Genomic DNA, 72,089 nt, shown 5'->3' with positions numbered 1-72,089 from the left:
CTGAGAAATATGGCAGACGTGACCGCGAGTAACCTTGTTGTCGACTCATATTGTTAACCCTTTCACGAACGAAACTAGGATAGTCGCCAACATCCGAATAGATTGGATGGGCATAAATGTCCAGCTGAAAATAAAATTACCAACATTATTTTAGAAACTAAAATCAATTCTTCTTCATCAAAAATATATTTTTGATTTTAACAGGCGCAAGATGTTTAGAGATCCACTCGTGTACTTATGTTATGACATTCAATTCTTAAAAGAAGACGAATAGTTAATCTTTAGATAGTCAAGTAACTCATAGTCGGCTGATATAGTTCTTTCGCAAAGAAATGTAACAGTATAATTATAATATTGTATTGGTGAAATGAAAACACGAAACTAACATGCATTTGAAGATAATCCTTCGCAGCTTGTACATCATTAGGATTTTTCGGGTCTTTAGGATCAGCCCAAAACGCATCAAGAGTTATCGACACCTTTCCTGCAAAACAAAAGCAGTCAAATATCATGCCACCATTATTTTTCTGATAACACAAAGAGCTCAAGGTGCTTAGTGAAAGTTATGATAACAATTAATACTCTGACACTTAATTACGAAAACAATGTTATGCAATTAATAATTAACGCAATTTATTACACAGATGAGATAATGCAAGCAATAAAGGATAAAGACGTTGTAAATGTAGAACATTAGATAACAAAATCGGATTACTGCAACAATGATACAGAAAGTAATTGTCAAGTTAAATTGAAGATTGTACCTTTTTGATAAGGTTTGAATTCCCTTTCGTATAAGCGGTAGACTCGGGCGTGTGCAAGTAAGGTGTAGTGGGTACATAGGTACTCGCCAACTCCATGCGACATCAACGCTGGTACGAAGTAATCACGGCCGTAACCCTGGAGGCAAAGAGATAATATCGAGGAAATGATGCAAGACGTGCCCAAAGCCTTTTACCTTGTGATGGATTTTGAACTGCATCATTAATAACGTGATTACCAATCCATTAAGTGTTATGGGAACTGATAGTCACGAATTACCTACTTTAGTTTTACCTCTAATAAGTGGGAAGGTTTAATTAATCTGCCAAATCATAGTAATTACCGTAATCAAATTACTGACTTTTAAAAATATCTTTTGATTGCAAGTCGACCTTTGAATATCAAGCTTTAGCTAAATCTATATTGAATAAATTATTGTTCTTTATCATTATCAATAAAATATGAACTTACGTTATAACACTGTTGATGAGGCTCGTTTATCGTTGTCCACATTTGAATCAAGTCCCCGTACAGATTGAATACGACCCTCGCATAGTCCTCGAAATAGTCAATGATTTTGGGATTGGTCCAACCACCGAGGTCCATTAGAGGTGTGGGCATGTCCCAGTGGTACAACGTAACTACGGGAGTGATGTTGACTTTTAGTAGCTCTTCAAACAATGTACGGTAGTACGATGCGCCGTCCTGACTTATGTTGTTGTCCGTACCGTTTGGGAGCAACCTGTGAACGAAATTGATTTCTGAGTAACTGTGTAATAGTCCTTATTTGATTGACTGTACATATGATGCACAATCTAGATAATTACCACACATTTAGATACCACAATTAGATTGAATAAAAAAATTAAATTAATTCGAACTTCGAAACCTGTTCTTTGGTTGACCCTAGAAGCCTGACATTACCCTCTAGTTTATACTAACTGTAATGTTCGAATTATAAAGGTGATGAGTTATTAATATGTAATTTAACTCACATTAATCTTCAACGCATCGATTCTAAGATTTTAATTTTTAATTGAAAAATATCAAAGCCAGCAAGGCTGCATATGGGCAAACTAGTTAATTGCCAATTATATCGAAATAGGATCAAAGTGCAAAATTGCCAGCGTCATCCCGCGTCTAAAAATTAACTATTTAAATGCAAATTTCTTGAATAACCAAAACAACATTTTGAACCTTCAAAACAAATGACCTTGATTTTTAATAAGTGTCAGTTTTGATGAGAGATACGATGATTCCACATATAAAAAGAAAATATCATTTTATATTATTAAAAATAAATAAGAAGAAAGATTGACGTAGATTCCGATTATATAAGCAAAGATACCATTAATTAAAAAAGTCGTAAAACAGGTTCTTCCTCATTATAAATACCAAAATATAAATAATAAACAAACTAGTTTTGGATGCATATTTATGTGTTTGTGATCGACCCCAATTTTTAGAGTGTTCTACATTCTTACATTACATTAGGAAAATGAAAGTGATTCTGTCTGCTTGCTTGTAAGTTATGTGTTAAACCGATTCGAATGAAATTAGCGTAGACTGTATACTGATAATGACCTATGTATGTGATGTTCCTAATTATATGAGAAATGGCTAGTTATTCCAATATTAACACCTAAATAAATTGCATGCCGTGGCAGCCTTTAATTAAGGCTACACTACAAAATGTAATTATGTAAGTGTTATAACATGTTCTTTTCTGGTGTATGCTTTGTTGGTTGTCCTTAAATAAATAAATAAATTGGAATATAAAACGGATTTGTTCATCGATTATGGCAAAAAACGAACAAACTTTTCCTTCACGACAATTGGCGAACTTGATCCATTTAGCATTTTTAAATTGTTTATAATTAAACTAGGCCTTTTCCTCGCAGTTTCCCTCGCGTCCCGTGAGAACTACTTCCCGTACCGGAATAAAATATAGCATATGTTACTCGGGAAGAGTGCAGTGTTAAAATCCGTCCAGTAGTTTTTGAGTTTATCCATTATAAATAAAGAAAATATTGTTTTCCCCTTTATAATGTTAGTATAGATAGAGCATACCTGGGCCATGAAATCGACAGTCTGTAGTAATGAATATCGATGCTTTTGATCATTTCTATGTCATCCCTCCAGAGATGATAGGAGTCGGCGGCTACATCACCATTTGAGTGGTCTGCCGTGTAATTAGGATGCTTGTGGATGTATGTGTCCCATATGCCTTCACCTTTACCTATAAGAAAATATTAACATTAGATGATTTTTGGTAACTAATGTAATGCTATCTGTTTTCTAGCCTTATCCCAACTTTGTTCGGATTGGCTTTCAGTCTAGCGGGATACAGCATGTGGAATGATTGCCTATCTGACCTCCTTATAGTTAGCATATTTTTCTTTCTGTATTTTTTCTGTGACAGAACTTCACAAGACTTAATACAACACGCTTTGCATAAAGAATGAATATGTATTAAGTTAGTATTAGACCGTGTATAATGTTTTTATTATCATAATAATACCATTTATCATATTGCTATTCGTTAGATCGATAAACTATCAGAACAGGATATTTTACTGCAGTTGCACCGATCAACACTGAGTTAGTTAGCTTTAGTTAGAGCTTGTAATATTATATTAATGTAATTTTAATTTAAATAAAATAAAAGACATTTGAAAAAAAAACGATTCCAATTTTAAAAATACACGAAAAAAAAGTCCGGACATAGCAACACCATGAAGGTTGAAGTACCCTATGACGTAGTGAACGATTAAAACATTCAGGAATGAAAACGCACTTACCTCCTTCATTCCATCCCCCTTCAATTTGAAACGCGGCCGTCGACACCCCGAATATGAAATCCTCTGGGAAAGTGTAATTGCTCGCCCTAGAGTCCACTTCTGGCCTCCCTCTTGCTAATCGAAGCAAGCTAAACCAGAAAATACAATAACAGAATCAAAAGTTATTCAAACTTGGATACAAAACAGTACTTTTTGAACGTCAAAAAACAAACGACAGTCCCCAAAACGCCCACCCTTCACCACTTCCTATATGTTTTTGCTGTCATATGCGTCAGTTGAGGCGAAGGAGAACCTATTATTATATTGTTTATTTAATAGTTAAACGACTAATGTGTCTTGTTCAGAAAACAAATGACTATGTTATACGAGCAATAAACTTGGTAATAAATTGTTTTATTATCATTATGCATCACATTTAATAACTATTACCTAGAAACTGGTTATAGCACAAAACCCACGCAGATAACTAATTGTTTGAACTCATGATACAAATATGCGTTTAATAAAATCATTGAAAAAAGTTAACGATTAACTTGAAACCGGATTATATGTGGGTACTTGTTATACAAACGGTTTGAATATTTTGAATACAGTCACGAAAAATAATACGTTAGATTTAAAAAAATAAATATTTCGAGCATCACTGAATGACATAACACTGCACGCAAACAAAAATAAGCAATTAAACAATTAGTCAAACATACATAAATACACATTTTAACACGAAACAATTACATTCCGAACACAAAACACCGCACAAATAAATAAACAAATACATAAAAAAAACACTCATAATAATCACTTTTATCTCTCACCTAAGAGTTACCAAAAGTGCTCTGTTCAGGGCGACTCCACGCGAGCTCCGCATTGTGCTAACTAAAACACTCCTCCGGTGCCTTTACCTACTCAATGCGACAATCTTAATTATAGCCTTTAAGCAAGGTAACTTTATAAGCCTTCCTGGCAAAGGAACTAGTCGTCACACTGGCATTCAGAAAGCAATATCAAAACATAATATGACCGCGAACTCTAAGTGAACTGACCGATTGCAGGACTGCCCTTCCTGCAAAAATTTACCTGATCGGAACTGTTTTCATATCCGATATTTTGTACGTCATATGTACGTCAAATTGGTAAATGTAATAACAATAATTTACGTGTTTCTGGTTAACTCAAGGTTATGTGAATAGGTACTTTACTTAAAATACGGCGCGTGTTAATTGAAATAGGCACATTTAATTATACCGGTTTTGGTCATTTTGTTAATTGTCTTGGGTCCAAAATAAAGTAATATGAAGTTAATTACGCTGTAAAGTGTTTTTCAGAATAGATTAACAACAGTCAATAATATATAAGATAAAACCGGTGTGATTACTACATTATTTCAGAAAACCATTTGGGATTCATTTTTAAATCCAAACAGCCTTACTTATAAACGTTGCTTAATCATGTTTTAACAAACAAATTGTAACAGTGATTAAATGTTTGTTAAGACATGATTAAGCAACGTTTATTTAAGGATTTAAGTATCATCAACGTAACATTGAAGTCATTTCATTTAGCCAATAGTAGTGAGTTATCAATGTGTAAATAATAACACGAAAAAAGTTTATAAGCAAGATTTTTTAAACGAAGCTAACAAGCGAAACCTCGAATACTGTGCAAAATTAATAAATTCTCTAAATAGCATAAAATAATGCACACTTAAATATTACATATTTAATGTTACATGCAACTCGATAAACCGAGGTTTTATTCATAAGAAATTTTCGTAAAAAACTTTGCTAATTATATAGCATTGACATTTTATTCTACACTAAATACATATTCTATGAGATGCGCGAATTTATTGATAGCTTTGAACAAAATCATTATAAATAGCCAAGGTTGAGAGGTGAAGGTGAGAGTAAGACGTTTCTGGTCTTACCAGCTAAGGATATATTTTCTCTCTAGTTTCAAAATTTTTTTAACAGCAGTCACATAATTTTATTTAAATTAAGTTGTTTTTTTTTAATTTAACGCGTAAAGATGTCATTCATGTTATTATTTATAGCTGTGTTAAACTATGTTCGAGTTTGGTAATTTATTTACAAACGGTTTTCCGAATAACAGCTGCTGAGAATTTTTTTGAAAAAAATATCTCTTAAGCAACAGGTTACGCAAAATTTATAAATCTCAACTTTTTAACAGTTAGAGCTACATCATAGCTTACTAATATTATGAAAGTCTTGTTTGAGCTTAAACAAAGTTATTTAATTGAATCGCCCATATCTACCTAATTATATATCTAAGGTAGAGAAGCAGCCGTCATATAAACATAAGTAGGTAAGATCAATCGTTTTCTTTTACTCTAATAAGTGTCCGTAAATAGGTAGCAAGCACGAAGAATCAATCCGATTCGTAGGCGTTCACCAGTAATAGTTTATTTAGGACTGAGAGCCCAAAACAGATATTTTTGTACAACATTAATTAAATGATATCATAACAACATCGACTAGGAAAATCCCAATGAAAACATTTTCCAAAATAGATTAAAACCTAAAAGTTTATATTTCAAATCGTCCTTTGACTTATTTTATCGGAATTTATCATGAAAAAAATAAATAAAAATAAAAGCCTTATAAAAATATCAACCAAAGGAAAAACTGTTTGTCAAAAAGTTCAAAATTAATAAAATAAAATTTCACTCGATATCTGTTTAATATCACTACGTAAAAATAATAAAATTAACTGTTACATTTTTTATACACCCCAATTAGCTTAGCTTTCAAAACAAAAAAAAGCAACTAATGACGTCACAGATAACTTACACAGCTGTTAAACTTACACCACCCCTTTTTATCGTAGTTTAAAAAGGATTTTCCCAAATGAACCTTACCGTAGATTTATCGCCAATACTTACGCATACTAGACTAGCAAACTATTTCTAGGAAGACGATCAATCTGTGTCCCTTGGTGTCTAAGTTCATAGATCTTAGAGCAGTCCGTTGTAAGCTGGCCTATATAAATTACGTAGATATATAGCAACGTGATCGACTGTCTTGAAGTGGTTTATGGGGCATTGTGGAAGGATTATAATATATACATAGTACTATGTATATAGTGTTATTGTATTGTATAGTAAAAGACGATGCAAATGTAAAAACTAAGTTAGGTTAGGTTAGGTTTTTTTCAACATTGCTTCCCAACTTGGGGCACCTGAGAGCATCCTGTAGGCGGTTGTACAAATATAGGAATCATGCGGTTCATGGTCTTTTAAGGGGCTCCTATGTGGCGTAGTTGAAACCAAGCCTATTGATAGCTTTCGGTTCCATTGAAGACGGACTTATTAGATACGTTCTGCAGTGGTTCTCACCTAAGATGTTAGAGCTTCCACGAAGGGGGCTTTATATATAAAAATATGAACTTAGGTATATTAAAATAACCCATAGTATATCATAGTATACCGTGTTTCAGCCTCATCTAGTTGCTTCAGACCACCTCTTGACAGTGAGGAGCTACTACGCTTCTTATCGCTTTGTGCGTCTTAACCGACTTACAAAGGAGATAGAAAGATTCACTTCTTCGTCAATGAAATATGGCAGTCGTGATTCTGCAAGCCCTTGTATTATACTCATATTGTTAACCTGTTCACGCACAAAAGGAGGAAAGTCCCTTTTTCCGATAATATTGAATGTGCATAAGTTCCTATCTGCAATCAGAATAAAAAAGGGGTTCAAATAATTTTGTATTGAAAATGATATGACTCTTTATAAGGTAAACCGTAGCGAAATGTTTACCAAACCTTCAAAAGTACTTTATGTTTTGAAATAACATAATAATAATAGAGGTTCTTGTTAGAACGTAAAATAGTGATCTAGTTAAAATTGATATCTTTTTCTTAAGCAAATAGCTATGTACCTACCTACATATAAATGTGTATTAAATATAACATGTGTAACTTTATAATTATTGAGAGTTGGAGAATAAAACAAAATTCAAAGGAATTCTTCTGAGGGTAGTTGAAAAGAGCGCAACTTTTATTATTGCTCCTAAGTTTTATTTTGTTTAAAAATACAAATATTGATTTTTTTTCACTGTGATATGCACTGATTCGTGGTATTATCCATAGATGCACTCACTGATATAAAACTCTCAGGTATAACAATATAATTAACACAAACTTCTAACATCACAATGGACCTGTACACAAAACTTGCTAGCAGTATGGAAGAACTGTCCAACACATTCACGTCACGGATGGCAGCATATGAAGAGGAGCTGAAGAGTGTGAGCAGCAATGAAGCCTCACATAAATCCATTGCCAGCCTGTCCCGGGATTACACGGACTTCAAGTGCTTGGTATGGAAGACAATGAGTGCCCTCAAACTGCAGATGGAGTTGTTGACGTTGGGTCTGGACAGGCATGAGATGGCTTCACGCAAGCAAGTTCTCCTTCTGCATGGTCTTCCGGAAAAGAAGGATGAAGACTATGTTTCTCAGGCTGTCTTCGTTCTTAAGGAGAAGTTGAAGATGACCAATATTTCTGCGGTGGATATAGCCTCATGTCATCGTTTGGGCACTGAGACGGGTAAGCCACGTCCATTACTAATTAGATTACAGAGCCTCAGTCTACGCAGTGAAGTGTGGCGAAGCAAGACCATGCTGAAGGGCTCTGGACTGGTTTTCTCGGAGTTCCTGACCAAACCCCGACATGATGCGTTCCTTGCCGCCCGCAAGCATTTTGGGGTGAAGCAGTGCTGGACATCCGAAGGCAAGATAGTGGTACTGCTCCCGGACAAGTCTAGGCGGAAAATTGAATCCCCAGCTGAACTGCAGCATTTAACGAGGCAGTTTCCGACGTTGGCTACTTCCGCTACCGAGCCGACACTGGGCGCACGGGGAAGTCCGTTGTCCAACAAGTCTCCATCGGGGAAGAGGGCGAAAAGGCATGCGAAATAAAATTCATGTTCTGAAATGACGGTCACTGTAGATTTTTGTTTAGTTTTTAATGACGTATGTGATTGACATAACATCTTCCTTATTCCATAGATTAACGCTATTCTTGAATTCGTTCGGAAACTATGTTTGGCTACGAACCTTTTCATCAATTATATGTTATAATTAACCATTGACATATATTCTAGCGATAGACAAGAACATCCATACAAATAATTTACCCGCTTATGTCGTCTGTTGACATCTCGTTGACGTATTGTGACATGTAGTCATCCTCATTGATGTTAATTGCTGAAGTGTCGCTCGTATTTTGCCTACATTTTTCATTACTCAAAAAGTTTATATCTAAGTGAATTCAAAATCATGTAATATATCAAAAAGTTTATTTATATCTAATTGAATGCAAAATCATGTAATATATTAAAACCAGGAACTTATTTTTAGAGTTTTTAATATTAATTACGATGTTTTTTTTCTTAAGAGGGCTATCACAAATTTTCGCGAATTTAATTACTTTTTCTTGAAAGTAAGAACATACCATGACAAAGTGAAGTCTGTTTTCATTGATATTTTACCTACTGCCAGTTTTATGGCACATCTGTTTCTGCACGATTTTCTTAATCCATAATTTAAGATGGCGGGCGGGAACAAATTAATGCATATTTGTAAAATTGAATTATAAATGAAAAGTATGATATACAAGCGTTGTAATAGCATGAACAGCGTGTAATTTTACTAACTTGACTCTCGAATAGTTTATATGTGTAAGTTTATACCTTGATATGTATTTTCTATTTTATAATTGTCGTTTCATAGACATCCATCTGACGCAGGCGTCAAAATCGCTCTGATTTGCCATTTTGGGCACTGCATAGTCTGCACTGCAGTTCAGTGTGGTAAGCTTTTTGTTCGGAACGTTCTATCTAGTACGTAGTACATATATATCGATGTAATTAACTAACTGGCGAGTGCATCGAGGATGTTCGGATAGCAGGTATAGATAGTTCAACTCAGATTTGCGCGCGGCCCTATGTGTGCGTCGGCTTGTAAATATACAACTTTCATTCGTGTGACAGTGACGTCGTCCGAGCATGACGTGTTCTTATCACTTTTTCTTATGGGTACAGTCGTTTACGAAAATACTAGTTATTCGCGGAGAAATTATTAAGGAGTAAGATAAAGCGTTTCAAAAAATAAAACGACATTCAAAGCTTTTTATTATTAAATATAGTTTTCCATTATTTTTTCATACGTCTTTTCAAATTGAGATTGACAGTATCTAAGAATTGAATACTCCTTAAGTACATATTTTCTAGCTCGGGGTACGTGGACAATAAATAAAAGTGTGGACTAAGAATGTAAAAAGAGGTATAATCTAGTATAATAATGTAAACAAAATGTGTGGGGAATTTTAAAAAGTTATATTGCTTCGCATAATGTCGACCAAAATAACAAAATAATGAAACTCATAAATGAACGTTTAAGTCAAATTGATGAAGGGATGTGGCGTAATACTTGTCGACATGTAGAAAAGAAAAAAGAAGAATACTATAGACATTTTGACATTGGAGTCAGAATTTATAATTCTCCTTGGAGAGTAGCGAATCCGAAAATTCATCATTTGATTTATCAAATAGCGATTCATAGTCATTATAAATAAATAAACATTAAATTACGTAATAACTGTTTTTCTTTAAACCCCCGTACACAACCCCTAAATAACTGTATTGTACCCGACTGTACCTCTTGCCACGCACACAAAGTTACTGTATATGTACAAGGGTTACCCACACATAAGGCCGCGCGCACAACTGAGTTGAACTTACTATAACTGTTATTAGTATTTTTAACTTTATGTTTATTATTTATATATATATATATATATTTTTTTTTTTGTTTGTTAACTTAATTTTGTATACTTATCATGTTCGACAATTTTGATGATAGTTTTGTTACTTGTTCGTCTTCTTGTACGTCTGACGAGAGCTTTGCCAGTGCGTTCAATGATGATTCAGTCCATCTACGTGATCAACTTGTTACTACTTTCTCTCCTTATAGTAAATTTTTTAATGTGGTCCACATAAATGCTCAAAGTATTCCCGCTCATCATGCTGATCTCCTGTCTTCTTTTGACTCGAACCTTGTTCATGCTATTCTTGTTTCTGAGACTTTCCTCAAACCAGCACTTCCCTCCACTCAATATTCCTTGCCCGGCTACAAACTTGTGCGTAATGACAGAACTGGCAAGGGAGGCGGAGGGGTCGCCATTTATCTACGTGGTGATATCTCCTATCACATTGTTGACAAGTCTCCGGGAGATTACTCGAGATTCGCTGAACACCTTTTTATTGAAGTTTCTTTTAATGGTGTCAAAGTACTTTTAGGTGTTTACTATAACCCGTCATGTACTTTCGACTACTTTTCTTCTTTTGAGTCGAAACTTGTATCTTTCACTCCTTGTTATGACCACACTATAATCCTCGGAGACTTCAACACCTGTTTAATTAAGGATGATGTGCGCAGCCGTAAACTTCGATCTCTTGTCTCTTCTGTCAATATGAATATTCTTCAGCTTAATGCTACTCATCACGCCCCTCACTGTAATCCTTCTCTGTTAGATCTTGTAATAGTATCAGACCCCAGCAAAGTAGCCACTCATGGTCAACTTCCTGCCTCTTTCTCATATCATGACCTCCTGTTTCTATCTTATAAGATTCGTCCTCCTAAGCGTAAATCCAAATTTCTTTTCCTTCGCAGTTTCAAGAACATTGATATGGATCGTTTGTTGGAGGATGCGGGCAAAATTGACTGGTCTCCTGTTTATGACTGCACTGATGTGGATTCCATGGTATCTGTATTTAACAAGTTGGTGTTGGAACTTTACGACAAACATGCACCTGTGAGAAAAGTCAGAGTAAAGCACCTTCCAGCCCCGTGGCTATCTGATAGTATAAAGCAGGAGATGTCAAGGCGGGATAAGGCTAAGCGCCGATTCAGAAGGGACCCAACTGAGGAGAACTGGTCTATTTACAAGCAGTTACGAAATCGTTGCAGTCGTCTGTGCAGAGATGCAAAGAGACGCCATATTCACAACTCCATTAAAAACTTCAACACAGCACAAGTATGGCAATTCCTTAAGTCTTTCGGTATCGGGAAGGTCGCTAATGATAGCGCTCCCGAAATAAATCCAAACACAATTAATGACCATTTTTCGAAGTCACCAGTAACGCTGGATGACAACGTTAAATCGTCTACTATTAAGTACCTCTCAAACCTTTCTTTGCCTAAATGTACTTCGTTTTCTTTCCACCCGGCTACAGAGGGAGATATCAAACGTGCTATTCTATCCATCTCCACAAAAGCTGTAGGGGATGATGGTCTTCACCTACAAATGCTCCTTCCTATCCTTAATATCATTATTCCTGTCATTCTCCATCTCGTCAATTATTCCCTCTTCACTAGCTCCTTTCCATCTGCTTGGAAGAAAGCTCATGTGCTACCTTTGCCCAAAGTCTCCAACCCATCCTCAGTTTCTCAGTACCGTCCTATATCCATACTTCCCATCTTATCTAAAGTCCTTGAGAGTGTTGTCAACAATCAACTTTCTCGTTATCTCTCCTCTAACAGCCTGCTAAGTCCATACCAATCTGGTTTTCGCCCTGGCCATAGTACAGTTTCTGCTCTCATCAAAATTACTGATGACATCAGGCTGGCTATGGAGAAGGGGCTTTTAACTGTATTGGTTTTGCTGGATTTTAGCAGTGCATTTAACTCAGTTGATTTTGACATCCTCTTGGGTATCCTATCCTCACTAAATGTATCTCCTTCTGCAGTCGAGTGGTTCAGCTCTTATCTTCGGGGTCGCTCACAGTCGGTCCGCGTTGATGAGGTTTCCTCTGAGTGGCGGGAACTCGCTGCGGGTGTTCCTCAAGGTGGCGTTCTCTCTCCATTACTTTTCTCCGTTTTTATAAACGCCATCACTAAGTCACTAGTTTCACATTACCATCTCTATGCAGATGACTTGCAGCTTTATCAGCACTTTAAACTTGAAGAGCTTCCGAGAGCGATTGATGCCATCAATGATGATCTTGGACACATAAGTCGATGGGCTAAGGATTTCGGGCTTCTGGTCAATCCTGCCAAGTCACAAGCTCTCATTATTGGTGGCAGATATTTCCTCAATAAGCTGTCTTCTCCACCACCGGTCTCATATGATAGCGTTGCCATCCCATACTCTTCTACGGTTAAGAACTTGGGGGTAATTATGGACTGTCATTTATCCTGGGGTTCACACGTTGCAGAAGTAAGCAGAAGAGTTTTTTGCTCGTTTCAGTCACTCAAACGTCTCCAGAAGTTCCTGCCTTTTTCAACAAAAATTACTCTCGCTCAGTCGCTTCTTCTCCCTCTTTTAGATTATGCTGATGTCTGTTTCCTTGATGCGACTGAGGAACTTCTTAACAAACTCGAGCGTCTGCAGAATCTGTGCATCCGCTTCATTTTTGGCCTCCGGAAATACGACCATGTGTCTGAATTCCGGAGCCAGCTGAAGTGGCTGCCAATTCGGCAGCGTCGAGATGCTCATATTCTGTCTTTTCTCTTCTCTCTTCTTCACAATCCCAACGCTCCAAATTATCTTAGGGAACGCTTTGAGTTCCTTGTTCCTAGAGGCAAACCCTGTCGCTCCTCTTCATCTCTTTTACTCCGTATCCCTCCTCATACTTCGAGCCGTTATGATGGATCCTTCACTGTTCGCGCTGTGAGGCTTTGGAACGCTCTGCCTCACAGTATACGTGACAGCACATCGTTAGATGTCTTCAAGAGACGAATTAAAGAACATTTCCTGTCAACATGACCTTATTTGTATGTATGTATTTATTTATTTATTATATTTTATGTTTTATTTATAGGTATATATTTTATATTTTATGTTATGTAATTTCATCTCTGTTTTGTTTAATGTTGTGCACTTTAAATTTTCTCTTCCCTATCGCATCTCTCTATCGCTCTAAGGTTTGCTGTTAGAGAACCCAGTTCTGGGTTAAGCTCGCCTTTGTACATGTCTTCTCTGTGTTGTGTGTGTCTTTTAAATGTTTTTGTGTACAATAAAGAATAATAAAATTAACTAAATTGGATGATCATGGTTATAATTTATTTTAATAATTTTGTTTTGAAGAATAATAGTCAATGTATTGCCATATATTGTAGGTTACAGGCGCCTTAATAAAGTCGAAGTCAATACGACGCGTGCGCACAATGTTGGCGTAGTTATACGCAGATAGTTTAGGAGTTCGCGTCTTGTTTGGACTTTTGAAATCCACCTTGAATAAGCCGAATGTTACTCTGCAATAAAACAAAAGCAGGTAAAACGTTAGTTGCAAAAAGGTCCATTAAATGTAAAGCTTCTTTAAATTGACTGCGGACCCTTTCTTTGTCAACAAAATAATAAGTGATAGCAATAGTTTTCATGAAGATTTAATTTTAATGGTTTATTGTGCAACTGACGGTAAATGTAAAAAAATAAATACGTGGATCCTTCACATATATATTAAATTTTGGTTTCATTACAGATTTCTTCTTTTTCATGGAATCTTGAAGATCCGAGTGCCTGTTCTACGGCTGTGTGCCATTGTTTTAAAAGGGGTGAAGGAGTGCTTACAAGCACTCATAAAGATTATTATTGTTAGTAGATACTGATTTGGTCAAGTTTCAAGAACAAACAGTTTGTATATTGAAGTACTCATCCAAACTCGGGAAAGTTTTCACTTCGACGCTGTATTTTTTTTTATTTTTTTATATAACTTTCAAATAAATAAAAAGGCAAAAGATATCAAGACTTACGTATAGCCATAATTCCACTCAAACGTGTCAAGTAGGCTCCAAGCAAAATAGCCTTTGATATTGCACCCATCTTCATGTATGGCCAACAGAATTTGATAGAGATACTCGTTATAATAAGACACTCTTTCGTAATCCAATGTTTGGCCAAAATCGGATAAGCCATTTTCAGTAATTATTATTGGTATGTGCTCCAGTAGTTTGAAATTATTTTGTAACCAGTTGAGGACTTTACGCATTCCGGGAGGGTATACCTGCGAGAACAGTTTGATTAGTAGATCTTGTGCAATAAAAAAAAATCCAAGAAGCATAATAAATGACGTGATTTGAGTTTGTGTTTCATATAATTTGTCACTCATGAGCAGATTGTATTAAATGAGCTAAAATAAAGTAAGCCATACTATCTAAGAGATAATGGTAAAGATGAGGACCATGACAAAGAGCACGATTAAGAATTCCGTATGAATAATATCTATTAAAATTAGGGTGCATCTACACGGTGCAAGTAGCTTGAGCATGTTGAGGCACATGCGTAGGTAACAGGCATTTTAAGAACGTGCCGGTCCAGCGACTCGCACATGTAGGTACTAAAGCAAAATACCCACCCGCGTGCTCTTGTCATTTGTCACTTGCGCATGTTAACTTGCTCCAGCTACATGCACCGTGTATGCACTCCTATGTACACATTTCCTTCAAGGATTATTACTTACGCTTAACCAGTCAGCGCCGGGTCTTGCCCAGGCTTTGGTTTTATCTAACCTGACTCCCGTATCCTGGTCCATTGATGGTACTGCCCAAGAAGGTTCTGAAGATGACTGGGAAGCCAAAAATGAGGTATAGTGATTGATTCCTAAGAAATCAGCGCTACCTTGAAGGGCTTTCACCTGAAAAAAAAGTAGATAGTTATATATCCTTTTGCTAAAGTTTAAACAATCACCAGGTACATAAAAAAAAAACGGTTTTTCTGACCCCGTGTCACTTTTTACGCCTAAATCTACAAAACTACGCAACCGATTTTCATGCGGTTTTTTTTTATAATTAGTAGTAGTGGGGAAATACTGCAATCCCGTGCGAAGCCAGAGGGGGTCGCTAATTGTCGTATAATTTATTTTATAACAAACTAACCTCTGCCTTTGTATAATACGGCAGACGTGATTGCAGGTATCCTTGTTTGTAACTCTTACTATTAACCCGTTCGCGAACAAACGGAGTATAATCACCATCTTCCGAGAATATTAGATGGGCGTAGATTCCAATCTGAAAGAGATTACATACACTCGAAAAACATTACCCTCCTTCTTTGGCAGTCGGGTAAAAACAAACTATAAAAAAGGTAGGTGAAGGTAGGTTCTTGGGGCCCAGTAGGGCCAAGGCCTGCCGGGGCTGCGGGTTGTTCGAAAGAGATACCGCGGCCCTGGCACATGAAAGGCCTACGACGGAACACGACGGTTTTTAGTCAGTAAGAGTCTGACACTCCCTCGCCACTGCTAACCCACAGCGGGAGAGGTCATCTGAAGATTTTTGACGTCGTTAAAAAAAAAGTTAGGTACTTAAAGGTATTCCAGAATTTTTAACCACGTTTATAAACAATTGGGGCTTGACACGATATCCTTCTATTCTCTACCCGACGTTTAAGTCCCAATTGTTAATGTTAATAATATGTACAAATCGTGAAATCTGTATACCATATGTTTCCCAAAAGCATATTTAGTAACAATTCTAAGTAAATATCCAGTGTTAGCAATAACAATAAAGTAATTTAAACTTACACGCATTCGTGAGTATATTTCTCCAGCCTTTAAATCTTCAGGATTTCCGGGATTTTTTGGTTCAGGCCAAATTACATCGAGGCATAGACCAACTTTACCATTCTGATATGGTTTAAATTCCTTTTCATAAAGACGATAAACCCTAGCATGTGCTAGTAACATGTTATGAATACATACGTATTCGTTTAAACCATGTCTCGCTTCTTCGGGAAGATATTTGTTAAACTTAATACCCTGGAGTAATGTTAGAACAAAATCAATAAATTGTTGAACTACATACAATAATAGCTTCACTTGAAAATCGAACCGTATCGATAACGTTGAATCATTAAAATAATATCAACGGAAAAGCATTATTGTGACTCAATATCATATTCCCATGTCAATTGCTTATCGCAAAGCTGATATCAAACCACTAATCTTATTGTAATTAGAAGCAAATCTAATGAGGCACTTGAACTTACATCAGCACAAACTATATCTGGTTCGTTGATCGTTACCCATATTTTTACAAGATCTCCGTACAAATGAAATAAAATTCGCGCGTAGTCCACTAAATAGTCTACAAGAGTGGTGTTCTTCCACAAGCCTAGGCCTTCTAGAGCAGTAGGTATGTCCCAGTGGTAAATTGTAACTACAGGAATGATGTTTGCTTTTAAGAGCTCCACAAACAATTTTCGGTAGTGCATCACGCCTTTTAAGTTTATGTAATCGGCAGTGCCATTTGGGAGTATTCTGAAAACAAAATAATATGAATTATGTACGTGCTGTGTCTGTTAGATAATTTCTAATTACGTAGAACATGAAATAAAACCAATTAAAAATGAAGTTGAAAGTTGTTTTTTTTTATACAACTATGCGTCGAAAAGCACGTAAGTATCGGTCACGCGCCTGATCTCCCTCCGCTGGTTACGGATTGTGTCTCATCGGGCTATGTGAGTGAGGGAATAGTGAGTGCAAAGACTTTTCCCTTTAATATGGCCTGCGCAGTTGGCTGATCTCTCTCGAAAGACCGAAATCGGTTTTCATTATTTATATGTATTTACCTGGGCCACGAAATAGACATTCTATAGTGGCTGACGCCAAGTTTTTTGATCAGCTCTATATCGTCCATGTAGTGATGGTAAGAGTCCGCTGCCACATCGCCGTTTGAACGGTCCGGAGTATATTCAGGGTGGAGGTGGATGAATGTGTCAAATATGCTTTCTCCTTTACCTAGTGAATAAAACAGCAAAATTATTATCAATTCTAAGTGTTGGCGTTTCAGGCACAAAATACACAAAGTAACATATGTATTTAATAACCATCTAAGTGTATCTAATTAGCAGTTGGAACAATAGCTAAAATGTAATTTGATTAAACAATAAATCACTATTATAATAAATCTGAATAATATTATGAACACAACATATTTTATTAATTGTCAAAAATGCTTACCTTCTTCGTTCCATGCTCCCTCAATTTGGTATGCGGACGTCGCTACTCCAAATATGAAATCATCTGGGAAGGAGTATTTGCTTATCCCAGAGTATACTTCTGATCTCCCTCTTGCTAAATATAGCAAGCTGGAACAAATAAAGAACAAAAATAATAATGCATTAGAATTTCATTTAAAAAGGGGACATTTGATACGCACTTTAGGGAAACCAAAAATAGTTGATTCAGTGCGACTCCATTCGAGCAACCCATTGTGATGACTAAAGGTGCTCAGATTATTTACAGTAAATAATGTAATATATTCTTTAGATAAAACATACTTTGTTAGAGTATTATCCACGGCCAACTTAATCAAATACTAAATAATATTAAAATGCTAAGTAGCTATGGGCGATACGATGCGTTATCGCAACGCAAACGTGAAAATGAGGTAATCGAGGTTCTGAGTTGGGAAATGGTTCGAATGAAACACATTTGCGTACACCATAGCGATGTTGATGAGGTTCGTTCATCGTTGTCCATGTTTTGACTATATCTCGGTACTGATCGAACGCGATTTGCGTGTAGAACTCAAAATAGGCAACAGATTTTGGGTTCATTCGACAGTCGAAGCCCATTCGGAGGTCCATTTGACGCGTGGGCTTGTCCTATTAGAATTATGAAGACTATAGGAGTGATATCGTTGTTTAGAAGATTCTTAAACAATGTATGGTAGTACATCACGCTTTTGTGGTTTATGTTGTAGGTTAGTGCGGTTTAAGACTATTCAGAAACTGTGGTGGTTTGGAGGTCTGTTTTTCTAGTTTTAATGGACATCCTCAGATAAATATTGTTATTGGTTTGGTCATAATTTACAGGTTTTGCACCTAATGTACTTCTTACTTTTAATTTATTATTTTCGTTAGGCGGATTGTACTTAAACACGTTAAACATATTAATTCGAATTCTTTACGTGTACAATTTGGTCTTCATATTAATGGGATGGCTTCCCGCAAAGCTTTTATGTCGACTCCGCTACATAAAGTAATGAATATGTGGGTTAATAAGTTGATAAAAGTTTAAAGTGCAACGTAGGTGAGGGTGCAAATACAATATATTGATGTAGAGTAAGTACACGTGTGAATTTCTAGCTTCTAAAGGCTGCCTAATCTACGTCAGAAATTTTGTAGGACATAGGTATATGTGACAAGGATTTTTGACAGTAGTTTTGCAGGACGTGTGCGTTGTACAATTGCAATCAGTGTGTTTTATTTTTCTCCTAAAAAACATCGAGCTCCGACTATCAGACGTAGGCGGGCAGTCTATAGAACTAGATAAAGGTTTCAGTCATTTTATTTGTTTTGTTTATTTTCACACAAAGAGTGATAGTTTTCTTAAAGTAGTAAATATACATGTTATAATAGCGCACCAATCTACATATTACTACTATAATGACGTCACGGAAATACCGTTTAATTTCAATAGTTTATGCATTGTTTCTTTACTTATTGTTTTATTGGTCCCACACCCGTCACGGATTACTACGTCATCAAAGTGACATTTAAGTAATAATTATCACTTTGATATTATGTGTCACAAGACATTTTATTCTGTAAACGAGTGCCTCATCAGCTTGGACTAACATACAAAAGGAATATCAATTTTCTTTTGTTTTATCATCCTGTCACTGGAAAAGCTCTATTTGGCATCGATTACCATAAAAAAAACCTGTCGAGTATCCAAAGCCTCGATTAACTGTCACTGTAATTAACGCTACATAATTTTTCCAAAAATTTTATCTATGTAATGGATTTTCGCAATTGCATGATTTTTTGTAAAAAAAAAAAACAGTATAAATGTTAAACTCAATCACGTAACGTAATGACAAAACTAACCAACTAATAACTACATATACAATGTACCCTTTGTTGACATCACACCGTGGTTTTGTGTCAGTAGGTAACTTCACAAATCCTATTCAACCGCTGTTGAATTACTAACAGGTTTCAGCTGCGTACTAAAAACTTTTTCAATTCACACTTTTTAGCGTATTGGTTTCTAATAGTATTGTTCATATATCATATTTTTTTGCAGTGAGATAAAAGTAACATACCATCCGTGCCCATTATTCCATGTACAAAATAGAAAAAAAACGTGTTTTTCTTTTAGAACTATTGCGTTGTAGTAACTATTATATAATCTGTGGTTGTAGGTACTAGATTCGATAAGGTCTATTCAAGGATCAAAATTGTAACACTTCCGAACACAACATTTTTATACATATTGGAAAACTGAATCACAAACAACAAAAGTGGGTTTAAAAAACCAACAGGAACAGCATCTAAAGTGATTTTTTAAATTACTGAGAGAAGGTATCTTAACTGGCTATTCAAGTTACGCTGTGTAGTAGATAAGTTAAAAACTATATTTTTTCTTTATAAGGCTCTGAATACGTCTAACGGTCAAAATATTTTTCATGAACATTGCTGAATAAAAACCGCCTATTTTGTAAGACTTACAGTTTACAGTAAACGTAGTTTTTTTCGTTCCATCACGTACCCGCCTATGAAAAGGAACAGTTTATTAAAAAGAAACTCGACGACGAAAGCTAGCCTAGAATATTTTACTTTGATACAGGAAAACCGCAAACTCAGTCTTTACATTTTCCTAATAATTTAGAATAAACGTGAAAAATATTTTGTAAACTAATATTTCGTCCAAAATATTCAGAGTTTCCGCCGTTCATTATTACGTTACTTCATTATTTATGAAGATAAGAAATACCGAAAGGTTCGTATCCTAAATTTTGCGGTATTCGTAGAGCGTATTTAAACTTCTAAGCCTAAGTTTGATTAAATCCATAATATACTACCTAAAGAAAAGACTTCAAAAGAGTGCTCTTTTAATTAAAGTCCTAAAAATATAAAATCGAATTTAAATAATCAAATTTTTTACCAGTCAGTTAAATATTTTGTGAAATATGTATTTTTCGAGCTTTGAAACGATTGGTATCATTTTGATTGTGGAAATCTATCACTTTTCTTTCCGTAAGTGGGCCAAATAACTAAGTGGATTTAAGTAGGTAATAAATAGAAACCAAAAACTATTTTAGTTTCACCCAAATAATCTTATGACACAGAATTAAGCGTAAACGCCTAATCTCCTGAAACCATGGCAAGCCGTTTTATCTGAAAGAAACTTATGGTTCCCGCGGGTTAAGTTACAACATAATTTCACTTGAACGTAACCGCAGGCAAAATAATGCAAGAGATAGCGATTGTAATGGTCGATCGCCATGGTGGCTTGGGGGCGACAAATATATGTAACTTAAAAGGTACTAGTACCTAATTCTAGTATTATTCCCAACACTCCCAATTCACATGAAACATAATCGTATGAGCTTACGAATATAGTATGATGTTCGTTACTAGCGATGAAAATCATAAATTCATAAATATAACAGGCATAGTTTTAAGCTTTTAAGTTTTCATGGAAAAGCAACTAAATCTATAAAAGTAAATTGGCATTGTTTAAACACAGTAAATGAAAAGGATAGTTTTTATCAAATGTGTAAGTGGTTCATTTAGGATACAGTTAGAATAGTGAGCTCCACTAAGAGTTCGAATATAAAATCGATTATAACAAAAGTCATTACAACTTAGATTATCATGTCCGCCTACCAAAACTTACCTAGCAATGTGTTTACCGTAGCAACTTCGTGTATAACTTGGTCTCAAAATAACACATAACATAATGTATATGATTGTATTTAAATGACTTTAAATTTAAATAATTTCAAAAATATGTCTGTGCCTGCAAAATTATGAGGACTGTCTTATGAGGCTACTCATTAAAATCACTTATTGACAATCCAAATATCATAAAACATGACAAGATGGCACAATCTGAAATTGTAAAGCTAGGTGCCAAGCTATATAAAAATCAGGACAATAATCGACAAAGTAGACAGCATTACTATTCGCATAAAAGCCTTTCATGATCAGGAAAGTCTCATAAGAGCTTCTGCCTTGAAGTACTTCAAACATCTTGGAAGTCATCCAAAACTATTTATAGAAAATTTTCGGTGACTCCCAGCTACGTCTTGCGGCGTACTGCAAATAGTTCGGCGCATCTCTGGAGGTTCAGCAGAATAACTTTTTGAAAATTTAAAAGCAAAGTTTTTTACAACGGTCTCCTTCGAAAACTTATGCATTGAAAAAGGCCACTGGAACCAGACTGTTACCAGTTCTAGCCGCATCTTCGTTGTCGTTTTATCAAAGGCAAAAGTGGAATTAATCAGCTTTTAATCAATGCGCAGTAGGTATAGAAAGTTGGACATGGAAAGTACTTCATGCTTTTGCCCAATCTTTCCATAACTGATAAGAAATATATTTTTGTTGTGCAAACCGTGTCTTATAATGAATTCAAAAAATAACCACGATCTTTTAATAAAATATAACCCAAATCAAAATCAAAGAAATGTCCGTAGAATAAAATCAAAGATATGAAATTGTAAAGTAAGATTCAAATTGAAAGGGAAATAAATTTTCGCAAATATTTCCAAGATGAGAACATTTCAAATTCCAATCTTGCACTTTAGTCCGATGGTAGACATGCAGATGGGCCGAGAATTTTCAGCGATTTGCATCGGTTGCAAAACTAAGTTATGGTAATCTGGCTATAAGTTACAAGCTCGAGCTGGTAAGCTTTTCAATTTTATTGGGAGATTGGATATTTTGAGCCTTAACTCCTCAGGGAAATAAAATCTCCCCGCTTTTAGTAAAGCGAATGAATTAATTTGCATAGCGTTCGTTGAATCATATCCTTTGGTTTTGTATTTCTCGGTCAAGGAAATTATTCAACTGGTTTCCTTTGAAGCCTTTTATTAATGAGTCTTTCTCATTTTCACAACGTATAGAGAGTATATGAGCATTGACGTAAATATGCGTAAATAAATAATAAGTAAATAAACGTTTATTGTTCAAGAATTTGTGTTTACAATTGTATTTATTATTTGATGCCTTTCTTTTTAAATTATCATGATAAATCTGTACCATCTCAGAAATATCGAGGCCATAGATTCCCAATCAAAACTCAGATTGTCTCTTTCTTTTCGGTACATAGTGAGAAGACATTATTCTTAGTAGTTGCAGATTCGTATCGGGCCGAAGACATCACTCTTTCCCCGGAAATAAACTTGCCAGGACAACACAGCTCTGTGTCAACGAAAACTCAGCCAAGATTTATTGAAGCTTACGACTAACAATATTTATATTCAAAATCTATGAGAAATATTCCATCTTTGTCAAAGTTTTATGAGATATTTGAATGTTTGTATTTTATATTATTTCTGATTCTGTTTATTTACTTTCAGTTGTTGGCATATTACTTCTAGGCTAGAGTGCTCGCTCCATCTTTCATCAGGGAAAATAGTAGTCAAGCAAGAGCACAAATTGGAGAAGACCTCAAAAATGTAATAATGTTTTATTAAAACATACACATTCCTTGTATATGGGTAAATAATACAACGTGTTGGCTTAACGTGGTGGAAGAGTTATAAGGATCGCTAGTAAGGTTAGGCTACATGAAACATTATTAATCAAATAGGCTTATCGCTGTCCAAGACTTAGTTCAATGTCCTGTAAATGTGGTGCACCTTATGTGAGACACTATTTATTAACATTAATAAGTACACTTTAACTGTTGTATTGTAATTCCTATTAGACATCATGCAAGAAAAACTACGTTTATTAGTTTCGGGCCACTGTTTTTCCATCAAAAGCAAATCTAATGAATCTTTGGAGACACAATAATCTCCTTTGTTTGGTATTGTGCTTTCTGCAATTCTGAAATATTAGATGAGCAGTCCAATTATATAAAAAATAACAACATTATACGTGCTTCAAATAATGAAAATTTAGATATTCGTCAAAACGATGCAAGCAGAAATATTTTCTCATTTAAGAAAAGGTCTGCTATTTTGAGAGGTTGTATTTCTTTCGGCTGGGGAGCGCTTTATAGTGATTCTATTTTAACTTGGCTAGTTTCAACTCCCCGTTTGTTTACGCAGAGGCCCCTTGGCGGTGTTGATATAAATATTAATTGTGACTTTTTATGACGTTTTGTGAATAATTTGTGGGTCTCGGGATTTATGTTTACCTTCTAAATTATCTATTGAAGTGTTTTTATTCAAAATGTATGTAACATTATATCTGATGGGTACCTTTTATAAAAATTAAAGCAGAGTTCTCTATTTCATGCATCAAAGAAAAAATACATAGAAAACATTTTTCCTCCCTGTTTTTCCTTGACACAGCAAAAGCTTTTCATTATGCTGACGTCAGCATAGTTAAAGCAGTCGGGTAAAGAGCAGGTGTCTGTCGAACGAGGCAAGTTTGCATCTCTTAAATCGTTTAACAGTTGGGTTTCATTATCAGACACTCCGCGAGAGCTGGCTCGTCAGGGTTATTATTCGCATGCGTAAACGTTGCTACCGTATCAGAGTGTTCAGTGCCAGACTGACACCGGGGCGGCTACACGTCCCGTCTCGCATCCCCGAGCGCTAGACATTACGCGATCGCGAACCAACTCAGACATTCAACTGTTTGTGATCCTTAAGTGAATGTGAAAACGATTAAAACTTCAGTGATAAAAATTATGACGTAATAAAATTAGTAATTTAAAACATTTTGTGACAAATGGTGGTGTAGATTTATAAAGTTTACATTTAACTTTGTATGTAAAATATCTGGAGGTAAAAAATGCTTGTTAGAGATAAGATAACTGAGCATCTTCATAAAATTAGAAGCATACAAATATGATGAATGAATAATGCATTTAGTTATAGGAGACAGTAAATACGTTTAATAATATAAGAAAAGAAAATGCGGTTCTATTTTTATGTAACGTTAAGGTCTATTCATCTCAGGACGTTTGCAGAGCGATGATCCCCTACTTGTCATTCTCTGCGCTCACTACTTTATCACCGCCTTAACCTATCTATAGTCATTCTACTGTAATGATCCGGAAAAATAACCTTTATTTGACAGCTTGTATTCAGCACCGCATTTCTTAGTGACAGAATTCGGCAAAATGTTCTCTCCCTTAGGAAATATCAAGCGTGTCAGTTGCTCGAAACATTTTGCCAAAATCGTCCTGAAACGGAATCATATTTCCAGAACAGAATAAGTTATCTACCGTTTATGAAAATGCTCCTTTGGAGATTGTTACAGAAAATGCTTTCAGTGTTACATTCAATGTTATGAGGCCTTTCAAAGGGTCTCGAAAGGGATTTGAGCAAATAACGCAAATGTAATATAAAAATAGCATTTAGAAGCTTATGAGGTACTTTAATGCGTTGCTGAAATATTTTTTGTTTACTTGCTAAAAAAAATAACTATAATTCATGGTTATTAGGGTTCAGTCATCAAATTTTCATTATGCAAATTTAAAGAGCGCGGACAAATCATGTTATACGACACCCCCAATTCAACGTTTTGGGTTAGCGAGCTCTGAAGCGAAATACTGTTATGAGTTTTGACGTGCCGATTAGCAAACTTTACACAAACAACTTCGAACTTCGTAATACCCGTATTTGAGTAACGTTCTAAATTGAAGAGAAATAATGTTCACTTATTCTACTTACCAGCGTTTTCTCGGCTCGTTGCCAAAACTTGTGCAGAATTTCTTCCTTACTTTTTACTTTTCCTAGCTTTGGTGCAGGCTGGAAATTAATTAGTTTGTTATGTGGTCCGGCAATGACTTTGTAGATAAAGATGCTTGGGTACTCTTAAACTCTCATACAAAAAAGTTTTCTTATCAGTAAAATCATACAGGTACATTTACAGCTGCAAAACCTGATAGCCATGTTATCGAGACTGTTACGACCAATTTGTCTCATCTTCAAAAGATTCTTTGAGAACCAGATGATCGATTTGGTAAACACAATTTGTTTCCTGCTTAATGTCAATTTTGTTTAGGCAAGTAACAAATTACTCCCCGGAATCAATTTATCTTATTGCTACTGAGAACCACATTGGCCGTATTGATAAAAACATTGGTCGTATATAGAGTTGTAATATAGAACGGAAGCCTAATTACTTCATACCAAAAACGGACCTCCCGCTGACTCGCGATATAGACACATAAAGTATGTTTATAAAGAATGGTTATTTGTACGGTGCGATGAATAACAGAGAACGGTTAAAATATAAGGTTTGATTTTGCTTGTAATTCGTACAGTACAGTTTTTTTACAAATGAATTCATGTTCGGAATTTTAGCAGGCGTATTCGGAAAGTTTATTTGCCTCATATCAGGTAGCATATCTGTTTTTATTGTGCATAATATACAAGCAAACAAAACGATAGCCAAATCCAGTTGTATGATGATGTAAATACAGTTGACATTGAAATTCTAAATTCCGTATTTATTTTCATGCAAAAAGTTGGACGAACTATCCGCCCGTGTGTATCACGTGTAAACGAAAAGGCGTGGCACGTAAATTTAATATTTCACTTCTAATTCTGCACAAATCCGCCCTGAGTGAGATACTCCCCGAGAATGAAGGATTATTTTCTACCTGCTCTACTTTTACGCCAGAATTTTTAATGGGTCAGGCGTGATAAACAGTTGGTTGTCTAAAAAGGGGACTAGTAGATTTTTATAATTAATTTAACATATTATATTAGCCTAGATTCTTTATACGTCCAAACTGTTTTCTATTTTATAGTTGTGTTTACAAAAAAAAAAAACCCTCACAGTACTGAATGCGGTTAGTATTCAGAATCCTTAGTTTGGTTCAGGTTCAGGCTCAGACTTTTGTATGCGTTTGTTGCGCAAAAAAACTTCTATGAAAGTCTGTGTGAAGTTTATCATGTGGACCCACCACATGATATCAACTTCACACAACCATTAGATAAGTATCCTTCACTATGGGACAAATGAAAAACGGCCAGATGGAATCAATCCCATCAAAAAATATAACTGAGCTTTTGGCATCCGAACAAATTCTCAAGTAAGTAGCAACACATAAAAGTTAGCTTACAATTCAATAATGTCTCGAAATGTTCATTACATCTACGCCTTTATGGTTTCAACGGAAGCGGCTTCCGTTCAAGCTGTGAAGCGAACATCATAGCAACAAGAGAAATAGTCACCGCGTTGTCCGCCCACGTAACTTGAACTCAACAACAGTTAATGTTGTGGTACTGATTCACGCAATTTAAAATTTTTTTAACATCTCTACAAAATCTCGTCAAAATAAACATGAAACTCGGACGAAACTTAGTTGTTTTAGGCACCAATTACTTTTCCACATTTTTGTATTTTTCGTCACCAGATGAACGAGAAGTACCTAGGCTTGTATTTTGCATAAATTTCGGCAGAAGGTACTAATGTACCTATATCTCTATTATGATAGTCGTAGAAGGTAAAATAAAGCAGCAAGGCATAATAATGCACTGTTGAAAACCACACTAAAAATCTAATAACAATATAGCCAAGTATCACGGGGATTAAACCCTTACTCACATTTAAATATGGTGTATTTAACCACCATACCAATAACGCAAAGTAAATACCTATAGATTACTCTAGAGGGCTGCAGAGGACCCAAGAAGGTTCGAGAACAATAGTTTAATGGAGCAGTATTTAAACTCTTGACCTTTCGATAGCCATTCTACTTTGTGGTCGTTAGGCATATTGATTATGCGGTCTATTAATATTTGTGACCTATTTCAGTAATATTTATATACCTACAAACGAATGAAATGTGCAAATTGTATCTATTGGTTCATCTAACAGTTTTATGTCCACTTTTTAACAATAGATAGCATATTTTTGTTTATTACTTGCTAAAAAGATTTTTAAGTTTAGAATGTACCTACTAAAGGTTGTACTGACATTTCTTAATAAATGAATCATGCCCATTTTCACCAACAAATACCTAAATTAAGGGATCCCCTAAGAGCATTTACGGAACACTTAATAAGAATTTCGTTTTCACCAAAGTTTAGGTATCCCTTATCCATAGTCATTTATGTCAAAATTGGGAGAGCCCCTTATTCTAAGTGGCACTTAGATTAAGAGGTTGTTGGTGAAAATGGGCATCAGTACACAATAATTGATCTGTGGTAAAATTGGTGCAGGTGACAAAGGCAAAAGTTTTTATAGCCCCCGTCGAATTACTAAGAAGTCCAATACAAACTTTTCTATAACTTATGGTTCTTAACAAGTTATGGCGTAACTTGGTAGTACTAGTGTGAAACAGAATTCTATATGAGGACATAAAACTGCTACAGATATTTTATAGAGGTAGTTACTGTTTCAAGCTACCCTGGCATCGTCTTGCTTATTAATATTCTAATGACGAACATAGGTAAGCAAGCATAGCATAGCATAGCATAAGGTATATTTGGCCTCAAAGTTTGTCAGTGTCTAAATGAATACTATATACTTCTTTGAATGTATGAAGTATAAAAATCAGTTAAATAAACTGTCCTTTATTATTTTCAGTATTACTGACGAAAATGTTAAACTCCTTCGGATGGTTAAGACAATCGGCTACTCATTCTTTGCGTAATTTGAGAAAGCACTTATGTACAAAGCTCGATAGCTACTTTATCAAAGCTGGTCAAAACAATTCCGCATCGACATCGATACAATAAAACTATAATATAGTTCAGTTCGCCAAAATCTATCCGCACAAAAAGCAACATATTTTATTTGTGATTTTTCATTCATATTTATTTATTCAGTGTGGCCAGTTAGGCCACGCTAACGCGATATGCCATGAAACCATTGACGATTCAGTTTTCAGACTAAACAAATGAAAGCAACTCGAGATAAAAAATGCAAACTAAATAGCTTGCTGTTTTTCATATTGCAGTAAAACTGCATTCATTAAAGTTCGTTGGTTTAGTTCGGATATTTGCGTTCAATATTTACACCTTGTTATTTCGTAAACAGTGGTTATTCAGCTTGAAATGATAAATGAAGCATATTGCAGTTATATTTGAGTACATCATTAAAAAATCATACGTTGAAATGTAGGGAAAGATTTGAGACTATTTTATAACTTCAAATAGTAGTTTTGACGATGAGACTATAACGTAAAGCCTCGCATTTTTGAAACGTGTAGACGAAGCAAACACGCTGAAGCCGTTTTGAGATAACTTTAATGAAATGATAATTCATAACTGACTAATTTAGCCGTGTAAACAAAGTAAAATTGTACCTAATGTTTTGTGGTATTTTGTGGTAGCGTTAACTATGGGCTGACACCGGCCGATAATAATGTAAAAATGGCAGGTGGATCCTCGAACTCCCCAGTTCACTACTTATTATTTCAAGTTAATAAGACTTATTAGTGAAGTTTGCTATTAGGAATGACAATTTATCTGTAATACATCCAATCCAATGTACCCGTATAACTCAACACTGAAATACTGCACCATCAGAAGCAGAAATAGGTTTGACTGTACCGAACGAGCTCCTACACAAAGACCTACTGCTACTGCGATTACGCCTTTGATGGTAGCTCTCAGCTGCTAGTACTAATCCCTACGCTTAGCATTGTGGTTTAGAACCCATCCTTAAACTCCGAAATACCTAGCGAACCCATATTTTCTTATCATTAACGTCCAAGTGCGACAAACATCGTAAACCGTATATTTCATAGTTATTAACTATACAAACGAATGTGTGCGAGTAAAAACAGAGAGGCTTATAAAAACCAAGTTTTATTTGAGTCCCAGTTACAAGGAAATTTATCTTTAATACTGAACACGGGGCCGTATTCATACGTTCTGGGTTCCGTAGCAACCTGTGCGGCCAGTGAAATGGAACAAAGTTAGAATGACATAATATTAGGTGCGGCATTTAAATTATGCATTATATTTCATTGAAAGAAAGGCGGTTTTTGAGGTGTAATTAATGTAATTGAATTTACTTTTTATATTTATATGTACGACAACTAGGTGCTATAACTTCTATTAAGTATTATAGATTCGTATCGATATTAAATTGATTTTATTTGTGCCTTACTTACTTTAATTTTGATTTAACTTCTACTTAGCTAAAAATCTAACTTGTTACAAGTACGTAACAAACATAAGCTGAAGGGTTGTTATGTAGACCTTATTCTAAAGAAGTCTTAAATAACTATTTTAGAATAAAAAGATTAGTATGGAAATCCCTATTCCTTGCTTATAAACAAACTAAAATGAGTGTCGTGGGCGGATATTACGATGCTTCTATACTTCTTTGTGAATCAAAGGAGATAAGCTACATCCATATATCATTCACCTTTGTATTCAACGATAATGGCCACATACATAATATTGTATCTTCAACATTTATATTCTGTGTTCTATATTCTTTACTTTCTTGTACGAAGAACCGCTAATATAATGATGTGGATGGAAGTACCTACATAATAATGAATTATCCTGCGATATTAACGTGAATTAGCAAGCCTCATTTTGCACTTGGGTTACACATTATATTTAAGTTTGTATATTTTTTTATCCAAATTGAAAAAAAGAAGATAATACAGATTGATTGAGTCACTTTATAATCTTCAGACCATATACATAAGTTATTTATAAAATTTAGTAGTGATTAAATCGCTTGTGACTCAGAATTAAAATAAGTACTAAATCATGGACAGATTTAATGTAAGTACCTAGCTTACCTACCACTAACCTTTTTATTTGAAATATATGCAATCACAGAGCATGACAGGTCATAATTTACATACTTTAATAACTAAAATAATTGATATGTCTAGACAAAAAAGCTCGGCTGTTTTTATACATAGATAAAAGTATACGAAATGAAATTTATTTTTTCGTACAAGCCCTTTATTAAAGAAAGTTTATATCCTCTTGATACATTGTAACTCTGTTTACTAAGTTCAGTTTTTCCAGCTTACCCGCTTTCTTTGACATTTTGTGTCGAGACAGCAAAAAAACTAAAGGGTTTAGATGAAAATCCTTGGCTTTTGTTTTGTTAGAGTCGGAAATATTTACCAGACATAAAACGGACTTTAAAGCCTTTGTTGTACTCTGAATGAAAGTAGAACTTAATCATCATATGTATTAAAATTACTGTCTCAGTAACAAACCATGTGGTTTGGTTTCATTATGCATATTAATTCATACAAATAAACAAATTGTTTCTAATTCTGTCTACAAACCCTTAAAAATATTTTACCAGTTCTAATACTAAACCGGTATCAATAATTTCCTGCGAGATGAAGAAAAATCGTCGCGAATATTGATTTCGGAGGGCTAAGCGCCGGTAACCGAACCCTCGGGAATTTCAAACAGCGATACGATAAAATATCTAAAGCGATAACCAAAAAAATTCTCACCCAATAACTTTTCTATCATTAATTTATTTTGGGAGGAGTGTTCCCACGATTGGTTGTGACGAATTGATATTTTTCATGAGTCCTTCACGTAAGGAGGGCATTTATATCATGGGATCTGCAATTTATTACTCTCATTTATCATTTCATCGAGTTGAAGCGGCCTAACATATCGCGGCAAAGCTTCGTCTATTGTGTGCTGCCCTTTTATTTATCCTCCCTTATATGGCCCTAATTAATGCTCCATATCTGATAATTCCTTTCAACTCGTTTGGGATTACACTCGATATTGTATAATAAACAAAATTTGGCACGTGCTGGTGTTGGTTAATATTAAAACCGAAAATATTTGGAGAGTTTTCGTTCGTGACTTCGATTGGTGATGGAGTATTTTAGTAATGATCTGTCGATCAATATTATTAATGAGCAGTGTTATGTATCGCATAGTATCAATTTCCCTATTGTGCTACGAATATATTCAGTAGGTTTATCAAGTTCACTATATAGTTCTTTTCAAAATGAATAAATGATCTTAATTTTTAAGATCGCATTTTTTTTCATCATCAACATTGAATAGGGATCAAATTCTTGTCATGGACGAATGCGCTAGATTTTATATTTTAATATTTCAGCAAAACAGCCTGTACCATAAATATAATAAATAAAATTGAATAATCGACATTCATTCATAACATTCAAAGCCATTGCCTGTCAATAGCAGTTTAGTGAACATTGAGCAAAAAAATATGATGCAAGTGACGTAAAACAAATGAATTTGCAGCAATGTGTGAGTGCGTAGTGTTGAACAAAAAGTACATAAAATAGTGATGTTTAAGAAGTGAGTTTTATCGATGTCGATGAGGGGGTAGTGTGCTATGGTGGGAGTGGTAGTCGCAGCATGACCACGTGGATGGCGCTATTCGGGCTAGTGTGGCTGCTCCGCGTGCGTGGTTCGCTCTGCGGTTGCGCAGCGTGCAGGCGAGCGCGCCACGATGCGCACGAGACGCAAAGTGCGCCGAGCCCGCGCGCGCCCAGCCCTGAGGAGCAAGCCCCGTTTGACGTCATCACGCTCGAACATTACACCCGTGACGTCACCGTACAGACTGACTTCGATGATGAAGATGTCGAGGATCTTGATAAAATCGAGATGCAGATTTCTGAAGAATGTAAGTACCTACCACCAGCTTCTTTTGTTACTTACTTTTTGATTAGTAAAGAAATATAATTAATATCTTTAGTAGGACTTTTCTAAGATCAAGATCAAATGTCTATACTTAACTAATTTCTCTACCTCAATGGATAACAAGAAATCAATATCTTTGAGGACCCAGAAGCTTGGCTCATATTAATATAAGAAGGTATACGTACAATATACAATGAACAATATACATGACCAACTTTTGCCAGCGGTTTTATCCACTTAGGTACTAGGGAAACTATTTCTGCACTTGGGTAAAAAAACCTATTTTATTATAATTTATTTAGCTATGATACTGCCATGTATTTTGATGAAATTTATTCCATAGTTTTACCGGATAGTCACAAATATGCACACATACATTCAAACATCCTTTCAAACCTTTGCATTACCTATAATGGCTCAGAAGGATACACCCACACAGACAAGCAAATAACTAAAAAAAAAAATGCTCATTTGAAAGTTATTTATATTTCTTTATTTTCTGTTTGTTCTGTTTTCTTTTCTACACTTCAATCACTTAAACCTACAAAGTAACCAAGCTTCTAAAATAATTGGATATTTGTTTTCGTACTATTTTATTTTAAAATAGATTCGATCATTACCTAAGTATCAATACTTCTATTCTCGTATTATAAAGTGTACACTTTGTTTGTTTAAACGCGCTAATCTTGGGTACTACTCGATTAATTTGAAAAATATTTAAGTTTTTTGACAGCAAACTTATTGAGGAATTGAGGAAAGCTATAGAATTTTTATCCGATTTAGTGGAGAAGTTCCTAGAGACATAAGTGAAACCTCTGGCAGAAGCTTATATAAAGTACATACATATAGGTACCTACCTTCTTAAACACGAACCGTACTTACCTCTTGATACACGATACTGTATTGTTTAGAGACAGGTAATTCTATGTACCTACGTTATATGTATGTGTATGTATGTACAAGGGATTCCTGAACTTGATAGCTGTCTTATTTGACAGGCAGCTGTTCAGGATCTAAGTTACAGCTCAACTTAATTAATATTAATGTAGGTACTTGATAAAACAGATTTAGAGCTCTTGAAATACCAATTATAAAAACTTATTGAAAATAACATTCTTCAGGGAAAGTAGCAGGACTTTTTTTCTCAAAAATTTAATGAGCCAACGTATTTTTATTATTTTTTTATCAATTTTTTATGGATACTTTTATTTCACACTCTTTGGATATTTTCCTTTCGAGAACCTTCCACTTGCACTGGATAAGCAAAGCCAAAACGTCAGTTCACATTGTGACCTAAATATTTCTCCGGTTCCTCACAAACTCAAATACTCGAAGATCCATACAAATTGTGTTTGCTATTCTACTCGCGGTTGTTACACTAGTGAATAAACTTTGAGCAAGGATAGAATTCAAAGTATCTTTTTCACTTATTTTCAGGCATAAGGAATATTATAATTTAATAAAAAGTGAGGTACACAATAAGAAAATAAAATAAAAGCGTTTCTAATCAGTAATTCTAATCAGCTCAACTCTATCCATCTCTTCGCAACATAGTTGAACACAGCGCAACCGATTCACAACACAGTTCGATTTCGTTGCGGCTTTCTCTTTTCTTTCTCTTTTAAAAGTAGGCTTGAGTATTTTTACCCACGACGGAACGGAGCAGGTATATGCGTTTGGGGTGAGAGATGTGCGTTTGTGTGTGCGTTTGTGCAAAGTAATGTTCCCACCTATCTTCTAAACTAATGATCTGATTTTGATGTGGTTTTCAATAACAGATTTGCGTTCAACGTGTTCATGTTCTTAGATAGGTGTCATGGCTGAAACTCACTAGGGGGCGCCACAATATTAGTGCAAACAGCAAAGTAATGTTCCCTCCTATCTTCTAAACTAATGATCTGATTTTGATGCGGTTTTCAATAACGTATTTGTGTTGGATGAGTTCATGTTCTTAGATAGGTGTCATGACTGTAACACACTAGAGGGCGCCACAATATTAGGGCAAAACAGCAAAGTAATGTTCCCTCCTATCTTCTAAACTAATGATCTGATTTTGATGCGGTTTTCAATAACGTATTTGTGTTGGATGAGTTCATGTTCTTAGACAGGTGTCATGACTGTAACTCACTAGAGGGCGCCACAATATTAGAGCAAAACAGCAAAGTAATGTTCCCTCCTATCTTCTAAACTAATGATCTGATTTTGATGCAGTTTTCAATAACGTATTTGTGTTGTATGAGTTCATGTTCTTAGATAGGTGTCATGACTGTAACACACTAGAGGGCGCCACAATATTAGGGCAAAACAGCAAAGTAATGTTCCCTCCTATCTTCTAAACTAATGATCTGATTTTGATGCGGTTTTCAATAACGTATTTGTGTTGGATGAGTTCATGTTCTTAGACAGGTGTCATGACTGTAACTCACTAGAGGGCGCCACAATATTAGAGCAAAACAGCAAAGTAATGTTCCCTCCTATCTTCTAAACTACCTAATGATCTGATTTTGAGACAGTTTTCAATAACGGATTTGTGTTCCATAAGTTTACGTTCTTAAACAGGTGTCATGGCTGTAGCTCACTAGGGGGCGCCACAATTTTAGTGCAAAACAGTAATGTTCCCACCTACCTTCTAAACTAACGATCCGATTTTGATGCGGTTTTCAATAACGGTTTTGTGTTCGATGAGTTCATGTTCTTAGATAGGTGTCATGGCTATAACTCACTAGGGGGCACCGCAATATTAGTGCCAAACAATGTTGCAATATAATCAAAACGTCTGATTACAATTCTGTTTTCATCAGCAATGTGTACGTGCTTAATGCATGTTCCCAAATAATAAAAATTACGCCAGTAACTCACTAGAGGGCGCTATAATATCAGTGCAAAATAATATTGCAATAACATATTATGTAGACTATAATTCGTATATGCTCTCTAAAAAGTCTGAAATAAAATTAAGCAAAATTAAAAATTTTGAAAAACCCCCGACGGTAAAAATCTTATTGAAAAATAATAAAATAACTCAAAACCCCCGACTTAACCCAATTATATAGGAATAACCGTCGGGGGCTGCCTTTTCTATATGAAAATTCAATAATTAATTGAGTGTATTTTATGTCATCGTTAAACATCTACAATTCTTCAAAAATTGTATTCACGACACTAGGAATCCTTTAGCTGGTTTAATGGCAGCCCCCGACGGATATTCCTATATAATTGGGTTAAGTCGGGGGTTTTGAGTTATTTTATTATTTTTCAATAAGATTTTTACCGTCGGGGGTTTTTCAAAATTTTTAATTTTGCTTAATTTTTATTTATACACACTCAAATCCTAAGCAGGAACGAAAGCTAGAAACAACAACTTACATGTGATAAAAAATAACACTTTCAAAAATTTCACTTTATGCCCGCTCAAAACCTTGCCGGGTCAATATTTTGCAAACTATAACTTACTAGTTGATATAAAATAACAACAAATAGAATTCTTGGAGCTTAATTTCGTAGTACAACCGGAATAAACGCCCGGATTATCAAATTCTCATAGCAATGTTGCATTAAAACTTGTTACGTTATTAAATATGATAAATTATGTCGGGGACAGAGCACTTCGCATCCGTATTATCACATATTCTGTTGCCAGAAACAGGTTCAACGTGCAAGGATTATGAGCCGCATAATAAATGAAACAAGAAATTATTACCGAGCTGGACTTTCTTGAGCTTTGCGGAGGCACTGTCGTGTTATTTAAGGCTTTACTGAGGCTGAATAAGACTACAATTATTTATATAAGGTATTTTAATTTGTCATTTTTTAAATAGGTACTTATTCTGTTTTTAAAATGATTGATGACGGAATGTCATACAAATCCTTCACTAAGGAATGGCTTAAGTAACCATTAAATGTCTCTGAGTGGAGACGTAAAACTGTTAAGTACTGGTTTAATTTTTCGGTATTTAAATGGATAGCCATGAAGTCAATTAGGCCAACAAAATTGGACCAGATTTCTTGAACCACGTTTAAGTAAAATCTTTTTTTAAATCTTAAATAAACAATTTACTTTTATAACTTACGTCAAATTATTACTAGGTCATATAAATCGATAAATTCTGCTTCAAAATATTACACCATATTCAATTTCACCACGTCAAACATGCAAGAATTATGAAGTGTATATTGGATGAAGCTAGAAATAAATTGTGTTGGATATTCCACCGTACTTCTAGACATAGGTACATAGCTGCACTGTAAGTTACCTTACCTACATTATGTAGGTATTTCTAGCGCATCCACTGGTTTTATAACATTTACCTTATCTACTGCATGCTATAAATAATACTATATTCTCAAAGGTCAACGTGTCATTGGTAACCATGGTGCAGAATTTTAATAAACTTAAAGAAAAACTACTTTTATATTTTCTATTATAATTTTAATCAAAATAACATGTAAGTAAATCTAATTTACGACATGCCTACCTGATTTTATCCTAGTTCATATTGATTTGTTCTTTACACAAAGGTACTCAAAAATACATAGGAAGTGAAAAAAATATGATCAGCATGAAAATAAATGAAACCATTGGAAATGAGAAATTGAGCTACTGGTACATCGTGATTGATATAAATTGCAAACTACATCCTCAATTTGTTTATTGTCGCACCAATGAAACCTAGCATCGAATAAATTAGCATACTATGAAGCCAGATTTCAATTAATAATTTAGGTACATAAACAATCCGGGGCTGCGGGTTGTTCGAAAGAGATACCGCGGCCCTGGTACATAAAAGGCCTATGACGGAACACGACGGTTTTTAGTCAGTAAGAGTCTGAAACTCCCTCACCGCTGCTAACCCACAGCGGGAGGGGTCATTTGATGATTTTTAACGTCGTTAAAAAAAAAAGGTACACGCAAACAAACAATTAGCTGGGCAGGCAAGTGGCTCCACCCGGCGCGGCACGGTGATATTGAGAAAAACATACATGTTAGTGTGCGTAAAGCAAAACGTGTTTTACTTCGCCTATTCATCAGTCGCCGCGCCAGTGGCTCCACCCGGCGGCGCGGCGTGGAGATATTGAGTATGTGACTCAATAGTTTTGCTTCACAATAACACGGTGTCCCCACTCAAACATTTGCAATATCTTATGCCTCTAATGATGCATAGAATATGACGCATAAATTTGGCATCAATAACTATCGTTTCTATAGCGCGTTGGTCGAGCGGACAGAAATTAAGATTCCACGCCGATGGGGCCGTAGGATCGAATCTCGCTTACGGCTCAGTGATTTTTGTATGTTTAAAAAAAATATTTTACATTAGTTTGTTGAATTCATTGCTTTAAGTAATAGTAAGACTGCGTTGTATTTTGGATGGAATATATTTACTGTCTACCCTCTAAAAATAACAAACCATATCTAAGCTAATTATTAGTTTAAGTTCACCGTCATAAATTCATAATGCTGTTGACTATCGGGCTTTCGATACGTTTTTAGACGTTATACAAACTATTGTAATAATCTGTGATTATACATACTTTGCGTTTATTGAGAGAGGAGTGCTTTTGTTTGTCAAATCAACATGAATTATTTGACTACACTTTTAAGAGCAGAAATCATTGTTTTGCATGAGCAAAACGTTTCAATTAGTGAAATTGCGAGACGTTTAAAGTTATCGGTGAGTAATTTTATTTTTATTTATTAAATGTCATATTAACATAATATATTTATATATACTTTGATTATTGTTATGTGATTATAATATGAAGTTTAATATTATTAACTTACATATTATATATATATATATATATATATGTGTATAAGTAACATAATATTTTATATATATAATATTATGTTACTTTGATTTAGATTTGTATGTAATGTAATCGATTGCTGTTATTTATATCAATATTTAATTATTGTTCACAGAGAAGTACTGTGCAATTGTGGGTTCATCGATATGCCGATACGGGAAACATTGATCCTCGCCGACCGGGACCGAAGGCTGGATTTGCATACACAGAAGCCAATGCACGGCACCGTGATATAGTTTCTGCGCATATGGCTGAGCTTTTCCTCAGCACTCGTTCCACGGCGACTAAACATGATGTGACACTACAAACTATAACGAACCACTTGCATGCAGCTGGCATGAAATGTCGTAGGCCAGCTAAGAAAATTTTACTATCCGACATTCACAAACAAAGCTGGGTACGCTTCGCAAAAGAATGTTTGGATTTTGATTGGTGCAATAATATAGTCATATTTAGTATTTAGTGATGAAAAATGTTTTAAGTCGGACAAGGATGGTCGCAAAATACTTTGGCGAAAGGATGGTGACCGCTATAACTCAAAAAATGTTCTTCAATGCAGGTCTAGTGGCGCACCAATTGCTATTAATAAAAATATCAGGGGGTAATGAAATTTGTTTTATGTGAGTGATGTTATTGTTAGTAAGATTACAATTTAAGATACTTGCATCTTAATAATTATCTAACTTACTAACATGTTTATTCATATCACTAATAAATTAATAATTACCCACTGATTATGAAAAATAACGCTAATTCTTGTCCGACTTAGAATAGTTTTGTCATACATAAAACTTTTTAATTTGTGATTATAATATAAATAAACCTAGTCAATAAATATTGTTGCTTTCTTATTACAAATTGTTTAATTTATACTTCCTTATTAAAATCTAGATTAATATTCTTATGTTATTTACAATAATAAAAAAAATTCATAATGAAAATAAAAAATGATTTTAGTTATGAATAAAGTCTATGCTGATTTGAGACTCGAACTTAAAACTTCCGAATCGCTAGACGTCGCTTCTACGCCTCGGCTACGAGCCTTCATATTCTCGTTATTAAATTTTAACTTCATATTCTCATCAGCATTATAGTGAAAAGAAATTGCAAGTGTGTGCGTGCACAACGGGTTATTGAGGTTTGTATCCAATAACCCGTTGTGTACGCACATTAATAAACAGGCGAAGTAATACACGCGTGAACTTTACGCACACTAGCATGTATGTTTCTCTTAATACCACCGCGCCGCGCCGGGTGGAGCCACTTGCCTGCCCAGCTAATAATTTGTTTAAGTGTACATAAACAATAATGGTATATAGCTGAACAATGGGCGATATTAATTTTCTCATGCCGCCGTAAGTCTTGATACTTAATGCGATAAAAAAGTCTAGAAAAAATATATTGTAAGGCTGTCTCGTGTATACTGACTAAGCCGACACAAGACCTCTAGCACAAACAATAAAGAATAATGTTCTGCACATTGGTGAGCGGTACGGTATAACAAGAACATTTTAATGAAGCTCCTACCCGAGACTGTCATGGGAGCTTCTATGTTGATAAAAAAGATCTGTTGTTGCGTAGAAAAAACAATTGCATGGAAGAAATATTGTAGGAATATGCAGATTTTAATGTGATTTAAGTCTTGTGTTATACAATACGAATTGATTCAAGCACTCAAAAGATCGGGAGGCATGGAAAGTTAATAGGGAAACCTTTACTTGGTTGTATAAGGAAGGAAAAGGTTTTACATGTAGGAATATCGCTTTTGTTTATAGGTGCGAATTCCCGGGAAAGTGTTATAATTTCGTAAAAATACCTGTTTTAATGTTACTGCTTGCTTTCGGTTTGAGGGTTGTTATTTTGAGGTTCATTTTTTAATGCATAAAAAAACTGAAAACAAATCTTGAAAGATCGCATTTTATTCTGTTGGATTTTAAAGAAATCGGAACAAAACCTCTTTGATGCAAAAATAGCAATTTTAATATTAGAAAAGGTTTTCGTTTTATGAATTTAGAGGTGTTTTATTACATTAAACTCCCTGTGGCAAGAAGATAATAAAACTTTCTTCTTCACTTTGCCACAATTTATTTAATAATATTCTTTGAAACTTTTTCTTTATTCCCCCTCTCATAAGTTGAAAGATTTCTTTTCCTCCCCAACTTTTTCTTGAAGGCTATAATATTAACTTTATGACATATGCTGTGAACACAGGTTATATCGATAAGCCATTTCGTGTTTTGACAAACATCAAAATACGGGTGTTCGGTAGTTATTGGGCTTTATTTTTCTTCTCCGTATAAAAGTCGTAAAATTTCAACGCTCATCCTTTGAGCAGGTTTTATAGGTAAACCTATAGTTTTCCTATATCACATGAATTTTAAGGTGTTTTAATAATAAATTTTATATTTTCTGAACATGAGATTTTGGGATGATACTCACATATGTTGGACGACATTGTAATGAAGACGAGCTTATGTACTTACATACTCGTACCTACTATTTTTGAAGTTCTATGTTTTAGGAACGTATACAATTATTTTTGTTCTTTCAATCATTATGATATTTACATTAATTATTTAGTTATGTACTTAAATGTTAATGGAAATAAATGTATCCGCCTCTTAGAATACACTATCTAACCATGAAAGAACAACAACTATCATTACAATGTCTTACTTAGACCGATTTGCTACTGCACTAGAGTATAAGTCGTAGTAAGGTAATAGCAAGACCATGCTTCAAACAATTTTTGCACCATTACAAACAAAAGAAAGTTCCTACACTTTGTGAATCGAATTACTATAGGTGTCAAATATTTTGGGGCATTTTTCCTCGAAAAGTCAAAGGGAATGCCGGCACAGAAATCTGCAGGAAAGTTTGCGAGCCGCCATTACGAGACCTTGTTTGATCTACAATGCTTTTTGTACATAATCTAGGTCAAACTACGGTGTCTAGTGATGGTAGAATTTTGGAGAAAATTACGATGCAACAAGATATTTTTGGTCACAGTTTTGAGAAGTTCCTAATTTGTTTTGGTTAGTTTTTTAAATAAGAAAAGTACAGTGAAATTGTTTTGTTCTGAAACTAGAACAGACAAAACTTTTCCATTTACAATGCTACGTACAAAGTATACTTAAATATAACAGTTGAAATTATTTTTTACAAGTCTCATATTTCAATTACCTAAAACGTTTGTAATGGAATAAGAACATCAAAAACATTTTTTTTCACAATTAATTACTTACACTATGCCTACAAAATAATGACTACACTCTTATTTAATAAATAATGCAAAGCAACTAACAGCCATTTTGTTCACAGCAAACGTCGGGAATTACGAGTGCGGGCGAGAACAGTCGACACATAGCCCGGAAAGTGGGCTACAGGCAGGAAGCTTCCAGGTACGCCCATAATATTATCTAGACTGAACATGTACCTATTCTACCTGCTTTGTACACCGTCTACCCTCTTAACGTTTTTCGATTTCCTTTACCAACGGCCAGTAATAATAATACCCCTGTTAACGCTCCGCTATTGGTTATTTTCTACCAGTATTGCTCTGTTTTTACTCTGAATTGGATTTTAAAAGGATTTAGCTGTTCAACTATTTTATTTTAATGTTGAAACGCTGTTTCTCTTTTTGTTTATTTTGTAAATGGTTTTTCATATTGAATGGATTATGACGTTATCCAATATGGGCTGAAAATTGTTGGGAAATATTGCTTTTTTGTATTTGGAAAATAAAACGGTCTAGTAAACAATGTAATCGCTTTAATACGTTTTGTTTGTATTTGTCCCACTATAATTAAAATTATGTAAGACTGGCTGCATAACTAAGACTTAATTTTACTGCATCCGCATTAAGAATACTTTTTACGTTTAGTACCCGACCTAGAGTAATGAATTGGGATTTTCCTTGCTTTGCGTAACAAAATCTGTTGTAATTACCTATTTACATGTTTGTTACTTGCTTAGATTTAGGTATGAATTTCAGTTCAGTTCACATAAAAATCTTAGATATATAAAGGGCAATTTAGTTGTATAGTAGTAATTTTCAAATTTAGATAGAGAACGTGAATTTTACTTTATACATAATTTAATATGTTGGCGAGTGTTGTGGTATTTAAGTCCTCACGGGTATTCCGTGTATCAAGAGGATGTATAAGTATGTCAAATACGTAATGAGTTAAGCTTATAATAACGATGGGTTCCGGGATCTCCGGTACAATGCTCCTGCCCTATAGTAAGCTTTTGGCACATCTCTAGGGGAACAAAGTTGTTTCCCCAACACGAAGGTCATTATAGCCTTTGTTTTGTGAGTATATCGTTGTTATTTAATATTTCAGAACTATTTTGATTATCCAGTTTCCTCTGAATAAAAAAAACTAAATTACTAGATGTACAATGAAGTATAATGCTTTCCCGCTTATTCACCCGCGTCCCGTTAGAACGGGAAAAATATAACCTGTGCTACTTGGGAACAGCCTAGCTTTCCAACAGTGAAATAAATTTTCAAATCGGTTCAGTAGTTTCGCAGCCTTTTAGGTACAATCAAACCAACAAAAAATGTTTAACTCTTTGTTATATTAGTATAGATGTACCGTTAAACCGAATAAATAACTTTGCTTTGTAGAGGTAAATTCTACTCGAAGTATTTATCCGTAGAAATATTGTTCTTTTATTATATTTTCTTGTTGAATGCTCCTGGTATCGACTCTATGATCTGAAATAGCCTATAAAAGCTTGCATCGGTTGCCTCAGAATATAAGAGCCTACATTGTCTAGCTCTCTTGCATTGTTCACTCTATAATAGGATGGAAAAGTTATCGTTTTACTATAACCGGCCTTTACGAAGTAACCTGAAATAAGGATGCAAAATACTTCTTGCATAATTGACCAAAAGTGTTAACGTAAAATACATCTAATAAACTCAAGTATTCGGTATTTATAACAGCATTAAATAATATAATATCAAAGTAATACCTCAACCTGTTACTCATGAAATATTCCTAAAATATTACTAGTTTCGCTACTAGGAAGCTTAACATTGCCAGCAAAATAATATAGGAGAAGCTTGCCTTAAATGCATACTTATTTTAATATTCTCTCTTGCCTTTCTTGGCTTTAAGACAAGAAACTTTAAAGTTAATGATGTGTCACACCTGAAAACAGAATAAGGTCTATGAAAATATGTATAATTTGTCGAATTCGCAGCCAAAAGTTTCAAATCATCGTTGTTTCCAAAATATTCAAAATTATCCGTAGCAAAAATAGCAGCAAATGCTTAATTTTATGATACAATTTGCATCTTATTACATTTTACCGTGCGAAAATCGTTGCCGGTTTCTATAGGCCATTTCCTTTTACAAAACTTCAGTGAGGAGGCGATATTTTTCATTGTTAAGGTATTTTTACCTCCGACTAGCAAAGTGCGACCCCGGTTTTTGCCAAAAGCACTTCTTTTATCATATTTTTTGCTGGCTCAAAAATATTTTGGCAAAACAGATTCCGTTGTGAGCTAACATATTGTATTGTCTATTATGTCGGTCTTTTACAAAGGCATGCATGTTTGGAGCACAAAAACAATGTTTATTGCTATACGGTCCAAGTATATTCTGTTCAAAATTAATATATGCGGATTGAAAATAATGTGAAATTTTGTATTAATAACGCCGTGATGCTGCTGAACCAGAAATTCAGATTCATTAAAATATTGTAGCTACCTTTACGAGACTCAAATATTGAAGATTGAATATTATAAGTATTGAGTATTTTTGCTGTTTTTCTTTAGTTTCAATCAAACACAAAAAAAAACTGATATAAAAATATATCCTGCTACCTTGGATAGCCTCATATTCATGAAAAAAGATTCATACTTTAGAAGTCATATATTATTCAAAATAATAAAGCTGAAACCCACTCCGTATATTATTTCGCTCAGTGTCAGCCATTACGTTTTATTACCTAAATAATTATGATGGTGTGATAAAGGCTTTTACGTAATAACGAAAAGAACAGAATAAATTTTAAAAGCGGATAAAAAGGGAACCTTAATGAAATGTTTTGTAACAACTCGTTTGAATCGGGTTTCTCTTTTGCTTTCAGTTTTTGATGTTCATAATCAGGAAATCGCTGTGTTTATTGTTATTGTTGAACTTGTTTTAAACAATTGCTATTTAATTTTAATGACTTAAATTGATACTGTAAATAATTACCGAAACAACGCTCATAACAAACTTATAATATTTGATTTTCTTATCACTCGGAAGTACATAGGTACCTACTTGTACGTACATACTACGTGATTCCATTTTTGAATTGAATTCTTTCTCTAGTAAATTCTTTCTTATACAGATGTACCTAAGTGTATTTAGATATATAGGTGAAACAAGATTCAATTCTTCATACATACTATACGTGGTATTCAGACATAAAAACAATATACTTCTAAACTAAATAATGCTAAGTACATAAATTAACTCGTCAACCAAAGAATTACCTAAATACAGCTACGCTTATGAAATTCAGAAATACACATTCTTGTACTGAGTAAAGAAATCTCGCAAGGTTAGAGTGGTTTCCTCGAAGGAGCATTTGTAAACTCCTAACATACCGATTCGGAAGCTGAAAATGTACCCACAATACGGCGTGATTCAATTCGCTTAGATCTTTGTACACATTTCCTTTATCCTTTTTTCGTATAACGAGACATGGAACCACTTTGTTATACAATATTTTTGTGTATATTGTGGTTTTAAATAATAATTTAGATTCGATATATTTACATCATAGGATAAGCTCGTGAGTTGCATACGCGTATAATTTAGATTAAACAAAACTGATTCTGTAACAGATAGGTAGTTTGGGAAAAAATAAGCTTATTGCCCGTACCATTTACCTTATTCTACCTACTTACATATTTTGTCACTGTCTATCTTAGTAGGACTCAGTAAGTTGTCTGCGTAACATAGGAAAGTTGTAATATGTCTTCTGCTATATTTCTGCCCTATGTCTAGGCAATATCAGTTGAAGCTTAAAAAGAACATGAAAACGTGTCCATTTTCGGGCTGCATGTCTATCCGAATATTCGGCCCCATATTAAATTTTGATGGTTAACGACCACGCATATTTGGTTTTAATCCTTTCCGATCACTGGCGGATATCACTATTTAAAAGTTATATTGAAACGAGTCAAAATTGAAAATAATTTACTTTTAATATTTCATACACTTCACCGAACCGCGAATATATGAAATACTGATTGACTGTGAGAATTGGACATCACGTGCGGAATTTGTAGTTAAAAATATAATAATAATTATTATTCTAAAGCATGTAAATGTCGGTGCTACGCCTGATCTTTCTCCGGTCGTGTCAGATTGTCGTCCCATCGGGCTATGAAAGTGAAGGAATAATTAATGCACCTGCTTATGCGCAAATCCTCTGCACTATAATATGTCCTGCACAGTTGGCTAATTTCCTTACTTGAGAACTGCCGAGGTAGCCGATAATCGGCTAGGAGGACATCATCATTATTATCTAAAGTTCCATGTAGGACATTTACCTATTGAGTGCCTGCCAATAAGCTGGATCCTGCAGTCTCGTATTGCCATTCATGCCCGCTGTCACCTCTTGCTAACTACATGAATAGGCACATTTCAATACACATAATTTGAAAAAGAAAAAAACAAAGCACTAAAATAATTCACAATATGAATCCACTTTCCTGTTCAATCGCAGATTAAGCATCAGTTTCATTGCACAATCCAATTTAACTAGCATCAATGCCACATGAATAGTTCACTACTGCAGCTGTAGTTGACACTAAAATTAGGAAATATTACGACGTTTCTCACTGAAATTTATTCGGATCCTGAAAATCTAACGTCAAATATGTCGAAATATTGAAAGCGAAACGAGTATTAAATCCTAGCACTGTGGGCCATATCGAATTATAAACTGTATTCTTGGAAAAGATTTTTAATATCGTGATCATTTCATGCGTATTTTTATGCAATATTTTATATACTGGAGCTTACAAGTAAATATGTTGAAGTCGACTTCCTGTTTGATACGCTATCCTTTTTTATCTTCAAAATATTCAAGCACCTTCAATAACCGAGTATTCGTAGGTATTTCTACTCGCCACTTTTCGCCTGCCAGACTGTAGTTCTGCTCTAGGTTGTCATAGACACATAGGTTAAGTTTCCAACTTGCCTAAAATGTATACCAGCTTTTGGGCTAACTATTTTCTTGATGTATACGAGTAATGTATAACAAAGCCTAGTTTAGTAAATGAAAGTAAACTTTAAACATTTCAAGGGGCTAACTAGATCTAACTTTAGAGGTTGATAGAACTTAGAAAGCTTTCTTCCTCTAGAGTACCTACCTACGTCATTCAAACTTGAAGGGACAAGACAATTTCACTTTAAAGGGGTCATTGACCCTTCAAACTCAGGGATTCATTCAGTGTTCAGAGCCACGTCAATCAATATTATGCTTGGTATGTTGAAAAGTGTTTGAACCTTAACAACAAATGTTTTTTTCTAATTTGTTCACAAGCATGAAATGACTTTTCTAAATAAATAGGATTTTTTGGTATCTACGCATAGTTTTAATTCAGCTAGCCTGACTAACTAACATCGTGACCCTAAGTATATACGGGCTTTGCTTAAATGTAACTTTAAAACCAACATCTTCATATCGAACAAACTATTGGCTACGTCACTACTCTGTTTAATATGTTTTAGTTAACAACTTTGAACGGTTAATATTTTGTTTGTTTACTTTACCGACCCTATTCAGTTATGAGGGCAAATGGTAAAAGTTAATAAATAAATGCCCAGTAGGTATTCTGCAGAAGCCGACCCCAACATGATTGGGAAAAGGCTTGGAGGATGAGGTATTCTGCAGTTTTTCCTTTTGTTCACTTTCATTTATCATTGTTAGGGCAAGATCCCACCGGTGTGCGATATTTTGACGCACTGTACAAACACTGTTTCTTTTGCTCCAACAAACAATAAAAAATTGCATCCTAAAATGTCCGCAAAACTACAACCTTCTTGCACAGTGGACTCGCATTGAGATGCGTACATATTTTTTGCTGTACAATTTTGGTGGAATCTCGTCATTGTCATAAGTAGTTTTGGTCTCAGTACAGTATTATTTTCTAATTTTCTAAATTATTTTTAAAATTTTCTAGTATCAACTCCTTATCAAATATTTTCTCCAACAGTAACGGATCCTTCGCGACTTTTTGAACTGTAACGACCCTTTCCCTACAAACGCCCTACTTACTTACAACAATATTTACCCTATATCTCAATACATCATTGTTCGCAGTGTCCTTCGGACGCAGACAGCGAGGCAGTGTGGGAGACAGCTGATGTGACATTAGAGCGGGGAGCCAGCGGACTAGGGTTGAGCATAGCGGGCGGGGAAACTGGAACCGATGTCAGCATAACGCGGCTGGCTGTGGGAGGCGCCGCGCAAAAAGATGGGAGATTGCAGATAGGAGATATTTTATTACAGGTAAGTTTTTAAGGATGCGAGCAGCCGAAAATCGATCTCAGTGGCGTGCACTTGGAGAGGCCCATGTCCAGCAATGGACTGCGATAGGCTGATGATGATGATGATGAAGTTTTTAAATGTACTAACAACTTGCCACTGTTCGTATCTTAGCCGTTTAATATAATCAGTGTAACCAGTGGATTCTCATTGTGTTCAGTCAATGTTGTCATGTCACTACAAAGGTACTTCGTATTATCGAATTTTCACGTTATTCATATTACGAGTTTGAGTATATTTGGAACTCAAGTGTTCAAGTTTCTTGCGTACCATTTTTAGAAAGAAATAACTTTTCTTATTTTGTATTTTAATTGTAAATATCCACAATCACGGCTGATTTCATTTCATTTGAAATTAACACCTAAATAACTTTCATAAGACTTCTTAGCTGGTATAGTTAATCATTTGAAAATAGGACGCGAAAAAAAAGGTAGATTGAAACAATCAATTTTAATTTTGTATTAAACTATCTTTTTAAACCAATGAAAAGAATCGAAGGTTTAAAAAAACTAAACAGTAAACTCTACAGGTGACCTCAAAAAAGCCTACAAAATGTCCACGTGTTTTCGTTCGTAAATGCCATCGTAAAATAATTTACCTTAATAAACCACACACCTTTTCACGGACTTTTGTAAAAGCCTTGTGGTTCTACGTTAAAAATAGAGCACGCCCTCTTACTAGGTACCTAACTACCAAATGTATGTATAACAGAGGGTACGTCGGTTTAACACATTTATTTTGATGGATCAGAGGGTTTACCACAAACTTGTAACAAAATAGATAATATTTTAGGCCTTTAGACATTATTATTCACCATAGGTACGGTAGACCGCACGTCAGTGGTAACTGTCATGCACCTTAACTCAATAGTAATAAGTACGATATTCCTATAAAACTGTTACCACTGACCTGAAGTTGACTGTACAACAATTTTAGTTCAAGCTATTTTCAGAAGTCGATATTTTTGTAGAGAACCGTTCACTATTGTGTCGGATTTCATCATCCTCCGAGCCTTTTCCCAATCATGTTGGGGTCGGCTTCCAGTCTAACCGGATTCAGCTGAGTACCAGTGCTTTACAAGAAGCGACTGCCTATCTGACCTCCTCAACCCAGTTACCCGGGCAACCCGATACCCCTTGGTTAGACTGGTGTCAGACTTACTGGCTTCTGACTACCCGTAACGACTGCCAAGGATGTTCAATGACAGCCGGGACCTACAGTTTAACGTGCCATCCGAAACACAGGCAATGGTGTCTAAGATATACTTAGAAAGTACATACAAACTTAGAAAAGTTGCATTGGTACTTGCCTGACCCTTGATTGGGATCGAACCCGCGCCCTCATACTTGAGAGGTTGGTCCTTTACCCACTAGGCCACCACGATTTCCTACGACTATTGTGTCGGATTTGCTGTTCAAATTCAAACTCAAAAACTGTGATTAGGCTGCTAAAATTAGCACTTTTCTAGCGTCAGAAACAAAATACAGCTGCCTAAAATGCTCACTGTATACCACTTCCTATGTGTTTTTTGCTGTTAATCATAAGACTAGTTTTCAATTTCTATTAGTAATAAAATTTATAAAAACGAATGAATAAAGAAACTGATGGGGCTACTACATTTGCCTTTCTTGAGATAGGAATGAGAACAATTATAAAATTTCAGGAATACTCTTAGTAGGTACAAACAAATGAAAGATCTAGGCTATAATAAGAATTGTATTCTACAACAAAGGCACGATAATTGCCGCAAAATTAATGTCCGGAATTTACTATGGCTTATAGAACTAAAGGAACAAATTGTGAGCTTTCAGAATATAAATACGGCATTATTATAATTAATTGGTTGTTACCACCTAAGTTATGTTGAAATTAGAGGGAAAACTAAAACTTTTCTTTTCTGGCTAATCCAGATGGTGAATAAATGAATAGAATCAGTTTTGATAGATAAGTATATTTTAACTTTTAATTTATATAGCTACTAGCCGTTTTCCCGCGGTTTCACCCGCGTCCCGTGGTAACTACTGCCCATACCGGGATAAAATAAAGCCTATGTTACTCGTGGATAATGTAGCTTTCGAATGGTGAAAGAATTTTTAAAAACTGTCTAGTATTTTTTGAGCCTATTCATTACAACCAAACAAACAAACAAAGTTTTCCTCTTTATAATATTAGTATAGATTTCGTATATTATCCCCGTAAATCTACGTAATAAAGGCTGTTTCTCCGGTTCACAAGTTGCTTATTCAATTAAACCAGTCTTACTCGGAGCTTGTGACAGTAAATTATGTAATTGTCGGAATCAATTTCCGGGAAATACACTCTGTGCCGGTTATTTCCGCGACAGAACAAAGGAAAAGAGCACAAAAGATTTTTACGTAAAAATGATAAAGCTACAATAAATTATGTCATTCCCTGTATCCAATTTGTAAGATATCATGTAAACATTTTCTACATATAACGAAAGGAAGTATACTTTTAATTGTGTTTCGAAGGTCACAGATATGCAGTGGCTCCTTGTAAGACACTGGTAGGTGAGACTGGAAGCCGACCCGACCTTATTTCGGAAAAGGCTCGGGGGATGATGAACTAAAGAAATTCTAATTACTTTCCTGCCATTGATCTTAAAACTGATCGTGGAATAATTTTGTTTGTTTGAATATAATTAAGTGTGACTCGAATACATAATTTACAGGTACTCAGGATGCTAACCTGTTTACTGACCTCATTTTCCTGTTTGATAGCAAACTCTGCGCTCTCATAAATAAATGATAAAACTGTCCCGTTGTTTCAAAGTGAATTATGATAGAACTAGGAGCAGTAAAGGGGCAGATTAACAGCAACAGATTAAAGCGAATAGCCGTACTTTATGTTACTGTCGCGAAGCTCAGATATGGCTATTAAGAGTCGACCTAACTTCGTAAAGGTTAATTTTCATGGCACTTCTAAAGTAAATCCGATCCTAGCTGTTGATATTGTAATTATGAAGGTGTTGCAAAATGTTAATTTAACAAAGTTTAATTCTGTCAAGTAATTTTCACCTTAAATATTACAAGAAACTTCGAAAAATACAATTTTCTAGGGATGTAAACACCAAGATTTTATTTTTTTATTATTCCGTGGTTTATTTTGATAACGGTTGAATAAACCTTTATAAATGGTAGTCAAAAATATGTAAATGAAATTCATCTGTTTTTCTTTGATAAATAGAATAACAAAAGTAATTGAATTCCTGAAACATTGATAGTTGTGTTTGTAACCAAACAATACCTAATCATTTCACTCTTTGTTCTATGAAATTGCGAATGACATAAAAAATCGAAAAAAGCAAATAAAAACTCCTATTTTTGCATTCAATAGTTTTAACATGACAATGAATTAATATTTTTTTAATTGGCTTACCATGTGTCATGTTTTTTTTTGTATGAAAAAAACAGTGTTTTCATTTTCAAGTAACTACGAAATTATGATACCAAATAATATGTAGGGTATAATGTTTAGATTTTTTATTTAACACATTGTATTTACAGATTGCTAATTTGTCCTAAGTTTTCGAACTTACTATAGTAAGTTAGCTAATAAATTTTACAAGCAGATAAGAAGCTAACCCAATACTGTGATTATAGTGTTTAAACTATGTCAGATTAAACTGTGTAATAATATTAGTAACAAGTTTACTATGTAGATTGCGGAGACGTGTGTGAATTGTCGGTTGTTTATCACTCGTAACTAGAACTATTATGATCTATGTTTATTTCAGTGTAAATTTTGGGTAGAAATGTTTGTATTGACGAAATACTCAATTGGGTTATAGATTTATTTTATTTGTTGTTTATTTTAATATTTTGTAAAGGTTTATTTGAATGCATAAATTAATAGAAATTTCATAATTATTATGAAAGCTAAAATGAAGAACGAAAAATATTGAACAAATGACAGATATTCATATTATTTTGATGTGTATCATACCAAATAATGATTCATGTATTTTGCATTTAAATTATTATTTTATCAAGCTAGATATTATTCAGACAAATGTTCGTAATTACCATGATATACAAGAATAAATCGGACTGTGCTATTTGCTCAATGTTCAAATACCATACCGCGGTATGAATTTAAATTAGGCAAATTCATTGCATTAATTTTATTATGGAAAATTCGTGGGCCATGCCAAAAGTATTTAAATTTTGTATTCCTGGTTTTGACTGTTGGACTGTTTTAAATTATAAATACAATGCACGCGTGTCATCCGAAATATAACTCAGTAGGTACCAATGTGACAGTGTTCGTAACGACATGAATCTGATGCTACATTGTACTAAGTACTTCCACCATAATTTGCTGGTGACATAAGTGTAAGGTCTTGTATGTGTGATGTACACGAGCATAAACACTATTTTCAATATCGCGTCAATCTATGAAGTTATTGCCCGGGCCAGGAGGAAGGAATCGACAGTAGGTAGCCTTGGCATTAATTTATGACTTCACGAGCACTGGCAGCTATACCTATTTAGTTACCTATATTTTGGGAAACTTAATAAACTTAACTTTTATTTTATTTTAATAATAATATTTTACCAGACCATGTGAGTAATGCCTTATATTTTTGCAGGTAAACGACGTTTCAGTAGAAGGCGCGCCGCATTCGATAGCGGTGGAAGCTCTTCAAAAGGCTGGGAGCGTCGTTAGATTAGTAAGTTCAACTTTATGCTTGTTAGAATAGTGTTCTTATTTGATTAGCTGCTTAAATTGCACTTGTTCGTCTCAGACAGGAATTGCAGCTCGGATATCTGGTATCAAAATTATTGAAAGGCCAATTTGTAGAATTCATCTTTTAATTATGACGACCTCGATGGCGCAATGGTCACCATGCCGGACTGCCGAACCTGAGGTCCCGGGTTCGATTCCCGGTTCGGTCGACATGTGTGTGATGAGCATGTTTGTTGGCCGTGGTCTGGGTGTTATAATATGTATTTATCAATATGTATACATATACATATGTAGCTATATGTAGTTTATCAGTTGTGTTAGCACCCATAACACAAGTTAATTAATAACTTACCATGGGGCTAACCGACCGTGTGTGAATGTGTCCAGACATTATTTATAATTATTTATAAAAAAAAAAAATTATGTGTGTTTGATGTCATTTGTACCTATAAAGGTAATTATTTGATGATTGACACAAATAGTAAACAAGTAGTTAACAGTAAAAAAATGTTTGCTTTCTCTCTTGGTTCTCCTAATTTTATTGCTTTCTCAATTAAAACAAACAAAAGCTCTTATACAAGAAATTCAATAGACAATCAATGGTGATTTAACAAGAGATGCAGTATAGAAACAATTGTACCACCTGATGTAACAGCTGACGAAGTAACGCCTGGCATGGAGCCAACTGAAAAATCGCTGAATCAAACATTATTGGAAACACTGAATTTATCAAAACTAATATTACAAAGTTGGCTTTACATCTGTAGAGTTGTTTTATAAACAAAATTTTGTATCGAAATAATTTTGACAACTTTGAATTCTGTATCGCGTAAATTAACGTTAGGTATTTAGATTTCCTAACATTTTAGTCAAAGAAAACAATGTTTTTACTTTTTTATTACTTGAGCCAGGAAATTCTCATTATTACATTATACATAGATCACAGGGCTGTTTTCTCTCTAAGAGTGTTTTCACACCAGTGGATTTTCATAAAGGCGGACAGAAAACAGTTGACAACCACTGGTACCTACTAAGACGACGTTTAAACGGACACATTCATTCCTTTATTTTTTTACATTAATGTCCGCAATCATCAGAAACTAGCCTAAAACATTTGCTTTTTCCCATCCAGCGAGTACGAAGAGCCCGCCGGCCGAGGGTCGTGACACTCTGGCGCGGTGTTCGAGGCCTAGGCCTCGGTATAGCTGGTGGGGCTGATGACGCAGCCGGAGGAGGAGGTATCTTTGTATCCCATATTGCTGTCGGTGGGGCGGCCCACCATGACGGCAGATTAAGATTAGGCGATAAAATTTTGGCTGTAAGGGATAAGGATGTGAGTATTTGAAGTAAAATTTTATTTGTTTTACTGTTTTGTATGAAGTTGTAATTCAAATTAAACAAAAAAATTCCATGTTTCATTATTTTTATTCCATAAACTAAGATATGAGTGACATAATTTTTACGTTTATTAATATCGAATTATATTTTTTGCTTCAAAATAAGCGTTATTAGTCTACCCAATCAATTGTTGTCAAAATCAGGTATACATTCTTGTAAAGTGTGGTTCAAAACCGATTTCATTTTTATCTAACTGCATTTTGCAGTACCTATGTGAATTCAATTCAGTTAGCAAATCGACGTCACGGTTTGCAACTCGTATTGCCATTCAAATTCCGTTCAAATGTGGAATGGCATTTTGACACATGTATGGCAATTGGTACTCATTTTATTTGCCATCAAATAGTTGAATCTATATTTAGGTCCAAGAGTCACGTTCAATTTTCAAACTATGCATTTGTTTTAAGAAAAATCTGATGTTTATACTGTCGCTGATTTTTTTTTTGTCAAATCTCATATTATATGATTAAATATTTTGTTGAACAGGGTATAGAAACATCTCTAATTGGTGCAACACACGCCCATGCAGTGACCGCGTTAAGAAGTACAGGGGATCAAGTCACACTCATTGTCCTCCCAGCCGGCTCAGTCCCGCCCGTCGCCAAGACAGCCCCATTATACTCAAGTATGTGTCCTACACGCTATTCCATTACCAAATGATCACTGAAATCAATTACGTTAGTAATAGCAAATACAATCCCGATATTGGTGGAACGGTTGCTTAAATAAAGATTAGATGCAATGCATGTTAGCAGCTTAATAGTAATCCAATGTGCAAACTCTTGGTATGATTATGGTCATTAGTATAAATCTGCATATTAACAGGAGAATTAGAATTGAGAATAATCACAATATTTAATGAAGGAAATCTATTATGAGTAGAAGATGAAATGAACGCGATTAATAATGATTTTGTTGGTACAGCTAAAACGCAAGCAACATCGTGTTCGACACTCCACGAACTATTAGAAGAGGAGCCGACTGAAATACCGAGGTAACTTTGACCCTTACTACCTTCACTATTTCAAGGTAACCTACATTCACGAGGAAGATTTATATCACGAATTTCTCAAGCCAAATGCTCGCTGATCATAAAACATCTTTTTGAGACAGATTTCGCTTTATGTAGATGATATTTTTATTCAAATTGAGTTTCGGAAAACGGCCTCAGCTTTCACATATTTTGTCTTAATTAGTGGCTTTTATTTGGTCAATTAATCTTAATCTGTAACTACGAGTTGGTGTGTTTTAATTGCTCACCGCCTCTTTAGATTGATTTTCTTTTTATCTTGTGTCTTTTGTCTTTAGTGTCTTTATTTAGCAGTAGTATATTTTGTATTTCGTAGTTATGCTTGAAATGTGATTTTGCTTTATTTTAATTGCATTGAATTTTAATGTTGTTCTATTGAAACAAAAGTTTGTATTATATATTTCCACCTACATTGTATAAGAGACACAAGTAACAACGCAAAGTCCAAAACAAAAACTTCTCAAAAGTGCTACCACAATTCTAAGATTTATTATATTAATCATTCTGCCAACTATTGTACAAAGACAGTAAGTTTCGGACATTGAAACTTTAGCTTCCTTTTGGCTGTTCCTGCAAAACCGCAAAATACGACTTAAGATCTCGTAATTCCTTAACATTTTCAGAACTTTCGTTTTGAAGTTACTAATTACAGTTTTTCAAAGACCAGACTTCTGTTCAAGCTTCGAAGTTTTACATGTTTTTAAGTATTATATTCTTTTAGGAGTAGACCCAACTTTTTTTCTGTTCCTTTTCAGTAGATGTTACTATATTTCTTAAGTATGTAGTTGTGCAATTTATAAAAGCTGACTCTTAAAAAGCAGCAGCTTTAGCATTAGTTTTCTTATCAAAAATATTCATACATGTTTTTGCTGGCGACCAGATGTGTCCGCATGGTCCGGCTCGTTCGCTCGGGTTCCCGTCTCGGCATGGACATCGTGGGAGGTTTAGGGGGGGAAGTGGAGGGGAGTACGGACGAGGATGCTTGTGGGGTGTTCGTGTCAGGGGTGTCGGTGGGGGGAGCTGCATACGGCATGCTGCACAGAGGCGACAGAATACTCAGTGTCGACGGCAGAGACCTTACGAGGGCTACGCATGAACAAGCCGCTGCTGCACTAAAGGTATCTAAATATATGCTCTTGGATACATGACATCCATTTTTATTCAATCACATTCAATTTGCATATGAATATTCATGTAATTTTCTCCCCCATATTGAGAATAAACTTGAAATTGAAATTGGTTTAATTAATGGTCCTGTTTCCATAAAAAAATTAATATGCAATTTTTTTAGAAATTCTTTTGTATTTTTTTATGAATCTATCAGTTCAAATGTTGAAGAATATTTGGTACTTATGAAAACAATTTCTATGTGTGAACTCAAGCAGTACTCAGGAGCGACCGTGACAATAGCAGCGCAGTACCAACCTGAGCAGTACGAGCGGTTGCGCGCGCGCATTCGAGCGATCAACGCGGCGGCGGCCATGTCACCCCGGACCAGACATGTTCCCGTACATCCTGATTTACATGCTATGTATCCAAGGTAATGGATTTTTCATAAAACTTTAGTAAACATATTTTAAAGAAAATACAAAAATATACAAGCTGTTTTTTTTACATATTTTAATGTTAACCTCTTTGAATTTGGCACGTATGCAAATCAACAGCTTCTATGAGTTAATAACTATATGGTCATACATAAAGTCGGTTCCATTATTAATGACATTAGGCAATTCTACGTTTTAATACCAAATAACACTTCCAGAAGTTAGACGAGCATTTTTCTATTACGCTATGGTACACTTGATAGAAATCACTTCTAAAAGAGTAGGGCTTTTTGGTCTGGTCTGATAATTTTTTAACTTAAAAAAAAACTGCGAACATTGTAATGTAGGAACGCTTGAAATAAATGAGGTCATGAATGTTTATTACTGTTTTAATGGTTCAGCCGCTTGATTTAGGTGCCGTTGCGGAGATATTTTTTACACGATTCTTTATGTATCATCTATATATGGAAAAATTGTACAGAGTACAGTTTACAAAATAACCTTTAACCAGGTGCAAAAAAAATCAGTCTCTGTGTAAAACCTAAAACAGTTAAGAAAAAAACATTGAATAATTCTCAAGTAAAGTACTTAACTTAAACCAAAATTAGTTTCTAAGTACCTTGTACTATGTAAATCGAGGCTCCGGGGAACAACTTCGTAATAGCATCAAATTGGGAAAGCATTCTCAAACTGTATCGACTATATTAATGCGGATTAGAAATTGTTTTATTAAAAACGGCTTTTAGTCTTCACTGGGATTAAAGATATACTTTTTTGGTAAATTCATCATCATCTTCAATCCTTTACCCAACTATGTTGGGGTCGGTTTTCAATCTAACCGGATGCGGCTGAGTACGAGTGCTTTACAAGGAGCGACTGCCTACCTGACCTCCTCAACCCAGATACTCAGGCAACCTAATTATCCTTGGTAAGACTGGTGTCAGACTTACTGGCTTCTGACTACCCATAACAACTGCCAAGGATGTTCAGTGACAGCCTCATAAATAATTTTAAAAATATATTGGTAAAGTAGACATACAAAAACTGACTTTTGTACTAAAAAATATGCCCGAAACAACCTTCTCTACATTATAATCAAATATTTAACAACCTCATATTACCTGATAAAATATTTAAACAGGTACACAAGCCCCTAGTGAGTTTTACTTAGGAATACTAATTAATGTTGGTGTATAATTAGGATTGCAGGTCGCGAGACCCTATTAGAAATGATTGTCATGCAAATTAACTGGCCTTTAATGCTACGATGGCCAGATACTAGATATTGACATGATATTAACAGTGTACCTAATACAGGCCTGGGTTAATGCACTTACATGGTCAGGTCAGGGATTTTATGTAGCCAATTTTACCTACTGAAGTAAGTTTTACACCATTCTACTACTGGATTGCAGAGTCCCCAATATGTTTTCAAGCCTTCCGATATTTTTAATGATCGCACCAATTTTGTTTGTAGGCGTCAAGAGTGAAAAAAATGTTCGTTCATTTGGTAAAAAAAATCTCGTAATTTATATTTTCTTATGGCCGTTAAGAATCTCCATGTAATGTATTTATGTCATTATAATTGCCGTAAGTACGACTTACATGGTCTTTGTCGTAAATAGACAGCTAGGCGTGGGTACACAAGATGTTGAAATGAAACAATATACATTTTAGAATAAGCTGCCCTATACATTACTTTACCTCCTACGCAGGAAAAACGTATTCAGGCTTTAAGTTTGTTTGTTCTCCTACAGTGTTATTGTAAGAGTTCATGACCTAAGCAGACAATATAATATTATGTGTCTCGTGGAAGACGTATGTGCCCACCTACATACGGGTGTAGGCAATACACTGAAGCCCTTCTGAGACAACTTTAATGAAATGGTCAAAATGTTTAAGTAGGTATAATGGCATGTGTAGGTATTCTTGCTAGTTCGTTTCCTAACAAATTATTAGTACATAATAAATATTTTATAATATTTTACCACCCAATTAGACCACCTTGTTTATAAATAAGAAATTTCTACCATTTACTTACGGAATAAGCAGACAAACACTTTTTTACGCACACGTTATTTACAAGGACGTTAAGAGATCGTAGTTAATAACCTTATTAAGAGATCACAGAAGCAGAATAATAGCATAATTTATTTAACAGAAATCATTTCACAAACATGTGAATGTAACGAAGTAAACGTAATAACCGTATCTTAGAAATAATGAAAAGTTAAGTTTCATATAACCCTATATTTAAACTACCTAACCCGACAGTATACCAAACCTTACATTTTATGACAATGAAATAATTAAACCACGTACGCTACCCGACCCTTACACTTTCAAGAAAAGGTTTAGGATAATACTCCTGAGCGTTCGAATTTGCCATTTTATTGAAGATCGTAGCGGAGAATAAGAAATAGATTCCAATTCTAAAATGTCTGCTTCTGTATTTATAGAAACAGTATAAACTGCGGCCGAGACACTATCCTATCGGTAGGAAATAAACACGTAGAAAGAGTAGAACTCCCCTAGAAAACAAATGTAGATAAAATTCACTTCAACTTATTTCTTAAATGGGAATACGGGATGTTTTTTATTATGTAGCAAAGTGAATATTGCGCATCGTTTTCCAATCATAGATGCAATGGTTGTAGATGTGGTTGTGATAGAAACTAGCATAATATAAATAACTCGATGCGATGTTTGTTACAATCAAATAAAAAGGAAATTATGTAATTGGTACATTTAATTTTCAATAGCGTTAATATATTTTACTACTTGTGGAAAAAACACTTTATTTAACTAGCAGTTTGAATAAACAAAAAGATTTAAGTTAATTATTTGTAAGCTCATTAATTTGGTATTTTAAAATAAAACAGTGAAGCGTATGTCAATAAATAATAACCTGAACATTGTTTAATTTAAAATCATCATACTAAATGTGGTTCATTAAATTTTATTGACAGAGGGCATTTTCAGGATGCAGCCTATTCCTGAAAGGATCCGAAAAAACTGCCCACATTTGAAATATCTAGTTCAGTCATTATTGACATTAGAACTGTTGGCTTCCCTCCAGATTTTCCGGAAATTCTCATTTGGTCTTCATTAGCAACTACAATTTAGTATGGAGCATGCTTTATGAGACCATTTTGCATTATGTTCTAATTTCTGACACCATTCCCTGGGCACTTGGTCTGATATATGTTATTCATTCTTTAGTAAAATGAAACTGGCAACAGCTTCGCAGACTACTTGAAACTTAGAACAATGTGTTAAATTGCATTGTTAAGATTTACACACTACAATTTTCGTAACAAACTTACCACGCTTTTGTGTGAGAAATTATTATATAGCTACCTACACTTTAATGTGAAAGTTTGAGCTCACTATATTGTACCTAAGTTATTCACAGTAAGGTACGTAAAATATTTGTTAGGAAACAGCTACACCTCTTTATATTCTATCAACGCTACGGTAATTTGATTGTGCGAAAGGGAACAGAATTTGTGTATGTAAAATAAGGGTTACACCTTCCATACCTTAAGAATTTCTATTGTAGTTTTTCTTAGGGTACGAAAGAAAATTACTTTAGCGTGAGGGACCTAATAAATAAAAATCTCCATTTTAATGTTTGGCATAGGAATTGAATATAAAAAGGCTTTCATAAAACTAGTACCGATTAAAGTACCTATTGTAATTTTGATGGCGACCAACTGTTTTATGTACGCATATCTACCATTTTACTAACTTAAATTGCAATGAAGTTGCTCTTCTTGCGCTTATCGAAGCGATTAACCTACTTAGCCATAAACAGTTCACAAATTAACCAAACTTTCTCGAGTAAGAACATTTGTTTAAACGTAACAAACAACTTATGTAAAACCAAATGAACTTTAACTCCAGCGTAGAAAGTCGGTTAGCTGGAATTAATCGGAAAATGGAAACCCTTAGGAGATTATTGTTTGTGGCTGCGTCCATCCATCCGTCTGTCTCTCGGTCATAACTCACAGGCCGTTTAGCTACACTACAGGGACGATTAATTACTTGGAATACCCGGGACTAACATCATGTTTGATATTCTGCATATTCGAACTATGTTGCGTAAGATGACCGTATTACTTTTTCTATGACAGCCTCAATTTATCGCATGAAATTCCTTAATTGCTTGCGGTATAGATGATTGGTAGAAATCGTTTAGCAGAGCATCTTTGTAATGCGCTCATGCCCTAGTACTCAAATGACAAGAATACGAAAATATCATTTTTGACATGAAACGAACCCACCATGCATTGCGAGCATTTCCCTCTTTTTATGAGTTAAACAGCTGTGTGAAAGTCAGCGTTTATAAAACAGCTTTACATTCAAACAAAAGATAGGTATATATTGACCAGTTTGCAGATTCTCGTCAATGTTCAAAAAGTGACGTATACGCAGTCATACCTATTATTCATCATAACAGCTCAAACAACAAGCACTCTGTTTAACCAGATCAATTTCGAAATTGTTTGGAAATCTAATCACTTCGTAAAAGCAGCCGATTCAAATTACAAACTCAATAAACTGTGTAAAAAGTACGCCAAATAAGAATGATTTTTTTAATTGTATTTGAAGTGTTTCAAAATCATACAATATTTCAGTCAACTTGAGAAGGATATTAAGCATTTAGTTCGGGGTAAATAGCATACCTAATTAGCATATTAAATGAATTCACTGCAATACACTCTTTGTCTAGTAAAAGCATTTATATCACGCACAATTTCATAGAAGCTCTCCAAAATGCATCGAAGCTACTAAGCTCATTAATACCAAATTCACAAAGGCCTATTTACTGCACCGGGAAAGGGTGACTTAACCGATTGATTAATTCGATTAAGACTGCGGTCAGATGCTCTAACAGAGACTAAGTAGGGAGCTTGTGGTCCAAATTATTTCATCGCTTGAGTCCAGAATGCGATATTGGTATGCAGCTGTAGGTTGAACCAAGAGCCAATTGTTCTCTGATAACACATTGTGAGCAGCTTATTGGAAGAGCATGTTAACCGAAATTGAAGTACTGATTTGAGCTTAGCTGAGCGAGCGTTGTATAATTTTCGTTGATTACTGTGTAATCAATTTTGTGATACAAGACACGCGTTTTGCATGTCTTGAATTTGCATGGTGTAATTAATGCTACAATCTTTTTATAAAGATACTTTTAGTAGGTGGTAGGACGGCTGAAAATAATTTCAAATATGCTTATATTTTTTCTTGAGAACTACATTTACCTTGTAAAACTATTTATAGTATGGATGGCCTGGGGTTTAACTTGTTGGATGTTGAGGAACACAATTCCTGACCACCGAGGTTTTTGATTTCTTATTTATTTAATCTGTTTTTCTTTCTTCCACAGATAGCAGTGAGCTGGCTGTGAAACTGACCATTTGATGAGAACTGAATACTAGTTAGTGAAAATTTATAACTATGTATGTTAAACAATAAAAAATATCAATTTCATAACTGTGGCCATGTGGCATTCCTCTTTATCAGCCCGTTTATTGATAAATTCTTTGTATAACGTGGCTCTCATACCTACACTAAAATTTTCATTTATTTTTCTACCTAATAGAATTTACTGGAAATAGAATTCTGATAATATAAAATAAATCACATTTTCTTTAGCAAGAAACTCATAGCCAGATTAGTTTCTCGGAATATGTAGTTCGAAAAGAACTGAATAGATAATCTGTTTGCGCAAATAACACAAATATTTGTTTTGTGGGATTTGATATAACTTAAGTCGAAGAAAATACCTTTCAAGATCGGCAGATACCACTATGAAAATCGGGAAAATTCAAGAATTTTGATACACATTTTATTGAATTTCTTACACAACTGTCGAAATAATAGTTGTAAATAATATTACCTACGCAAGTTAATGCCATTCAGCTGAAACTGCGTACCGTCCCTACCCGTCTTTCCCAAGACAACGTACAGACGTGTCCCATGAAATCCCAGTTGATCCTGACTGACTTATTGCCCACATCGGCGATACCTGAACAAAGATGTAAACTTCAGTTATGTAAATAATGCTTACCGTCCCGTTTTGAGAAACGGAATGACATTTCAATGTTTCAGAATGTATGTACTTAGGTACGTCTTCTACTTAAGAGTTCCTTTAAATAAAAATGTTAATTATTCGGTGTAAATTATTATGATGGTTATAATTTGGTGTCTCTTTCTACGGAGTAATGAAACGCTACTTAGTTTTAAGGCTTTCGCTAAAAGCGACGGTTGAAATTAACAATCCTTAAAATCGAGTTGCGTTTCAACTGTTCGATACCTTTTGTGTACGTTATAGTTGTTTCGTTGATATTTTTATTGTACTGTATGAGAGCCACAGAGTTGCAGAAATTGTACATACTGTTTAGAAGATTTTTTAATCTTCATGTATTGTAATCACTGTAAATTCGGATGGTAAGATTATTTCCAATGTAAGTTGTTACACGTAATCTTTTTGGACTGTGATATTAAATTAACGTTCGTATTGTCATTGTACGGTAAAATTGAAACTGAATATACGACATTGGAAAGATGTTTGGCCTTTTATTTTCTTGAATAAGAATCCCTTTGTATGATTCTCGGAAAATATGACGGATGAAAAAATAATGGTAAGTATCGTATGAAATTTGTATCCCACCCAAAACAATAATGTGAAAGACTGCCAAGTTCGATAATATGGGAATGCTCCGCCTATAAAAGAAGTGAGATCTGAATAAGTACCAAGTTCCAGCTACTTGGCAAGTTTTCACACACCTTGTTATAAACCTACTAAACGCAGTGAATCAAGTATTTAATTTTCTATTAAAACTTGCCAAGTAACATCATTAAAAAGTAACTATTTTGAACTGAAGTATATGTAACTATGGAACTTGGTACTTATTCAGATCTCACTTCTTTTATAGGAGGAGCATTCCCATATTATCGAACTTGGCAGTCTTTCACATTATTGTTTTGGGTGGGATTTCATTTATTTTTGTAAGGTTGATTATTTTATTTTTTTCTTATGATTAAGTTAGTTAAGGAAATGTCTCATTTACACTATCTTTCAGATTTATGCTTCTGACAAAGAAATGAACTAGATTAACTAAATGGACTAGATTTACCAACTGACTGACATGACATGTTATCATATATTATGTTCGTGGATCAAAGTTACACATTCGTTATTTTCGAAACTGACGCACACTTGGTCGTTTTCAGATCAGATTTTTACTTTACTTTGACTTAATACAAACCTTTGTAACGAATTTCAGATCGGTACGACCATTCGAAGATATATTATATAAATATAGATAAATTTATTTCGTTTTAGTTCCTTAGGGGTATAAATTTACACCGGGTATAAAACACCTTCATTATTTTGAAACCGACTCACACTTGGCCATTTTCAGATTTTTCCCTTTACCTTGACATTAAGACCTACCTCTATGCCAAATTTCAAGTCAATACGACCATTGGAAGTGGTCTAGGTTTTTGATGAGTGAGTCAGTCAGTCAGTCAGTCAGTGAGTGTATAGTAAAAATAGCGGTTTTCTGACGTCAATATCTCAAGACCTACAATAGGTATATTAATGAAATTTTGTATTTTAGATAAGTGAGGGGGTCTCAACAGATACTAGAAATTTGGTATGCGTAAATAAAATAGATTTTGAGTTATAGGGGGGTCGAATTTGGCACGAAATGGTTCGTGTAATATAACCCACGGCCGGTGTGTCGCTTTTTTTGCTCGAACTTGGTGGACACACTGCCGTGTGTCTAGATCTAGAAATTGTGAATGTGAAAAAGTTATTAATATACCTACAATTGATAAAATTCACAGCATGTTTTGACACTGTATGTTCAAGTTAATGAAGCGTTCATAGATTGAAAACAATCACATCTTAACAAGAAGCTTATGAATAAAATTACGTAAGAGCTTTAACAAAATAAGACAACCTTATAACAAAATTACAAATTAATATATTCGGAACAAACTCTTACCCTTCTTACCAAAGTCTGACGACACTCTGTCAAAATTCTTAGAAACTTCCATCCTACGAGATATTTGAGTTCCGCAAACATGTTTAAAATTTCAAAGGGACGCCACGTTTGCAACTGTATGTGACATTTTATGGGCCCTCTGTCCTTACACATTTGTCACGTGACTTGATAAAAAAATAATAGGGTTGTTTCCTACTATTGATTTAGTTAAAAATAAATGAATGCACCGAAAGTTCATAAAACTAGAAACACGATAAGCTATATTATATTATTTATAACTGACCATATATTTTTTAATTCATTTATGAAATTTTAATTTAGAGCCTATGACGTCACGCCATTAAAAACGACGAGAAGAGACCGATGACGTCATCCTTTCTATATTTGACAATGTCAAGTATTTGACAGTGATAGATATATCGAAATAACCTCAGAATTAATGTTTTGTTTATTTGCTTCTGTGAAGTTCTGTGTGTTAATTGCATTTAAATGATACAACTGCTAAAGAATTATGGAGAAAGGATTTATGAAAGCTAATAGTTCCAATCTGCCAAGAGTAGACTCTTTTACGGTCGCTCAATTCTTTGCCAATAACCAAGATTTTTATTCAGCGGAACGTGGATGAACAATTTATTTGGAGCACTAATGGTCGTACATCCACAGTCTCGCACAACACAAACCTCGTAGATATTCATTTAATTTAGTTTTTTGAAAAAGCATAAGTAAATGTTTTCGAACATGTTTCGAACGCTGACACAAACATAACCTCAATATAAATATACACAAACTTTACGTTTCCTTGCACCGTTTCATTTTTCCGCGTACACAACTCACAACATTTGAGGTATTTTATTTTTGTGCTAAATGTATAAAAATAATTTACATGTATAAAATATTTTAGTTTTTGTAGCTATTTTATTAAAATAAATTATTAAAATTAAGAAATTGATTAGTTATGTTTTAGTTTTTTTCTCGTTAGATGTGCTTTAAAATGTAAAGGAATGACATTAGATAATGACGTCAAAGTCACGTGATCTAGCGTTTTCTGAGCAATATTTTAAGAAAAATAGAAAAAGATGAAATACATAAAAAATAAAAAGATTTGAGACGAAAAATGAAAGAGAGGGTGATCTTAAAATTATTTAGAAGCTATCTAAACAGATTTCCGAAAATTGGAAACAACCCTATTTTTCTTTGTTTGCAGCATGTTTTTTTTTTAATTTTAGGTAGATAGGTTTTGTTGGGTAAAATCTGTAGGTACTTATAAACTGATAGCGAAAATAAAGTAAACTTCTAAAATTCACTTTCAAACGAATGCTTGGCAATTTATACAATACTTCGTACAAAATGCTGCACTTTAAACGAATAAGTAGAGCTACAGTTGTCCGGAATATAGTGTAGAAAACTTAAGTAGCCTGAATGATACCTGACATTCGATAAGTGATTGTACTTGAAGAAAAATCTACGATACCAAGTCTCCAGTTTCTACCTGAAAAACAATATTGAATTGATAAAGTACGAGAAAAACACAAGAAAAGTTATTAGATACTTTTATTTGTCGAATAAAAATGTCTGTATTTAGAGGTCATTGAACTATTAAGTATGGTAACTTTCCGTTATAGGAAAAGTATAGGTAAGTAACTTTATTATCACAGTTGGACTGTTCATAAAGAGCCTATTTATTTATGGAATTTTCCATTAGGTAATTTGATAAAAATAACTAGAACAAATGTCGTGGTGGCCTAGTGAGTAAAGAACCTACCTCTCGAGTATGAGGGTTCGATTCCAGGTCAGGCAGTAGACAGTAGTCTGAAATCACCAACCCATATTGAGCAAGCGTGGTGGTTAATGCTCAATCCTTCTCCGTGTGAGAGGAGGCTTGTGCAAAGCAGTGGGACGATAAAAAGGCTGTAACAGTAACTAGAACAAATAAAGGTTTTATTGGAATGATTTTTACAGTATTGTGTTTGGAAACATAATTGTATCCGCCTTTGGTTGGAAGACAAATACTGGCAGTATTGCTTCCGTTAACGATGAACTGGCTTGTGGTTCAGATATATTGCGACGCCAATAGCGTTCAATTGTTTCAGAGTTGCACGACCTACTTAGCGATTCAATTTTTCATTATTTTCTAGGAAAACATAATATTCCAATAGTTAAGAAAACTCTGATACTAGGTAAGTGATTTTAATATACGGCTCACTCGATAAGAAGAAAACTTAATTTTAAGTCTACCACACTACGGCTGAACTGATAAAAATGAAATCACGCTTAACTTAACTGGTTAACCATGGATAAACCCATGTGTACAGTTTACTAAGACAGATACTTCTATTACATGTAGGTAAGATGAACGACACGAAAATAATGAACCAAGGAGTTTGTTTGCACTTTCTAGACTAAAAACAACTGCATCGATCTGGAAAGGTCTTTCAGATTTCAGCCTGCTTATATTGTGAACAACAGGATATCAGTAAATGGCAGTTACGTAGCATCAAAGAGATATTAATTAATACAAAGCGCGCCTCGAGGCATAAATCGGAATTCCCTACATGAATTTTAATAACGTGTCATTATTGACTTAATGTCAATTGCAGTTTTATTCCGCTTTTGTAATACCGTACGTGTTATTTATCAAAAGCGAGCTTTTTATGGGAGACACGTAGGTACTTTTAATTTACACCACTTTGAAATTACAACCAAAACAATCTCATATTGGTAGCTAATCAGGGAGTCCTGACCTTCCTATCCTACAAATTTGCGCAATCCTACATTCATTTTATTATATTTGACAAATGTTCAACTACATAGGCACATCAGTCATTTGTTTAGAATAACACCTACTGAGTCGCAATTACCTATGTAAAAAATACAGTAAAGATATCATTAAATAAACTATTTTCATAACCTTTTATCATTAAAGCGGACGAGTGAATGTCCTTTACATATTTTTTGGTCCACCGATCCGGATCTTTACCGACCCTCAAGTTTTGGGTCCTGCGAGCACTTTGACCTACTGTGGTTTGATAAAAGAGAGAGCGTGTCTGATCTTTGTAAATTAACGTAGTAATGACCTCGGAAATAATATGTTGATGTCATTATGGTTGATGCTTACGCATAAGGCATTTAAAAACATTAACACAAGGATTTTTGTATAAAAGGTAGGTACATAATTTTTCATTTACAGTTTTTCATGCATGTTTACACTATATATACAACCTCAAACTACTTTGCTTTACTAAAAATAAAATACTATATACAAAAATAAAAATATATATAAAAGAACATTGATTAGGCGTCAGGCGTAGGCGAATACCAATTACATTAATTGGTATTTTTATTCGATAATGTTAACCTTTATTCAGTGTTTACTATAATGGAATATAGTATTATGACAAATTGTGTACTTTCATTTAACTCTGTTACTAGGTTCCTATAACCATTCCTACCTATCGTCGCCGCGTCGGTACTTACATCGTGGTCAGATCGGTAAGCCATTAAATAGAGGGTATTGTACTAGTAAACTATTAGTAAATGGCGGTCTTACGTATACTGAGGCTACTTATTAGAAGATAGTAAACTAGGATTTAGGGATGAAGGGTTTCAAATAGAGCTATTGACATTGAGTTGTAAACTGAAACGTTTAGTAAGCTAACAATCTGAATGTTAGATTAATACAATACAATATAAAGTTTAACATCAGTATAATTTCGTGTACCTATTTGATATTTAATCCCACATATAGAAACACAATCTGAAATATTGTATTCTGCTGTAAATATTTTATTTTGCGGCTTATTCTGCGTCCCAAAGGATTCTTACAATTATCTCTGGAACCAAATACAATTTTTCGTCTCGATCAGTTCTGTTTAACTGTAAAATAACAGAACCAAAATATTCACTGTCAATATTTTAAAGACTTTTATAACTATTCAAACTTAAAATCATTTATCACTCACCTGCAACACATCACTTTTTGAATGTGTACAAAAGAGAGTCCCCAAAACTCCGACCCTTTACCACTTCCTACGTGTTTTTGATATAATGTTAATCATCCTCCTAGCCTTTTTTTCCCAATTATGTTGGGGTCGGCTTCCAGTCTAACCGGATTCAGCTGAGTACCAGTGCTTTACAAGAAGCGTCTTCCTATCTGACCTCCACAACCCAGTTACCCGGGCAACCCGATACCCCTTGGTAAGACTTCACTGGTGTCAGACTTACTAGCTTCTGACTACCCGTAACGACAGCCAAAGATGTTCAATGACAGCCGGGACCTACAGTTTAACGTGCCATCCGAAACACAGCCAATGGTGTCTAAGATATACTTAGAAAGTACCTACAAACAAACTTAGAAAAGATATAATGTTAATAGTAGGTACTAATTAACCACACCCTAAGAAAGTAGTGACCTCATACTTCTAGATAATAAAAGCTGTGAAGCATTTTATTATACGGAATTCGAGGCCTGTGAAATGTCCGTCAGAAGATATAAAATGGACGGCCAATAATAAAAATCAAATAGCCTAGATATTATGGCCTGAAGCAATATACTACTGATGAAAGGGAATTAATTGTTATTGGACTTCGAAGGATTTTGTTGCTATGTTCAATAGACTTTTAGAAGTAGGTAGATTTATTTTAGCTAAAATTATAAGAAGACTCACTCCATAGATATGACGCAAGCCATATCAAAGTTAAAAAAGTGTAACATTGGCCGATAAAAGCGTCCTAATATTGGACTTAAATCTGGATATACATGTCAATGTACCTACTCTCAAAAACGAAATACTTTTTTAACGAAAGGCAATGTCAAAATTAACAATTCAAATACACAAGACTAGAATTTTGATAAATTCAATATATAGAAATATTTCATTAAGTATAACAAGCATTGTTACGATTGTATTTCTAGATTATCATTTGTTTTTGTTCCTATTGTAAGATACTTTGATATTTACAGTCAATTACTTAGTGTTTGTGCCACGAACTTACAAACAATTTCAGTATTGGTACTACAGTCCGACTTTAAGCTGTCTTTTCCTTAGCAATTTCGATGTCGATTATTGTTTTTACTGCAGTACCTACTTAGCGGGTATAAGCTGAAGTCACGTTAATTCTGAAGCCTAAGTCACGTTAATTAATTCGCGAGCAAGCAGACAGTCATTTCTCTAATGTTCTTAAACGAGGACTCAACATTTGGTCATAAATCTAGGTTTATTAGGACTTCTTGCAAAAAAGGTCCAATGTCACACAATATTTAGATCTTTGCTTGACCGGACTTAATTGAATCTTGGCCTGTCTGGGGTGACATATTGTGGTTATTACGTACTAGATATTTGAAGCATATAGACGTACTTCAACTGGACCTAATAAGTCTCTTTCTTTCTTTTTTTATGGATGTATTGAGATTTTCTTGGAGAAATGAATATTGGCTGTATAAATCTTGGCTTAATTATTTAATTATTAACACGTGCGTTAAATTAATTAAGCTTCATCGTTTTGATTATTATCTTACAAAGTTTCCGTTTTCCTCCTTCATCGCGTAATATTTAGGAACAATAAATGATAATAATTATAGGTATGCAAGATAAATAAATACCAAATTCCGCTATTATTTTTAATTGTTAAGCTTTCCCATGAAAATTGCAAAATAAAATATTGTAAGTTTTATTCAGGATAATCTAAAATTGTAATTATATAACAAATTCCCTAACAGTTTATTCTAGACACTTCACGTCGATATAAAAAGGTAGGTAGTCTATCTTTTAACAGAAAATATTTCAACATGAAAATTCAATATATTATGTACTTTACAAAAATACCAAAATCTGATGCAAACATACCTATAAAGCAAATAACATAAAGTTTGTCCGAGTTTTCTTAACAGTACCACGTTACTGTGTCCTTATGAAAGCGCTTGGCGGACAATACAGCGCTGCAGCACTGCGCTGACGTTATCGCTGTCACTTCCCTTTCCTGTATGTTTCTAAATAAAAGCACACAAAGCAACGACAACTAAAAACACAAAAAACATACCTTATTTCTCGAAATTTCTAAAGCAAGCCAAGGTAACCTCTAAGAACTCTAAAGTTATTTTCGAAATAATAAATCTATTAATTCAATACTTAAATGTTAGAAAGTTTGTTTGCGCATAAATATGAACACCTGCTCAATATTAATGAAATAACAAATTGTTATTAAGTTACTTTAAAGTTTAGAATATTGATTTCATGGATAATCGGGCGTTGACCTGAAAATTCAGTTTATTTTAAATAGAAATTCATCGATAAAACAAACCTTTTAAAATTTATGGCAGTTCTTCGGAAAGTACCTAGGACTTTTTTTAATAATTTATTGTAGGTGTATCAGCCTTTTGGGGCTGCGGGATTGTTCAGAAAAGGAACCAGGGCCTTGGTACACACAGGCTTCCAGAAGAAACAAGGGTGAGCATTGACTGGTTACACATAACTAAATTAAATCTATAATTCTTAAATACTCTTCTACTTTATCATAACCCACTTCTCTGTCCCACTTGTTCTTAAAATAACTTAACCTAATCCGATCCGCTACGAATATTTTGGGGGAGACAGTCTAGTATATTTTTGTTCACTAGATACTCAATCGAAGAAGAATATCAGAAGCTCTTTGAAAGGTGTTGTGTTTTAATTTGAAATATTGACAGATTAATAAAAAAATCGTCTTTTCGAGATTGTATTATTCAATTTAAATTACTTTGAATGATACTAGTTGCACAGTCTAGTGTCAGACTGTCAGGTGTTTTTTGATAACACTAAGACCTGAGATAAAACCAATTCAATGTTTTTCGTTTATATTTTAACAAAAGTACTTACAACAACTTTGCATATTTATATAAACATAACATAATTAAACAAAATGTGTGGATTTTTACTTCATTTAGCGAAGAATTTTCCGCATCCGGATAATTTTATAAAAGGTTTTCGCAAAGTTACATCAAATTCACACCAACGAAAATATGAGGCTAAAACTCTATGTTTAATAATACTGCTTCAAAGGAAAATAATATTTGTTCACCCATTAAAATTAAATTATACGTTTATATACGTTTTGAATTTAGCTATAAATTAACAAAACCGACCTTACATCATTTCGGGTGCTAAATCAAGTTTACTTAGAAGAAACTTATTTTTTGTGTCTAACCCAATGAAATCTAGCATAATCTTGTTTTCCTATCCTAGTTAATCTAAAAAACTCTCTGAGTAACATTCAAAATTCAAAATTTAAGACCGCGTTATTGATCAGGCCAATAATACCAACCCTCTAGACTCAGTTACTAACTCGAGCAAAAGGTCAAACGCTCAAATAAGACAGGCCGCATAAAATCTGTTATGCCATACGGGAACAGAAATAACAAGAACAAATTAAATGTTATATCTTAGAACTGACGTTACCGTAATAAAATATCAGTTATGAAATAATACTGGGTGTAAGATCCTCTTGAAAGACTATGTGGGGTCCTGTAAAAGCTGCTAGTAAAAAATATTTATTGCCAATAAATGGTGGCCGCTGTATCGTTACAACGATCTGGTGGGCTTGCGGCAGTAAATTTAATTTGGCCATTGATCGACCGCGGTGATACAGCATACATACATACAAGGTCGTGTATGTGAAGCTCAAAGTAAATGGTTTTTGGGTGATGAAAAACATAGTAAAAAAAAAAAACTGTCGAGCTCACTTTAAATCTTCAGAGTGTTAGCGGAGACTTACGACTGCATGTTGCAAAACGAAACGTTACATAAAAGGAACTATAAAAACCAGGAAATTAATAATCATAGTATGTCAGTTGGAGTATAGTGAACACAGCTACTCACATTCCATTTGTACTACAATAGATTTCCCCGGAGAACTCTTAGGAATATATTATTTTTTGAGAAGTAAGGGGTCGTAAGTCAAACAA

At 34.5% G+C, this 72,089-nt stretch overlaps 3 protein-coding genes across 6 annotated transcripts in view; 1 reads left to right on the top strand and 2 right to left on the bottom strand.

Annotated features, from left to right (window-relative positions):
- The window catches only part of LOC110384026 (myrosinase 1), a 7,515-nt gene extending 2,977 nt beyond the window's left edge, over positions 1-4,538 (bottom strand). The window contains exons 1-7 of the mRNA XM_021345046.3: positions 4,379-4,538; positions 3,564-3,691; positions 2,833-3,001; positions 1,234-1,504; positions 765-900; positions 387-484; positions 1-124 (exon numbers count right to left, since the gene is read on the bottom strand). The exon at positions 1-124 is cut by the window's left edge and continues 8 nt beyond it. Coding sequence (XP_021200721.3) covers positions 1-124; positions 387-484; positions 765-900; positions 1,234-1,504; positions 2,833-3,001; positions 3,564-3,691; positions 4,379-4,431 — 979 coding nt within the window. The 5' untranslated portion in view covers positions 4,432-4,538. The remainder of the gene's footprint in view (positions 125-386; positions 485-764; positions 901-1,233; positions 1,505-2,832; positions 3,002-3,563; positions 3,692-4,378) is intronic.
- Positions 4,539-13,654: 9,116 nt separating this feature from the next.
- On the bottom strand, positions 13,655-18,064 carry LOC110383973 (myrosinase 1). Its single transcript, XM_049838905.2, has 9 exons — positions 18,027-18,064; positions 17,543-17,670; positions 17,152-17,320; positions 16,570-16,840; positions 16,106-16,339; positions 15,462-15,593; positions 15,047-15,220; positions 14,340-14,590; positions 13,655-13,841 (listed from the first exon to the last, which is right to left on the bottom strand). Exons 1-9 carry the CDS (start codon positions 18,062-18,064, stop codon positions 13,655-13,657), a joined length of 1,584 nt encoding a protein of 527 aa, XP_049694862.2.
- Positions 18,065-24,196: 6,132 nt separating this feature from the next.
- LOC110383987 (disks large homolog 2) lies at positions 24,197-62,282 on the top strand. Of its 4 annotated transcripts, none has more exons than XM_049838707.2 (11): positions 24,197-24,256; positions 31,525-32,058; positions 41,205-41,284; positions 47,226-47,414; positions 52,063-52,143; positions 53,293-53,493; positions 54,045-54,183; positions 54,483-54,552; positions 55,469-55,706; positions 55,971-56,128; positions 61,525-62,282. In XM_049838707.2, the coding sequence occupies exons 2-11, from the start codon at positions 31,791-31,793 to the stop codon at positions 61,526-61,528; spliced, it is 1,428 nt and encodes a 475-aa protein (XP_049694664.2). In that variant the 5' UTR covers positions 24,197-24,256; positions 31,525-31,790; the 3' UTR covers positions 61,529-62,282. The 4 variants fall into 4 exon arrangements, with proteins under 4 accessions (XP_049694664.2, XP_049694668.2, XP_049694663.2 ...); XM_049838711.2 differs by having other exon boundaries at positions 24,197-24,275; positions 55,974-56,128; XM_049838706.2 differs by having other exon boundaries at positions 24,197-24,275.
- Positions 62,283-72,089: the final 9,807 nt, after the last annotated feature.

This window comes from Helicoverpa armigera, chromosome 12 (genome assembly GCF_030705265.1).
Source record: "Helicoverpa armigera isolate CAAS_96S chromosome 12, ASM3070526v1, whole genome shotgun sequence".
Taxonomy (NCBI): Eukaryota; Metazoa; Arthropoda; class Insecta; order Lepidoptera; family Noctuidae; genus Helicoverpa; species Helicoverpa armigera.
The sequence above is the reverse complement of the archived record's forward strand: the minus strand, read 5'-3'. Positions and strand labels throughout refer to the sequence as shown.

What these genes read in the sequence shown, in the direction of transcription:
- LOC110383973 (XM_049838905.2), bottom strand. Translation starts at nt 18,064, where the DNA reads ATGGACAACGATGAACGAACCTCATCAACATCGCTATG. An exon ending in ATGTCTATTTCGTGGCCCAG is followed by an intron (nt 16,841 to 17,151) that starts GTAAATACATAT and finishes TTTTGTTTTCAG; the next exon opens with AATACTCCCAAATGGCACTG. An exon ending in AAATATACTCACGAATGCGT is followed by an intron (nt 15,594 to 16,105) that starts GTAAGTTTAAAT and finishes AATCTCTTTCAG; the next exon opens with ATTGGAATCTACGCCCATCT.
- LOC110383987 (XM_049838707.2), top strand. Translation starts at nt 31,791, where the DNA reads ATGACCACGTGGATGGCGCTATTCGGGCTAGTGTGGCTGCTCCGCGTG. An exon ending in TGGCTGTAAGGGATAAGGAT is followed by an intron (nt 53,494 to 54,044) that starts GTGAGTATTTGA and finishes TTTGTTGAACAG; the next exon opens with GGTATAGAAACATCTCTAAT. An exon ending in GACAGCCCCATTATACTCAA is followed by an intron (nt 54,184 to 54,482) that starts GTATGTGTCCTA and finishes TTGTTGGTACAG; the next exon opens with CTAAAACGCAAGCAACATCG.